The sequence below is a fragment of the Panthera tigris genome, chromosome C1, assembly GCF_018350195.1.
Source record: "Panthera tigris isolate Pti1 chromosome C1, P.tigris_Pti1_mat1.1, whole genome shotgun sequence".
Classification (NCBI taxonomy): Eukaryota; Metazoa; Chordata; class Mammalia; order Carnivora; family Felidae; genus Panthera; species Panthera tigris.
This window is the reverse complement of record NC_056667.1, coordinates 200,520,334-200,589,916: the sequence shown is the minus strand read 5'-3', so window position 1 is coordinate 200,589,916 and position 69,583 is coordinate 200,520,334. Positions and strand designations below refer to the sequence as shown.

General features: G+C 48.4%; 3 protein-coding genes across 7 annotated transcripts; 1 reads left to right on the top strand and 2 right to left on the bottom strand.

Moving 5' to 3' along the window:
* Nucleotides 1-3,048: 3,048 nt before the first annotated feature.
* Nucleotides 3,049-6,054, top strand: CXCR1 (C-X-C motif chemokine receptor 1). 2 transcript variants are annotated; one of them, XM_007086116.3, is made up of 2 exons: nt 3,049-3,145; nt 4,338-6,054. In XM_007086116.3, the coding sequence occupies exon 2, from the start codon at nt 4,347-4,349 to the stop codon at nt 5,418-5,420; it is 1,074 nt and encodes a 357-aa protein (XP_007086178.2). In that variant the 5' UTR covers nt 3,049-3,145; nt 4,338-4,346; the 3' UTR covers nt 5,421-6,054. The 2 variants fall into 2 exon arrangements, with proteins under 2 accessions (XP_007086178.2, XP_015394728.2); XM_015539242.2 differs by having other exon boundaries at nt 3,071-3,145; nt 4,342-6,054.
* Nucleotides 6,055-29,115: 23,061 nt separating this feature from the next.
* On the bottom strand, nt 29,116-40,751 carry CXCR2 (C-X-C motif chemokine receptor 2). 3 transcript variants are annotated; one of them, XM_007086114.3, is made up of 5 exons: nt 40,655-40,751; nt 40,176-40,228; nt 38,868-38,950; nt 35,690-35,761; nt 29,116-31,816 (listed from the first exon to the last, which is right to left on the bottom strand). In XM_007086114.3, exon 5 carries the CDS (start codon nt 31,789-31,791, stop codon nt 30,721-30,723), a length of 1,071 nt encoding a protein of 356 aa, XP_007086176.2. In that variant the 5' UTR covers nt 31,792-31,816; nt 35,690-35,761; nt 38,868-38,950; nt 40,176-40,228; nt 40,655-40,751; the 3' UTR covers nt 29,116-30,720. The 3 variants fall into 3 exon arrangements, with proteins under 3 accessions (XP_007086176.2, XP_007086177.2, XP_042851245.1); XM_007086115.3 differs by lacking the exons at nt 40,176-40,228; nt 40,655-40,751 and adding an exon at nt 39,144-39,359; XM_042995311.1 differs by lacking the exons at nt 35,690-35,761; nt 40,176-40,228; nt 40,655-40,751 and adding an exon at nt 39,144-39,365.
* Nucleotides 40,752-44,023: 3,272 nt separating this feature from the next.
* Nucleotides 44,024-62,761, bottom strand: RUFY4 (RUN and FYVE domain containing 4). 2 transcript variants are annotated; one of them, XM_042995310.1, is made up of 13 exons: nt 62,678-62,761; nt 61,794-61,942; nt 61,558-61,664; nt 59,960-60,085; nt 59,541-59,647; nt 59,054-59,197; nt 58,525-58,588; nt 57,856-57,996; nt 56,822-57,451; nt 55,954-56,060; nt 50,048-50,194; nt 45,568-45,678; nt 44,024-45,040 (listed from the first exon to the last, which is right to left on the bottom strand). In XM_042995310.1, the coding sequence occupies exons 2-13, from the start codon at nt 61,831-61,833 to the stop codon at nt 44,935-44,937; spliced, it is 1,830 nt and encodes a 609-aa protein (XP_042851244.1). In that variant the 5' UTR covers nt 61,834-61,942; nt 62,678-62,761; the 3' UTR covers nt 44,024-44,934. The 2 variants fall into 2 exon arrangements, with proteins under 2 accessions (XP_042851244.1, XP_042851243.1); XM_042995309.1 differs by lacking the exons at nt 44,024-45,040; nt 45,568-45,678 and adding an exon at nt 50,488-50,648 and having other exon boundaries at nt 48,833-50,194.
* Nucleotides 62,762-69,583: the final 6,822 nt, after the last annotated feature.

Sequence of the window (69,583 nt, the reverse complement as noted above, 5' to 3'; positions counted from 1 at the left end):
GCCTGTATTTTGGTCCCCAGGTCCAAGCGGGTCCTTCTGCAGGAATGTAAAGAGATGCTGACGCTGACATCAAAGCTGACACAGGGACGGAATAGATATACTTACAGCCATATTGTGCTGTTCACAGGCTCTCGCCTAGAAGCTTTCTTTTTTAGAACGGAGTGGCGAGAAGAGGCCCCCGCACTTTGCCAGAGGACTGGCATTCAGGCTACACATGTCACAACAGTCTTTGTGGCACTGGATGTTCTGCACAGAATAGAAAGACGCTTTCCCGTTAGGAACATTATAGATCCGCCGAAGAGGGAGCAGTTCTAAGCGGGAAGGTGCAGTACAGCAGATATGTTGGGTGGGCAGATTGCTGGAACATTTTCAAGTGGATAACATTTAATTCCAAGCTCATCTATGTGTGCCTTTCCCCTCCTTCAGTGCAATGCTCTTTCCTTCCACGAAAGGGAACTTCTTTTAATTAAAACAATTAAGAGGAAATTAAAATACAACTCATTGGCAAGTTCGCTAACATACAGCGTATACAATGTGCTCTTGGCTTCGGGAGTAGATTCTCATGATTCATCGCTTACGTACAACACCCAGCGCTCATCCCAAGAGGTGCCCTCCTCATTGCCCATCATCCATTTCCCCTGCCCGCCACCCCCCCCCCCACATCAACCCTCAGTTTGTTCTCTGATTTTAAGAGTCTCTTATGGTTTGCCTCCCTCTCTGCTTGAAACTATTTTTCCCCCTTCCCCCATGGTCTTCTGTTAAGTTTCTTAAATTCCACATATGAGTGAAAACATATGTTATCTGTCTTTCTCTGCCTGACTTCTTTCACTTAGCGTAATACCCTCCAGTTCCATCCATGTTGTTGCAAATGGCAAGAATTTATTCTTTCTCACTGGCAAGTAGTATTCCATTGTATATATAAGCCACATCTTCTTTATCTATTCATCAGTTAATGGCCATTTGGGCTCTTTCCATAATTTGGCTACGGTTGATAGCACCGCTATAAACAGTGGGGTGCACGTGCCCCTATGAATCAGCACTCCTGTATCCTTTGGATACATTCCTAGTAGTGCAATTTCTGGGTTGTAGGTTAATTCTATTTTTGATTTTTGAGGAACCTCCACACTGTTTTCCAGAGCGGCTGCACCAGTTTGCATTCCCACCAGCAGTGCAAAAGAGATCCTCTTTCTCCGCATCCTCGCCAACGTCTGTCATTGTCTGAGTTGTTAATTTTAGCCATCGTGACAGGTGTGAGGTGGTATCTCAGTGTGGTTTTGATATGTATTTCCCTGGTGAGGAGTGATGTGGAGCATCTTCTAATGTGTCTGCTGGCCATCTAGACGTTTAACTCTTGTCCTCCAGATCAGCTTCCCCCTGGAGACCTAAGCTACCAGTGTTGCTACCCCTGCACTCATCCAGAGGACTGCTTGTCTTTTGCTCCTTGGGCTTGAGGATGGACCAGACCCTTCCCCTCCATACCTCAGTCACTCATTGGTTTAGATGGGAATGCTGTACTGACCGGACTGAGGGCGTAAGAAAGGCAGAAGGGAGTTTTATACAAAGAGTATAAATACAATAGGTATTCACTGGGGCTGCTCCTGCCCTGGTCTTTCTCACTGGTCCCTTGCAAGGACTTCCCCATCCCGCAACTGCCGCCCCCTTGTGGCAAACACTCTCTTCCCCCTGGCCTCGGCTTGCACTTGAGGATGCGTGGGAGGTCTGCAGACAGGCCCCAGACAGTCTGTTCTCTTGTGTGTTACCAGTCACTGTTTACTGCCCCAGGATTACTTTTCCCCTAGATGATTAATAGTGGAATGTCTGTTCCCTTCAGGGACTACCCCATCTTCCAGTGCTTTCTGATGGAGGCATCAGATCAGGATAGTAAGACATGAGTGAAAGCATGGGTGGCCCCGGGACAATTATCTCCTTATACTTCCTGCTACTGTTCGTGAATGATAAGAGCACCCAGGAGGAGTGCCAGTGGCAGAATTGTAGGCACTGGGGGCATGATTAATTGGCACTTATGGTAGGGGGTAGATTTTACGCTTGAACAGGTTGGTGCTGTGAACCATAGAGGATGATTGGGAGAGCACAATCCCAGACAGACCAGCCTGGCTGTGTGGAAGCGAAGCTTTCAGGCACACCTTATATATGACTGTGTGGCCGAAAGCAATAGACGCTCTGAATCATGGTGGTGATCCGATCCATGAATCACAGGAGGTATGTCTCATTTTTTCTACAACCATCAATTGAGCACCTGCTTTGTTCCCTGGTAGAGGATCAGAAGGTGGATCAGAGAGGGTCTTTATTCTCTAGGAGCTCACGGTCTCCTGGGGGAAGACTGACTTGTAAACATATCATTACAATACGGTAAGGTTCATGTTGTATCAGAGAAGTGGTTACAGTACCAGAAGAATGAAGCCAGGGGACAGACATTAGCTGCTGGGAGCAGCTGAGGCAGGTTGCAAGAAGTCACCCTTCATTCTGGGAGAGACGCAAGATGTCGTTAACTCCAACCCCTCTGTTCAGGGATTGCCCCAGGTCCAGTGGTCTCCCTGTGGTCCAGCCAGACTGCAGGAGTGCCCCCCACTCCCCCCAACCCCGCCCCTGCCCCGCCCCCCGCCTCAGGCCATTCCAATCATCCAATTGTGGATAGTGATTGCCCCCCCACCCCCGCCAGGCCCTCCTAAGTGGGGGGCTCCTACAAGGCTCACCTACAGTGGGGTCCTGAAGTCTCTGTCAGAAGCAAAGTCCTCTCCCCGTTATTCATACCCAAGCAAGTTGGAAGCTTTCAAAGGTGATCTGCTAGGGAATTTAAGGGATCAACAAATGGAAACAAATGCCAGAAAAGGAAGAGAATAAAAATAGTCATCCATGAGGAGAATTCAGATAGTGGACCCTTGACTCCACCTTCATGTCTGGTAACCCTGAGTGGACATACAGATCCTGGAAGTCTCTAACGCCCTGTGGTCCCTTGACTTCATCTGTTCTCCAAATACGGTTGTGGGCAGGGCTCAGAGAGGAGGTGTGCTAGGAAGAGGCTTGTCTATTTCCCTTTATTCATCAAGTTTCCTCTAACTGTTAAGTCACTCTGATCTCTGAGTCCCAGGCTCTTACAGTTGGACACACCTTGCCAGTGCCTCAGGTAGGAAGCAACCTCTACTGCCAGGACTTTCTTTGGGGAGGGAGATTTAGTTTGATTGTGTTTTACAAAATGCATCCATTTCTGTGGGACCTGAAGATTTCTGCTCACTTGGCTTCTTGCCTCTTCCCTTGTGACTGTGTATTCAGTTCTGACCTCATATGTGGTTGTAGGTGGTAACAAGGGGCCACGGTCTTGTCACCTCCTCCTTTCACACCTCCCCCTTTTTGGGGGAAGAGGCTTACTTTGCCCTAAAATGTTGTCTTCTGTAAAAAAAAGAAGTATTGGCAAGGGGAGACCCTCCTAAAGTGTGTGGATCTGAATGAATTTCTAGAACCTCAGGCTTGGAAGCAGCTCAGGGGTTAAATACGCTGCCCGCTTCAAGTTTGCAGATGACAAAACTGAAATCTATAAAGGTAAAATCACCCACTCAAGGTCACACAGCTTATTAATGATAAACCAGGATGGAATGAAGACTGGATAGCAGGTATTCTTATTTCTTGGTAATTTTCCAAAGGTTTTCAGACTGTTTTCTGGAGAGCTTGGGAGTTTTGGGGGAACCATCTTAGCAGGTATCTGGGTAGAGATGGAGCCCCCCTCCTTCCCAGCAGCTGACTTTAAAAATAAAATTTAAAAAAATGATTATTTATTCTTGAGGGAGAGAGACAGACAGACAGAAAGAGGATGAACAAGGGAGGGACAGAAAGAGAGAGACAGAGACAGAGACAGAATCCAAAGCTGGTTCCAGGCTCTGAGCTGTCAGCACAGAGCCTGATGAGGGGCTCGAATTCACAAACCGTGAGATCATGACCTGAGCCGAAGTCAGATGCTTAACCGACTGAGCCACCCAGGCGCCCCGCAGCAGATGACCTTTGATCGGTTTTACACATTGGTCTTCTGGTATGATTTTGCTTCAGCAAAATGTTTCACAATTTAGGAAGATAATTGAAAACTGCTGATGGTTCTGTGGATATTTAGGGAGTGCTATGAGGGAACAAGATGGGGACTTCTCTCAAATGCTGATGCTGTGAAACTGACCTCTAAAGAAGTCCAAAATAGGGGCAAAGGAAGGGATCTCCTGTTGCCAAACCAACAGAAAAGCAAAAGATATTTGAGTAACTGTTCTCACATCCTTGATGAGTGATTTTAATTTGAGTTACTAAATCACATTTTTTTCTTTCTATCTTTCAACTAGAAAGATTCCATGATTGTCTTAATGGAAAATATTGGGAATGAGACTGATTGGTGGGAGTTGATGGATGAGTTTGCAAATTTCACTGGCACACCACCGACAGAAGGATATAGTCCCTGTAGGATAGAGATTGAAACACTCAACAAATATGCCGTACTGGTCATCTATGCCCTGGTCTTCATGCTGAGCCTGCTGGGAAACTCCCTGGTGATACTGGTTGTCTTATACAGTCAGGTCAGCCGATCTGTCACTGATGTCTATCTGCTGAACCTGGCCATAGCTGACTTGCTCTTCGCCCTAACCTTACCTATCTGGGCTGCCTCCAAGGCAAAGGGCTGGATCTTTGGCACAGCCCTGTGCAAGGTGGTCTCTTTTCTGAAGGAAGTCAATTTCTACAGTGGTATTTTACTACTGGCCTGCATCAGTGTGGACCGCTACCTGGCCATTGTCCATGCCACACGCACGCTGACTCGGAAGCGGCACTGGGTCAAGTTCATCTGCTTAGGCATCTGGGCCCTGTCCTTGCTCTTGGCCCTGCCCATCTTCATATTCCGTGAGGTCATCGAGCCCCCCTATTCCAGCCCAGTCTGCTATGAGGACATGGGTGCTAATACTGCAAAATGGCGGATGGTGTTGCGGGTCCTGCCCCAGATTTTTGGCTTCCTCCTGCCCTTGATGGTCATGCTGTTTTGCTATGGACTCACCCTGCGCACGCTGTTTGAGGCCCACATGGGGCAGAAACACCGGGCCATGAGGGTCATCTTTGCTGTCGTGCTCATCTTCCTGCTCTGCTGGCTGCCCTACAACCTGGTCCTGGTCGCAGACACCCTCATGAGGCTCCGGGCGATCAAAGAGACCTGTGAGCGCCGCAATGACATTGGCCGGGCCCTGGATGCCACCGAGATTCTGGGCTTCTTCCACAGCTGCCTCAATCCCATCATCTACGCCTTCATTGGCCAGAAGTTTCGCCATGGACTCATCAAGATCATGGCCATCCGTGGCCTCATCAGCAAGGAGCACTTGTCCAAGGACAGCAGGCCTTCCTTTGTTGGCTCTTCTTCAGGGAACACTTCTACTACCTTCTAGGCCCCTGCCCCTGTTGCAGCCCCTCGGGGCTCCTCCCTTGCCATCAACACCCCATTCTTAGCCTCACGCCCACTGGCTGTCCACAGTCTCTATGTCAAGGCAGCCCCCGTTGTGGTTACAGGAAGTTACTGGGGTCACGTCCTTATCAGGCCCTCCTTGTATGGTTGAGAAAGCCTGCCCTGCTGCCCCTCCCCTTACTGTAGTTGCTATGTCAGCTGCTAGAGCTCAGTCCATCCTACCACTGAGCCCATAGCACCCTGTCCCCTGAGACACTTAAAGACATTTAACAGACATTCTTTTAAGTGACTACAGAAAGTTCCCACCTTTGGGAGCCATTAGTGGCAAACAGCATTGGTTGCTGCCCCAACTCTCTCTTTCTTGCCTGTCAGCAAAGTCCACTTCCCTTGAGAGAGGCCAAAAAGGACAGGTACTCCTTTCTAAGACTCCTTTTTGCTAGGAGTGGCCTTATCATTCACTTCTGACTAATAAGATTTAAGGGCAATAGTGTGCTGGTCAACCACTGTCCTGGGGAAAAAAAAGTCCTGATTTGTAGCATTTGCCAAGTTGCCTGGTGTAAATGCTCCCACCGTGGTGATGTCACGGGTGGTGGTGTTTAGTAACCAGCTCACAAAAATCTAGGAAATGTAATGATCTGCTTTCACAAGCAGGTACAAACTGGCTTCAGTGCACCATTGCTTAAGAGGAAGTCTGCTGGGACCGGAGGACTCCTGGGAAGTACTCCTGATTGAACAAAGAAAGAGAGGGGCACCTGGGCCACCTCAGTTAAGCATTTGACTTTTGATTTGGTCTCAAGTAATGATCCCAGGGTATGCTGGGCTCATGTCATGGATTATTCGGTTAAGAAATGATCCCAAGGTCATGGGATCAAGCCTCATCTTGGGCTCTGCACTGAGTGTGGAGCTTGCTTAAGATTCTCTCTTTCTCTCGATTCTGTGTCTCCCTCTCTCTCTGCCCCTCCCCCGTTCATGCTCTGTCTCTCTCTGTCCCAAAAATAAATAAAAAACGTTGAAAAAAAAAATTTAAAAAAAAAAAAAAAGAAAAAAAAGGGGCGCCTGGGTGGCGCAGTCGGTTAAGCGTCCGACTTCAGCCAGGTCACGATCTCGCGGTCCGTGAGTTCGAGCCCCGCGTCAGGCTCTGGGCTGATGGCTCGGAGCCTGGAGCCTGTTTCCGATTCTGTGTCTCCCTCTCTCTCTGCCCCTCCCCCGTTCATGCTCTGTCTCTCTCTGTCCCAAAAATAAATAAAAAACGTTGAAAAAAAAAATTAAAAAAAAAAAAAAAGATTCTCTCTTTCTCTGTCTCTGCCCTTCTCCCTCACTCACACACACTCTCCTTCTAAAATAAAATGAAAACAATTTAAAAGAAAGAATAAAGAGACACACACACACATCCTTGGTTCTTGCCTTTAAATATGGTTGTAGGATATGATGTGACAAAGAGTCAAAAAGTGTGCCCAACATACTTAAGCAGATGAAGGCAATGGATAAAGAGGACCTAGAATAAAGAGTCCAGAAAGAAACCTAAGTCAGCATAAATGGTCAAATGGTTTTCGATAAGGGCACCAAGACTCTTCAATGGGGAAAGGATAGATAGTCTTTCAACAAATGGTGCTGGGAAAACTAGATATCTACATGCACAAGAATGAACTTGATCTCTTCCCTTACACCTCATACAGAAGTTAATTCAAAATGAATCAAAGACCTGATAACAAAAGCTGAAACTATAAAACTCTTGGAAGAAAACATAAAGGAAAAGCTTCATTTTGTTTGAGGTTGGGGATGGAGAGATGTTCAGAGATGGGGTTTAGATCAAGGTTGAGATTGGGATCAGGGATGAGGTTGGAGTTGGAGGTGATGTGGTGGGGAGCCAGGGATGGGATGGCAGCTTGGAACAAGGCAGAAGATCAGAGAAGGATGAAAATTAAGGATGGGGGAAATCCAGAACAGGGAGAAATTGGGGATGAGATTGAGGGAGGTTCAGATGGGCTTGGGAGCAGGTACAGAATGAGGTGTAAGAATGGGATGAGTGTGGGGGGGGGTGTGGTGAGTCTCAGGGAGAGAAGTCAGAACTGGAGTGAATGCTCAGGGGCTACTAGTGTCGTCCAATTAGTGGTTGGAGCAAAAAGACATCCTTGGGAGAGTGACCATTTTCTGGGGATCATTGTCTACAATACTTTTCTGGGGGCCAGGATGGAGGTGACTTGGCCTATCCAGCTGCGGTTCTCCAAGGCGGTTGATGAGAAAGGAGTTAGGGCTCAAGCCTTAGGGGATACATTTGGTGCAGAGAGAAGCCAGACGAATGCAGAAACCCAGGGAGGAAGGCTGGATATTGGGCATGGGAACCTTCCCTTCCTCTCCCTCCCTCCCTCCATCCCTCCTTCCCTCCCTCCCCTAATGCCCTTCTGCCTTCTCCTCCTGCCTGATTAAATGCTTATCTTCCTTCATTCTCTGCTATTCCAAAGACAGCTCCATCAGGGCTTTAGTAAGTAAATATGGATCCATATTGGGCCTGAGAAAATACAAATGACTAATACATATCTGAAAACATGCCTGGCCTCGCTAGTAACCTGGGAAATGGGAATCAAACAGCAATGAAATAATTTGGAAGTGTCTTAAATAGGAAGGGATATACAGTGGACTCTCCAACAACACTGGTTTGAATTGTATGCGTCCGCTTATATGAGGATTTTAAAAAATAAATACAATACTATAAATGTATTTTCCTCCTTATTTTTAAAAATTTTTAAATACAATCCACATGAGGCTCACACTCATGATCCTAAGACTAAGAGTCCCATGCTCTACTGACTGAGCAAGCCAGGCACCCCTTCATGATTTTGTTTTTTAATGTTTATTTATTTATTTTGAGAGAGAGAGAGAGAAAGAGTGAAGGCAAGTGGGGGAGGGCCAGACAGAGAAGGAGAGAGAGAATCCCAAGCAGGCTCTGCACTGTCAATGCAGAGCTCGATGCGGGGCTCAGTCTCACAAATCGTGAGATCATGACCTGAGCTGAAATCAAGAGTCGGACGCTTAACCGACTGAGCCACCCAGGCACCCCCTCCATGATTTTCTTAATAACATTTTCTCTAGCTTATTTTATTGTAAGAATACAATATGTAATACATATAACATACAAAATATGTGCGAATCTACTATTTATGTTATTGGTAAGGCTTCCAGTCAACAGTGCGCTATTAGCAGTTAAGATTTTGGGGAGTCAAAAGTTGCATATAGATTTTTGAGTGCAAGGTGTGGGGGTGGGGTCAGTGTCCCTAACCCTGTGTCGTCTAAGGGGCAACTGTAGTCAGAACTCCTTCCAAACAAGGGCAACATTGTTCAATTAGATTTTCAATGCAGTGTAATTCTCTGGGTTATACCTCAAGACATAAATAATTTGCATTTCAGATCTGTAGCAATGTCAGATGTGGGTACTAAAATAACACAGTATACTGAAATATCAAAAATGAGTGTTTAAACCACTAGGTAGGATAAGGATTAGATACCTGGTCAAGGTCAGGGAGATGGTTCACCTCAGAAAGGGCTTAGTGTCCAGGGTGAAGCTGGAATCAGAGATGGGGTGCATCTTAGGAGGGGACTGGGGTGTCAGAGAGGGTAGAGAGCCAGGGATGGGGCTAGGTTAGGGTTGAGGGGAACATCAGGATAGAGTGGGGGACAGGGATTGGGATGTGAATGTATCTTCTGCTCAATGCTTGCTAATTTTAAGTTTTGAAAATTTGTCTTGGGGGCACCTGGCTGGCTCAGTGGGAAGAGCATGTGACTCTTGATCTCAGGGTCATGAGTTCAAGTCCCACACTGGGTGTAGAGATTACTAAAAATGAATGAGTGAATGAATGAACTTAAATAAATAAAGAATATCAAGTTTAAAAAAAATAAAGAGAATTTGTTTTGTAGGCTTGGTTAAAATTTTCCAGACTCCATGTAATTATGTTGAAATACAGTATTTTTCCCTACCGTAGTTACACTTCTGACCAACCATGGCCCCATCACCATCTCTTGCCCTCAGTTCAGTGGCCCGTTCTTATTAGTTCCAGCAAAAACATTAATTGATAGTCTGGGTTTTATTCGAAAGGGGTTTAAGATGACCCTTTTCTGTGCAACTTGCATTCGAACTAGCGTCTTTCAGAGGCTGAAAATTCTCGTAGATGCAGTCAAAATAAAAGGGCTGCCTCCTCTTTGGTCTAAGGGTCTTTCCTGAGATGTGTCTTTTCTTTTTTTTTTTAATTAAAAAAAAATTTTTTTTAAGTTTATTTATTTTTGAGAGAAAGAGAGAGAGAGAGAGAGAGAGAGACAAAGCACGAGCGGGGGAGGGGCAGAGAGCAAGGGAGACACAGAATCGAAACAGGCTCCAGAATCTGAGCTGTCATCACAGAGCCCGACTCAGGACTTGAAACCCAAAGCTGTGAGATCACGACCTGAGCTGAAGTCGGACGCTCAACCAACTGAGCTACTCAGGTGCCCCCTGAGATGTGTCTTTTCTGAGGTGACCAGTAACCAAGAAATCATGATGGACTACAGCCTTTTGCTGCAGAGGTTGGAGAGGCCAAAGATCTGCGGGTTTGTCCCTTCTAGAAAATCCTAAGTGGCTAACACCTATGTTCTTAACACTGTTGTTTGTATCTATCCTGGTATTCTGCGTTTAAACTCAAGATCCTTCTTCCAACCTTGAGGGTAAACATGAATTAAAGAATTAGAAATATATAAAATAAACAGAACATGTTTCAGACTTTCTAAAATTAGTTTTTTTAAGAAATAAAAGTATTTCATGTACATTGTTTCAAAAAAGTGAAATAGCTTTATAAAACTTATAATGAACATTAGCGGCAACCCTCCTACACTACTCCTTGCAGGGAAAGGCAACAACTTTCAACTCTCATAGCTGTTTCATTTAATGGTGCTGTACATATTTCTTTTTAAAAAATTTTTATTTATTTATTTTGAGGCAGAGAGGGGCAGAGAAAGAGGGAGAGCGAGGATCCCAAGCAGGCTCTGCTCTGCCAGCACAGAGCCCAACTTGGGGCTCGAACTCACAAACCGTGAGATCATGACCTGAGCCAAAGTCAAGAGTTGGTCATTTAACCGAATGAGCCACTCAGGCACCCCAATAGTGATATACATGTATCTGAATATCATGCTTATTCAGCTGGTTCTTGATTCCTGTCCCCTGCACCCTCCCCCCCCCCCCCCCCAGTTTTAGATATCATTTATTGACCTTCTCCTTTGGCTTCTAAGGATTTAACGCTTTTTCAAACTCTCTCCAGCATTTACCACTGTCCAAGCAAACGTAAATACTGTCTCTCCCATTCTCCCAGGAAAGATAATCACACTTTCTGGTTAAACCAACATTCAATGTTTTTGCTATAATGACTATGTAAAAAATTATTCATAGTTGGGTACAATGTTTACATTTCCTTTCTTTGTACAAGTTCTATTTTCTCTGGAATTAACAATAGGATTTTCCATTACTTTTTATTACATCATTCTCAAATGTCTCCCTCAATACATCAATATTCATCAGATAATCTATATATATATATTTTCTTTCTTGGAGACTTCATTCATGGGGCCCTTCATAGTCCTGTTTTCGATCTGGACAGGTTAACTCTCCAGGCCTGCCTCTCCCCCCCCCCCCCCAAATGGTTTTAACTACATTTCCAGATAGATTTTAGAGTCTGATAGCCAATTTCTACAAAATTATCCTACTGGGATTTTGATATGGATTATTTTGAATCTGCAGATCAATTTGGAGAAAGTTGATATCTTAACAATATTGAGTTTTCCAATCCATAGCATGGTATCTTTCTCCAGTTTTTTATGTCTTTTCTTTAAAAAAATTTTTAAAAAATGTTTATTTTTCAGAGAGAGAGAGAGAGAGAGAGAGAGAGAGTGTGTGTGTGTGTGTGAGCAGGGGAGGGGCAGAAAGATATGGAGACACAGAATCCAAAGCACAGAGCTGTCAGCACAGAGCCCAATGCGGGGTTTGAACTCACAAGTGGTGAGATCATGACCTGAGCAGAAGTCAGACGCTTAACTGACTGAGCCACTCAGGTGCACCCGTTTCTTTTCTTTTTTTAAAAAATATTTGTTTGTTTCTTTATTTGAGAGAGACAGAGAGAGTGTGAGCAGGGGAGGAGCAGAGAGAGAGGGAGAGAGAATCCCAAGCAGGCTCTGCTCTTAGTATGGAGCTGGAATCAGGGCTTGATCCCGTGACCCTGGGATCGTGACCTGAGCTGAAATCAAGAGTCAGATGCTTAACTGATCCACCCAGGTGCCCCAACCAGTTTTTTTTTTTTTTTTATGTATTTCCTAATTTATCTATGCAATGTTCTGTAGTTTTCAGTACATAGATCTTGTACCTATTTTGTTAAATTTGTCCCTAGGTATTTTGTGGTTATTTTGATGCTTTTATAAATGGTATTCAAATTTTTTTCCAGTTTCTTTTTCTTACCAGTATATAGAAATATAACTGCATTATGTAACTTGACCTTGTATCCTGGGACTTCAGTAAATTCTCTTATTGGTTTTAGTGGCTTTATTTTTTTAAAGATTCTTTTGGATTTTATAGGCACATAATCATGTCATCTGAGAATAAAGACAGTTTTATTTCTTCGTTTTATTTTTTATTTATGTATTTTTAATTTTTTTTAACGTTTATTTATTTTTGAGACGGAGAGAGACACAGCATGAACAGGGGAGGGGCAGAGAGAGAGGGAGACACAGAATCTGAAACAGGCTCCAGGCTCTGAGCTGTCAGCACAGAGCCCGATGCGGGGCTCGAACTCACGGACCGCGAGATCATGACCTGAGCCGAAGTCGCACGCTTAACCAACTGAGCCACCCAGGCGCCCCTATTTCTTCGTTTTAAAAATTTCTTTTAGTGGGGCACCTGGGTGGCTCAGTTGGTTGAGCAACCAACATCAGCTCAGGCCATGATCTCATGGTTTGTGAGTTTGAGCCCCTCATCGGGCTTGCTTCTGTCAGTGCAGAGTCCACTTCAGATCTTCTGTTCTTCTCTCTCTCTGTCCCTCCCCCTCTCCTCTCACTCTCAAAAGTAAATAAAGTGTTAAAAAATTTTAAAATAAACAAATAAAATAAAATGTCTTTTATTCATTTTTCTTGCCTTAATTCATTGTCTAGGGCCTCCAATATGATGCTGAAGAGAAGTTGTGAGAGTGGACATTCTTGCCCTGTTCCCAGTCTTAGGGGTAAAGCATTCAACCTTTCTCTATTAAATGTGATGTTAAGTGACGATTTTTCACAGAGGATCTTTATCAGGTTGAGGAAGTTCCTTTCATGAATGGATGTTAAATCTTCCTCTTTCTTTGAGCGCATGGCTCTGGTGCTTTAATGCTTACTATAACTACTGCTTTGTGACCAAGGGCAGATTTCTCAGCTTTCTTCGACTACCTTGTAAAATGTGTATAATAACAATGCTCAGCTAAAATCTATGAGGATTAAATTAAATGAGCACACAGCCACCAATATAGCATTTAGAAGAATGCCTAGTATACAATAGGTACTATATAAATATCATCTATCGTCATTATTTTGGTTTATCCTTTATTTTGCTAGATTAGTGGGTCTTGATAAGGAAGGATATAAGGGAAATAACTTTTTGAAGACTTTAAATTTCCAAAAAAGCTTTTATTCAGCTCCTGACTAGTATTTGGGCTGAGTATTGAGTTCTAGGTTGCAATTCATTTTCCTTCGGAATTTTTCAGGCTCTTAGTTTCATCTAGCTTCTAGCGTTGCTGTTGACACTGCTCGTGCTATTCTGATTCTTGACCTGTTGTATGAGACTGACTTTTCTCTTAGAAAGTTTTAGAATATTCTCTTTATCTTCTTAGTGTTATTTTAAATTTATTTTTAATTTTTATTTGAGAGAGAGAGAGAGAGAGAGAGAGCATGATGAAGGGAGAGACGTAGAGAGGGGGGGGGAGAGAGAGAGAGAGAGAGAGAGAGAGAGAGAGAAAGAGAGAGAGAGAGGGAATCTCCAGCAGGCTTCATGCCCAATGTGGAGCCCAATGTGGGGCTCAATCCCACAACTCTGGGATCATGACCTGAGCTAAATCAAGAGTCAAGCTCAACTGACTGAGCCACCCAGGCACCCCAATCTTAGTTATAGAATGCACAATGATGTGCCTTGGCGGGAGCTCTTTTCTCATTCATTTTGCTGGTGAATCCGTTTAATCTAGAAACTCAGATTCTGTGAAATTTTCTTGTAGTATTTATTTGGTACTTTTCTACCCTTCATTTTCTCTATTCTCTTCTTTCTGGGATTCCTTTTACTTGTGTGTTGAATTCCCCAAGGTTGATTCTCTAATATATATTTTTAAATCACTCTTTGTTTTTCAATGTCTTCATCTTTCCACGTCTCATGAAGTTACCCTTAACTTTATCTTCCAGCCTGTTAATTGGCATTTAAAATTTCTAATATCATATTTTGAATTTCTAATAGGCTTTTTTCCTGTTCCTTAAGGTTCCCTTTTAGAGCACCTCTTTCTTGCCTCACCAATGCAATATTTCCTCTTATCTTTCTGAGGTTATTATGGTTTTTGTGAAGATTTCTTTAGCTCCCTTCATTGTCTTTGTGTCTTTTCTTCTGGTCCAATAACATCTACTTTTTGATTTCTATTAAAAAATATCTCATATATTCTTTCACATTTTCTTTGTTCTTTACCTTGTGGGATTATACCTTTAGTGTCATTTTTAGTGGATTTTTAAAAATATAATTTATTGTCAAATTGGTTTCCATTCAACACCCAGTGCTCATCCCAACAGGTGCCCTCCTCAATGGCCATCACCCAATTTCCCCTCTCTCCCACCCCCCATAAACCCTCTGTTTGTTCTCAATATTTAAGAGTCTCTTATGGTTTGCCTCTCTCTCTCTCTGTAACTTTTTTCCCCCTTCCCCTCCCTCATGGTCTTCTGTTAAGTTTCTCAAGATCCACATATGAGTGAAATTTAGTGGATTTTTGAGAGGGAGAAGAGATAAAAACATTCCTTCAATCTTGCACTTTTTTAGATAAAACTCTCCTGGATTTAAAAAATATACTTATTGTTTTTGTTTTATTTTATTAAAAATTTTTAATGTTTATTTATTTTTGAGAGAGAGCGTGAGTGGGGGAGGGGCAGAGAGAGAGGGAGACACAGAATCAGAAGCAGGCTCCGGGCTCTGAGCTGTCAACACACAGCCTCACATGGGGCTTGAACCTACGAACTGTGAGATCGTGACCTGAGCTGAAGTCGGACGCTTTGCCGACCGACCCACCCAGGCGCCCCCCAAAATATGCTTATTATAAAGGCACATTCAGATGCTCTGTTATCTCCAGTCCCTCAGGTATAAATTCTCCCAATTGTTATGTTGGCTGAGTGTTGATGGTAGAGGTATTAATTCTATGGAATATTGATTGTGAGCTCATATGTTGAAGAGCATTTTGTTTCATGGGCATCTTGCATATGTTTTGGATTATGAAGAAATCTACCCAGGGGACGTGTCATGGCTATCTTTACTGGAGCTCTACTGGGTCACATGGTTCAGAGCATTTGTTGTTGTTGTTGTTGTTTTTCTTAGTCCTGGGTTTCCACACCATTTCAAAGGGCAGATTTGTGTCCTCACCATTTGTCACTCAGGCTTGGGATTTGGGACTGTCCCCCAGGTGGCTCTCTTTTCCCTAGGGCCTAGGGAAGGTAGTTCACTTACAGGACACGTCTCAGAGCTAACTGGTATTTTTCTACCTCCAGACAAGCGTGGGCCAACTCTTTCTTGGTTCTTAGCCTTTTTCTGGGAAACCAGTTCCAGTTCCCTGCTGCGGGGTCTGTCAAACCTACTGTAGACCTTCTGTTGTCACTATTCCCATCATTAAGATACATGACCAGTTCTAGCATCCTTCTGGGTTCCTGTGGTTTTAGGTCCTTCCTAATAAGTCCAAACCTCTTTATGTTCCTCTTCTCTCTCTCTTTCTCTCCTTTTGCTTTTGATCTCACATATTTACTTAAAAACTTAAAAATACATGTTATCTAACACTTCTCTGTAGATTGTGTGTGTGTGTGTGTGTGTGGTTGTTGGTGTTTCCCATGCCTCCTCAGCCCAACATCATGATGATGGGATATCAGTAAAAATTGAAATATCTCATGAAATAAAAACAAAGTTTCCCTTCCTGTACTCTACTTCTTCTTTTCAATGAAGATAAGCATTGTTAAAACCTTCTTCCAATACATTTTAAATGTCAACCTGGAAGACACATTGACCAGATTTCTAGTTAACTCACAGTGTGATGTGTATGTGTGTGTTGGAGGTACATGGCACTGGGTTATCCCAGAATTATCACCCTCTTCTTTCAGCCAGGTTCAGATTGGGGGTGTGGGAGAAGTAAGATATAAAGGTAAGTAGGAAGGTGCTTGTGAAGAAATCCAGTCATTTCCGACGTTGTATTGCCCAACAGAAATGTGAGGCCACATCCGTACCTCTTTTGGTTCCCATGTTGTAAACAAGGCTATCTTCCTGAAAGGGTTGGCTTTGCTCCAACTTTGAAAGTGTTGAGGGTGGAGGGAGATTAAGGACGCAGTGCAGGGCTCCCCACTTTGACAGTGTACTGTGCACTCCTCTTAGCTGGGATCCTGATGATACTTAGCATGTACTATGCCCTGTGCACATTGATTGAGGTGTTCTAGAAAACATACGTTCATAAGTTAGGATCAAATAACCAGTTATTGGATTATGTATCAAATGCCTACTATGCACCCAACTTCGTGTTAGTTCCTTAAGACAAGGGCACATACTATAGAAATGAAACTTAGGGGACAAAGGAAACTTGTGAATGGAGGATATGTGAAGAGTTATGAAATTTCCTGTCGCATCATGGTGGCCAGAACAAAGAGATCTAGCTGGGGGTCCTATTGTACTACAAGCGGACTATGAAGATTTGGGAAAATGCTTCTAATTAAATAAAAGAGAGAGAAAAGAAAGACTTAGCAGCTGTGTGACCTTGAATATTCACTTAAACTTTCTGAACCTCAGTTTCCTCTTCATTGAATAGAAGTTTGATTAGGAAAGCTCCCTTCCAGTTCCAAGAGGTGATCTAAATCTAAGAGTCTACTGAGAAGTACACATGCATCTATATTTGTGCAGATGTATAGCTCCATGTAAACTTGATAAGAAACTTTTATCTTTGCTCAGATCATGATCATTAGTGATTAGGTACGTCACAGAAGGCCACTTTGTGCTTTCCAGGCAGATGCTGACTAGGCCTAACATGAAGGGTTCCAGAGAGGCCTCCCTTCTCTCCCTTGCTCTCCCCTCTTTCCTCCTTTCTTCCTCCTTCCCTTCCAATATCTCCTTTTCTCATCTATCAGCAATTAATTCCTTTGGGTTAGGCAGGTCATCTGGAAAAAGGGAAAATGCTCCTGGGTGAGGGAAATACTTGTCTTTCAGTCATTAAGCCTAGAACAAAAATGGCTGGAATCATTCCCTTGCACAGAAGACTCTCTCCTTCTGAGCCTTCAAGGTCATGAGAGACTTGCATGCTGCGATCTGACATGTCAGCTTAGCCTGTCACTAACAGATGTGTCTGCTAATTGAAAACCTACTCTGTGCCAGGCACTGCGAAAAGCACTTCTTACATTCATTATTTCATTTAATGCTCGCCGAGACCTTATGTTAGGAATTATTACTATCCCCATTTTACAGATGAGAGAAATAAGGCCCAAGGAGATTAAGTACCTTGCTCAAGGTAACACAGCAACAGAGAAGTGGCAAAACTGGAGGTTAAATCAAGGACTAAGTGCTTTCAGAGTCTGAGCTCTCCACTGCTCATGGTAGGTGGAGAAGCACTATGGTAGAGCGAGACCCATGTGGGGCTTTGAGTCAGGATCGGTCTCCCTCTATCCTGACTTCTTTAATCCCGAGCAAGTAACTTAACTTGTCTGAACTCCTGTCTCCTTGAAGGGATGATAGCATGAGATGCTTGGCAATATATGGCAGACTCTTGGAATAGACCAGGGCCTTGACAAATGGCAGACATTATTATCATAGCAGAGCCTTGGAAGGACGACTCAGTTGAAGAGCTGGCAAGTATCCTGAAACCTTCTAACTTTAATGGCAGTGCTTCCTGCATGATATTACAGGGGTTGGGGGCTAATAGGAGACAGTTGGTATACATTACTTTCAAAGGCATCAGGCCACTCTGAGATGAAAGGACAGAGCTTGGAAAGGGGATCAATTGTCTTGCTTCATGTTCCTACAACCATTTTTTTTTCTCCTGAATCATTCCCATTAGCATCTAAGCTCCCTTCTTATAATAATCATCCCTTCACCCCACATCCCTGTCAGCTACGGTCCTATTTCTCTGCTCCACTTTGCAGCTAAGATCTGAGTCTTATGGCTCAAGGGATGCTTCAAACCCATGAAGGGAGATGAGGGACATTGAGCAGAGTCTCAGTTGGAACCTGACCTGGGCCATTCTGGGGGTTCATGTAAGCCTGAGCACACCTGAAAGGAACAAGAGGTCAGGAGCTTTTTAGGAAGTGAGCTCATTTCTATGGGACTAGAGTAAAGTCCATGGGCCTGCAGAGGGTAATGAGTCAGAACTAGGGGCAATGGGAGTGGGCGTTGTGGTTAAGACCATGGACTCTGGCCCATGGATTCTCACCTGTCAGGGAGATGGGGCTGGGAGAGAAAATGAAAAACACTGGGAGATTTTGCCAGTGCAAGCAACATGCTCAGGGAGACTGGGCCTGTTCTTTCTAGGTGGCCAGGCTGGAATTGGCAGAGGAATGAGGGGCAGCTTGACGAAAAGGCCAAGGGGCTTCAAAGAGGCAGGTGGGAGGCAGTCCCAGAGAGGTTCCCTGAGGTGACAAATCACAGCTTGCTCACTGGGTGTCTACATACAGGTTGTAAGCAAAGAAAGAGCTCAAGAAGGAAATGGCGGGCAGATTTCCGGGACCACCAGTAGCAGAGGAGGGCATTACTTCTCCACAAACCTCACTTCCTCCTTCTTAAAGATCTATTCTCCCTGGTCTCCTGCTTTCCTTCTGCATGTTCGTCTTCTTTTCAGTCTCTTTGGAAGGCTCCTCTTCCTCTCCCAGACTCTTAAATGCGGACATTCTTCCAGATCCAGTTGTTCCCCTTTTCCTGCTCTTTATCTATTATCATCTTTCCCTGGGTGATGTGATCTACCCCTGTGGCTTTAATGATCTGCCACCTCTGTGAAAATGATGTTCAAAAATGTGTTTCTAGGGTAGCCATTTTTCCTGGGCTTCCCGAACTAAATTTTCCAAAGCATATCGACATGCCTACTTGGACCCTCACCATAAATCCAAAATGAAAGCTGGTGTCTTCGCTCCAAAACCTGCTTCCTTCAGGCTGTTTGTCCAAGCTACGGGTGGAAGAAAACTTTTTGACCCATTCCCTCTTTTTCGCTTCCTCACTCCTATCCTTGATGGCCGAGTCCTGTTGTCTTGCCCTTAAAGGTCTCTTAAACTCCACCCACATTGTCCTTACTTTGCCCAGACTTTCATCATTTCTGCTATAGCCTACTGACTGGACTCCTGCCTGAGCCTCTAGATCTCTGGGTCCATTCACACACTACTCATGGAACAGTCTGATTTCATTATTTATCAGCCGAAAGCTTTCCCAGAGCTTCTACTTCTTGTGGGAGAAAGCTCCAACATTTTGGCACAGCACTCAAGGCCTCCTGAGGTTTGGACTTGCCCAGTCTTATCTTTCTTATCCTCACATCTGTTATGACCTTTGCTTTGGCCAGACTGTTTTCCTTAAATTTCCCCTAATACATAATGCTGTCTGCTTTGGCCTAGATTTCTTTGCTTGTAAGTAACAGAAACTTGCTTTAAAGAGACCGAAGCCTGAAAGGAATTTAGTGGAAGGGTCATCTGATGGAACCCAAGGGTGAGGAGGTCCTAGGAGGGGCAAGAACAAGGAGGAGGAAGGTAACTCTTTTCTTGGGCTCTCTTTCTTTGGGGGCTACTGATTTTTCACCTCTACTTCATTTAGCAAGTCTGTTTCACTCCTCTTTCTAGGCATACCAGCTTTCTCTGCTTCTTCCTGCTCACAGCTACTCCATAAGTGAATTTATATCACCCCAAATCAATTGAAAATTCCAGGAAACATCCCAGGCTTCCATTTCCAGGCAAGCAACTCTTGTTGGCCCAGCTTTGGCCATGGAGGCAGCTTCTGGGCAGAACATACATAGCTTCATAAGGGAGGCTTGGATGATACCTTCAAAGAAGTCTCTAAACTCTCATTGCTGAGCTTTTGCATATACTATTCCCTTTCACTGGATGCCCTTTCTTGCATCTCCAGCTGTTAAATTCTACTCATATCTCAAAAGTTGGCTCAAAATTTAGACTGTTTTGAAAACCTCCCTACACAGAGTTATGAGTCCCTCCATGTGTTCCCATAAAACTATTGTATATCTTGACTCGAATGCTTATTGCGTTTGGGTTATGTCAATTAATTTTCTCCGTCTTTCCTTTAGACCTTAAGATCTCGGGAGTAGACACTGAATCTTTTCACCTCTTTTTCTTTAGAGTCGGGGGAAGAGTGAGGCCTAAAATGGGGGTAGATCACCTTTTAGATGAATGAAGAGAAAGGTGATTAATCTCCATCTACCGCATGTAGGTATTTTTCAGGGAAGGATTCAGGCATATGGTGGGAAAAGAGAAAATACCACACTGACTTCTTCTAATGGCAGCATGTTCTTTCACTGTTCGTCAGAGTCCTACGAGTGTCAGCCCCGAGGAAGCTGTGTAATTTAGGATTAGTGTTCTGCAGGTTTACAGGGTTCTGACTTCCTCGATAAAAAGGGCCTAATCTGATTTATAAGCTGATACAAGAAAATGAATGGCTAAACGAAGAACAGACTGGGTTGCAGAACACGTTTTAAAAATGTTACCACCTTCTTAGGACAGGCAAGTTGATAGTGGCTGTGTTCATTTTATATTAAAACTATAGTTGGGAACTCATTTGAACTTTATTATCAATGTTGCTGTGCATAAAGTTTAGCCCAAATTATGACTGACCTCTGTAAAGTCAGAGCAAAATTAAAATTTTGAATAAAAATTAATAGCTAACATTTATCGGAGTTTACAATGCTCTATTACTGGGCTAAGTGCTTTTTTTAAATATGTTTTTTAAAAAGTTTATTTAGTTTGAGAGAGAGAGAGAGGGAGAAAGAGACAGAGAGAGAGAGAGAGAGAGAACACGCGTGCGCACGCGCACAAGCAGAGGCGAGGCAGAGAGAAGGAGAGACAGAATCCTAAGCAGGCTCCACGCCTTCAGCACGGAGCCCGATGCAGGGCTCAAACTCAGGAACTGTGAGATCATGACCTGAGCCAAGATCAAGAGTCGGACGCTTAACTGACTGCACCACTCAGGTGCTCCTGAGCTAAGAACGTTAAAAAAATTTTTTTAATTTTAATTCCAATTAGTTAACATACAGTGTTGTATTAGTTTTGGATGTACAATATAGTGATTCCATACATCATCTGGTGCTTATCATGACACGTGCATTCCTTAACCCCCATCACTAGTTCCCCCATCCCCCCTTGCTCCTCCCTCAGGTAACCATCAGTTTGTTCTCTATGATTAAGAATCTGTTCCCCGAGTGCCTGGGTGGCTTAGTCGGTTACAGCTCAGATCATGATTCCGCGGTTTGTGAGCTCGAGCCCCGCATCGGCCTCTGTGCTGGGGCTCGGTGCTGACAGCTTGGAGCCTGGAGCCTGTTTCAGAGTCTGTGGACCCCTGTCTCTCCGCTCCTCCCCCACTCATGCGCTGCCTCTCAAAAATGAACTTAAAAAAATCTGTTTCCTGGTTTGGTTCTCTCTCTTGTTTTTTTCCCTTTGCTTGTTTGCTAAGTGCTTTAGATGTGTTCACTAACTACTCTGATCCTTACAACTACCCTATGAGGCTGGTTTTATAATTAGTCCGTTTTGCAGAAGAGGAAGGCGAGGCACAAGAGTTTAACTAGAGTCGGGATGTGCCTGTAGGGATCTGGCCCCGAAGCTAAACCTGCTTACAGGTGGTAGACCCTGGGGCCAGACCCTTAAGTAGCTAAATCTACCACCTAAACCAGCTCCAAATGTTTACCTGCTTCTCACGATGGGTGGGAATACATGAAGAAGTGTTGGGGACAGCCCTCTAAGTCTCTACTTTTGGGTTTTCTTATCCCTTGAATCTTTATCTATAGGTGCTGGAAGAAAAAGGTCATGGGCACAATCTCATGAGTCTTGCTGTCAGTCCTATGCGAATTAGTTTCCCCGGCGACTTGACTGGAGGCTTCCTGGTCTAGCGAAGAGGGTAATGGATGGGGGATCTGGAGACCAGGGTCCAGCTCTGCCTCTGTCACTTGTAGTTCAAGACCTTCGGCAAGGGTCCATCTGCTCTCTGTCTTGAGTCACTCACCTGTCAAAAGGGGAGTTCAGACTGGAAGGGGATATTTTTAAGCTCCCTTCCAACCAGTCTAGATTTGGGTAAAGCAGTTCAGGGCCACCACTCGTAGATGGGCAGGTTTGACACTGCACGGTCTAAGGGGGGTGCCATTTGCAGAGTATGAGGTGAATAACACACACACACACACACACACACACACACACACACACACATATATATACACATGTATGCCCTAAGCTGAATTAGCAGGGCCTCCCCAAAACGGAGGGTTTTTGTGCAACCCTGACCCTGGTCCCCGGGAGCTACTATGACATTGAGAGTCCTGAGCCTTTCAGAAGCTCCCTGGAAGTCACGCTCCTGCATTTTGACAACTGAGTGAGACCCTCGGCAAGCGTAGACTTATGGGACAGCAGAGTTGCCCAAAGTGCCAGCTATGCAGTCTCGTGTAGTAAATCCCGTAGCATAATGCTGGACATCCGACAAAGTCCCCTAGAAATGCTAGTTGGTATTATTACTGTAGTGGAATAGAGAAGAAACATGGGTCAGATCACCTCATGGGATTCAAGACCCAATCTCTGAGGTGGCTTGGCACAGAGCCAGCTTCGATAGGAAGCTGACCTTGCCATTTATGGCCGGGGGAACATGTCTGACATCAGACCTTGCAAGGCTCTGTTGAGAAATCAGTTGTGTGTCTGTCTTCTCCGGGAAGGTGACTTCTCCGGGAAGAATGTCTCTGAAGGGCTGGGGGAGGGGCCTTGAGTTGGGGATGTGATCTCTGTTTTCCCCGCTCTCCCTCCCCATCCCCACATCTGTTCTATTTTGAGCGGATGGAATGGTCAGGAGGAGGCTGAAATGCAAGGCCACCTTGGTTTGGGCTAGGGGTCAGCAGGAGTTGGAGGGTCTTAGAAACTGGAAGCATACACGGAAAGAGAGAGAGAGAGAGAAAGTAGAATACATACCTTGTGCAAGGGAAAGACTCACCTTCACACACAATTCTAATTGCAATGGGGCATTTCTCATCTCTGGTTTGGGCAGCTCGGCCATCACTGCTTCTGGGTCAGTGGGCTTTACGCTTGAGTCTTGATGATACTCCTCTGGGACTCCAGATTTCCAGGACCCCACCCTCAGCTATTCAGATTCGGTAGGACTGGGACCCTCCCCTTACATCAACCTCGGGTTGGAGCGGTGAGTTGGATACCTTCCATGCATCCACTCTCTGCCTTTCTTACCCTGCTCTATGCCGTGGGATGCTGACCGATAGGGACTACCTAAATGGATTCCCCTGTCCTCTGGATTCTGAGCTCAGCCAGCGGGAACCCTAGTAGGAGATGGGTGGGCTGAAACTTCAAGTCAGGGCATTTACTCCCCCCCCCCCCCCCCCCAGCTCTGTCCCTGCTAGTTGCTGGGATTGGCTCCTGCTGGGCGGCCATCATCATACAGCTTCCTCCCTGGGCTCCCGTAATGTCTCCCTTGCTTCACTCCTCAGACCTAGGGGCAGTGACAGCTCCCAACTGTTACTGGCCTTGGGGTGCTGCACCATCACTCATTTTCTTTTCCCCGAGCCATTTCCACATGGTATTACACTCTCACCGGTCTGATAAAACTCTCTCTCCTTGCCCAGCTTCAGTACGCCACCTGGTCCTGCCAGGGCTCTGATCCATTCAGGGATTGTCCATAAAGCTGCCTTTTAAGCAAGGGGTCCATCTTAAACATGGAGAACTTTTAGAAATACTGCTTTATGGCCTTTTATGCTCTCTAGTTCTTTTTCAGTCCCTTGGTTCTTAACTCATTTGAGACTAAGGTGATGTTTTGCAAAGGCAACTTTACCAGAAAATGAAGTTAAAAAAAAAAAAGACTGTTCAATGGGAAAATATAAAAGCATAGGAACATATCCATAAAGCCTAGCCTCCTTGTCTGTAAGGAGACTGATATGCGTGCAGCCTGGCATGCCCCCTCCCCAGACAATAGGCCTCCATTCCCCCCCATTTTTGAGAAAATCCCACCCCAATCAAATACGTGGAACAATGCAAAACTGTATGAATTAATCCTAAATATTATTCCGCTGTCCAATTCTCTTTAACTCTAACGCCTTTCGATAACTTTGTGTATATCCTCCCAGATATTTTTCTGAACATTTATAAACCCATATATATTATGGTTTTTTTTTTTTTTTACAAAAATAAGTCATTTACTGTTTTACTTTCCTTTTTCATTCAGCATGCTTTCTTAAAGATCTTTCTGTGTCCATGCATATAACCACCTCAATATTCTTTAAGGATTTTTAAAACAGCTTTATTGACTATAATTTACTTACAATAAAATTCACCTGCTTTAAGTATATACCATCCAATGACTTTTGGCAATTTTCCAGAGTCGTATGACTATTACCACAATCCAGATGTAGAATATTTCCATTGCCCCTAAGAGTAGTCTTGTGCCTGTCTTCAATCATTCCCTGCTCCCATCCCGAGCCCTATGGCTCACCTGATCTCTGTCTCTGTAGATACGCCTTTTTCAGACATTTTATGTCGATGGAATCATACAATGTGTGATTTTCTGTTCTGACTTTTTCCACTGAACACCATGTTTTTACCTTGTGTTTAAACCACCGCATTCAATGCATTCCATGGTGTGGATGTTCCTTCGAACCTTATTGCATCTTTCCCTCCTGTTGAACATTTAGGTTGTCTCGAAGCTTTGAGTTTTAACAGCAACGCAGTGACAAATATCCTTTGTCTACCTACGTGGGTATTTGTATAGGGTAGATTTCTAGAAGAGTAATTCCCGGGTCAGAAGGTATATACACTAAAATAATACGATCAAATTACCTTCTCTAAAGGGTGTCCCTATTTACCCTGCTACCAAGTATGGGTGATGATATTGTCTTCTAATCTGGTGGCTTCTGACCCCCAAAACTATAGGATGTGGCAGCCTCCCCTTGACTCCCTGCAGTGGCTGCTCCAAATGACCAGAGTTGTCCTTTGTTCTTCTGGTAACTTCCTTCATATTCTTTCCCTTAATTTTAGTGATTAAAAGCACTTTTATGGTGAATAGAACACATACTACAGGTTGTAGAAAACTAATGTTTTTAGCTTTAAGAATAATGATACATCAGGGGCGCCTGGGTGGCTCAGTTAAGCGTCCGACTTCGGCTCAGGTTATGCTCTCACAGTTTGTGAGTTCGAGCCCCCGGTGGAACTCAGCACAGAGCTGGCTTGGGATCCTCGGTCTCCCTGGCCTTATGTGCCCCTCCCCCACTCGCACGCACGCTCGTTCTCTCAAATATAAATAAACGTTTTAAAAAAAAGTATAGTGACGCAACAAATCCCAGGTATCCATATCCTAGGTGAAGAAAGGGAATATTACCAGGAAGCCCCTGAGTAAACATTATCCAGATTTCGGTGGTAACCATTCTTCTTCTTTCGAGTCTGCACCCATGTTTGTGTGGAAGATTTGTAATGAGTTGATGTAGTTAAACTGGAATCACGTTTCCTCAAGCTCCCTTTCTTGCCTAGTTCCGCCTTAGCCGTCGGCCAGGAGAGACTTCTGTGTGAGCTTTACCAGCAGAAGCTGCGTTCTTTTTATGCTCTGGAAGGTCAGCGCGAGGCAGCAGATGCTGATCTATGTTGTGCCTCATTTGCTGGCTCCTCTTGTCGGTGTGGGGCGGCTGCTGAATCTGCAGCACTTCCTGCTCCAGAGCCAGGTGTGCTCTGACCTTCATGACGCAGGCATTGGCGTGTCCCGCAGGCCATCACACGTTGAACTTGAAGGCCATGAGAGGCCAGTGCAGGTCTCAGTCTGTCGTTGCACGGTCCAGCTTGTCCTATTCTCTGCTTCACATGATCTCTCCTTCTCAGCCACCTGTCCTGCCACTTCCGGGTCCCAGCACCAGAAGCAAAGACCGCAGCCTGACCTAGACTGTCTAGCCAGCTCCCACAACTGCATACAGTCAGATCCCTATAACCCATCTCTCCTCCAAGGGGTCCCGCTTTCCTAATTGAACCCTGCGTGACAGCGCGTGTGTCCTCGATAGAGGGTTTAGGGCTGCCTGTCTTGGCACTTTGTACTGGGTTCCAATTGTCTCTTTAACTGGCTTGCGTACCAGCTCAGAATACGGTAACCCTGTTCTGAGCCTGCTCCCAACCCTGGGCCCCAAGCCTCAGTTGGCCCTTACCTCTATCATATGAGTGTAGGCAGTGAAGTAGAGACTGGCCCTACCTGTATGAGCAGAATGCTCTGAGACGTTCATGTATATATTTCCCCCATCTGTGTGTAAGGGGCCTGAAGTCTCACCACTAGAAAAGCAAAATATCTGGGGCGCCTGGGTGGCTCAGTCGGTTGAGCGCCGACTTCGGCTCAGGTCACGATCTCGCGGTCCGTGAGTTCGAGCCCCGCGTCGGGCCCCTGTGCTGACAGCTCAGAGCCCGGAGCCTGTTTCAGATTCTGTGTCTCCCTCTCTCTGACCCTCCCCCATTCATGCTCTGTCTCTCTCTGTCTCAAAAATAAATAAACGTTAAAAAAAAAAAGAAAAGAAAAGCAAAATATCTGAAAAAACGAACCACACTAGGAATTTTTATTGCAGCTCTACTCTGACCCAGCCATGAGATTTTGATGAAGTTGCTTTGTTCGGGCCTCAGTTTCCTCATTTATGTACTGCAAGGGTTGGCGGGGAGGGAGGGGGGCTCCAGGTTGCCTCCGGCTCCACTATGGCAGTGGTGGCATGGTTTTCCACGTGGGTCTGCATGCGATGAATTTCAATGTGATATGCAAACTGGAGGTACTTCTTTATGTCACCCAAGAGAGACTGGAGGCTGTCCTGATCTCATGAACAGAGGGAGCCCATCCCGCAGAGAATGGGGAGGGGTTGCTGTGGAGGAAGGCGGTATAAACTTGGGCCACAGAGAAAAAAGGGTGTTTGTGCAAGTAGGGGAATATATCTCCAGAAGCAAGAGCCCCCCTCTCCCCCCTCGCCCCCCTGCTTAGATGGAGCAGGCAGATCTAGACAGAAAGGAGCTGGGCCCTAGGGACGCCTGGGTGGCTCAGTCAGTTAAGCGTCTGACTTCGGCTCAGGTCATGAGCTCACGGTTCTGTTTGTTCTGTTTGTGAGTTTGAGCCCCGCGTTGGGCTCTGTGCTGACAGCTCCGAGCCTGGAGCCTGCTTCGGATTCTGTGTCTCCCTCTCTCTCTGTGCCCCGCCCCGCCCCCCCTGCTCGCGCTCTGTCTCTCTCTCTCTCTCTCAAAAATAAATAAACCTTAAAAAAAAAAAAAAAAAAAAAGGAGCTGGGCCCTGCCAGTGGGACTCGGGCCTGGAAACTTGGGAGGGAAGGAAGAAATCAACAACTCAAAGGCAGGCCCGGGATTTGCCTCCTCCTAGTGATGGCTTGGTCGGTCAGTCCCTTGTGCCAAGGGAGGAGGGAGGGAGAGAGTGAGAAAGAGAAACATTAACAGACACCTAATTGCAACTGAGTCTCTGCCTGATTGCTTCTGGGCTTGTTTAATCCTCTTATTTTCCTTGGAGAAACATGCTTCCTCGAGCCCTTGTTATAGGAGGAAAGAGCAGAGCCCCGGAACCAGAGTGAAACTTCCCACTGACAATGATCTCAGGGAGCCATCTGGCCCATCCACTGTGCCAGGTCAGAACACCACCGGCCCCTCTGGCAACTCGGGTGTTCCCTCTAGTAAATACATGCTCACCTGCCTTTCCCACCTGCTGAATCAGAAGCTGCTCTGGAGGCTTGGCCAGAGCGGTGGGTCATGCCTGAACCTGAGCTTAGCACAGTGCCTGGCACAGAATGAGCTCAGAACAAGGGATAAATCGTTGCCTGGATTAATCCTGTTTGCACTTTCCTGAGTTGGGAGTGCTAGTTACGTGCCCTTCGAACACTCCAGCTCAAGAGATTTGCTCCTGCCTCCCTGGTGAGGCCTGTTTTCAGGCCTCCGATTTAGTGGTCAGAGAGCTGGTAACAGGAAGGGGATCAGAACCTGGTAAAGTTTGGGGACTGCGCACTTCAACTCCCCTTGACGTCTTATTTCCTTAGCAGGCTGCTCAGAGCTCTCTTGTCCCCTGCAGAGACAAGGCATGTGAACAGGAGGGCTGCCGGGGAAGGCTCTGCCATATTCCAGAGCCCTGGGCTGGCAGGCCCTTAATAAATACTGCTAAAGCAGTGAGTTGAAGCCTTTGTTTTGTGCGGAAATCAGTTCCCCATGCTGCAAGAGTGTGCTTTTGCCAGTCTGGACGATGGGCATATGTGTGCACGTGTGTGTGTGAGTGTACGTTTTGTGTGAGACTCGAAGTAGGGGTTGCTGACTGGGCTCAGGAGAGCTCTCTGACTTCCTGCTCCCCCGTCTAGCTGATCTGGTCAACACACTTGGCTTTTCTAATCCGGATCATCCTTGACACTCTTGACTATGGTTTCACCCAAAGTCACGAGAAGCACTAGATGACCCCGGGACACATTTCCTTCCATAACACATGACCAGCAACAACAGGCTTGGGCTCAGGATGAAGGAGATAGAAAGGCTGGCCTCGATCTCTATTTCAATCCTTCTCTCTCTGTGTGTCCAATAAACAGCAAAGGGGTTTATTTATTGTAAATAAATTTACACTCGGGACCTCTGCTCACCCTTATCTGACTTTCCAGTTTGGATGCTTTTTGTTGCAAGTCATTAAATACTCGACTAAAAGTGGTTTATATATAAAAAAAGACATTTAATTATCTCCCTTAACAAGAAATTATTGGTAGATGGTTCCATGGCTGGTTCAGTGGCTACAATTTGTCTTTTGGGAACTAGTTTTTTTTTTTTTTTTTCATTGTAGTAAAATACACATAACATAGAATTTACCATTTTTACCATTTTTAAGCGCACAGTTTAGGGGCATTAAGCACATCCACACCTTTGTACAACTATCACCACAAGCCATCTTCAGAACCTTTCATCTTCCTCGAATGAATTCTGTACTCATTAAACAATAACTTCCCATTTTCTCCTCTCCCCATTTCCTGGTAACTGTTATTTTACTTTTTGTCTATGAACTTGACTCTTCTCGGTACTTCCAATACGTAGAATCATACGCTATTTCTGTCTGGCTTATTTCGCTTAGTGTAATGTTTTCAAGGTTCATCCATGTTGTAGCCTGTATCAGAACTTCATTCATTTTTAAGACTGAAGACAAAATTCCATTGTACGTATATCCAACATTTTGTTTGTCCATCATCCACTGAAGGACATTGGGGTTGTTTTCCCCTCTTGGCTATCGTGAATAATGCTGCTATGAACACTGGTGTACCAATATCGGAGTCTCTGCTTTCAGTTCTTTTGGGTATACACTTAGACATGGAATTGCCAGATCGTGTAGTAATTCTAGGTGTCATCTTTTGAGGCACTGTTTCTCACGGCAACTGCACCATTTCACATTCCCACCAACAGTGCACGAGGGGTCCACCAGTTTTTCCATATCCTTGCCAACACTTGTTGTTGTCTGTTGTTGTTGAATTGTAGGAATTCTTTATATATCATGGAAAGTAACCTGTATAAGATATACGATTTGCAAATATTTTCTTCCATTCCGTGGTTTCCCTTTCCACTCTGTTGATGGTACCCTTTGACGTACATAAGGTTTTACCTTTGATGAAATCTAATTTATCTATTTATTCTTTTGTTGCCTGTGCTTTTGGTGTCATATCCAAGGAATCATTGTCGAATCCAATGTTATAAAATTTTTCCTCTATGTTTCTACTAAGAGTTTTATCATTGAAACTCTCATGTTGAGGTCTTTGATCCATTTTCAGTTAACTTTTGTGTATAGTGTAAGAGAAGAGACCAAGTTCATTCTTGTGCACGTGAATAGTTTTCCCAGCACCATTTGTTGAAAGACTATCCTTTCCCCACTGAAGAGTCTTGACGCCCTTGTTGAAAACAATTTGACCATTTATGCTTAGGTTTCTTTCTGGGCTCTTCATTCTCGGGTCCTTTTTATACTTTGACTCCATCTGCCTAAGTATGTTGGGCATACTTAGTTTTTGCCACTTTGTCACATTATATCCTACAACCATATTTAAAGGCAAGAACCAAGGGTGTGTGTGTGTGTGTGTGTGTGTGTGTGTGTTTAATCAGGAGTACTTCCCAGGAGTCCTCCGGTCCCAGCAGACTTCCTCTTAAGCAATGGTGCACTGAAGCCAGTTTGTACCTGCTTGTGAAAGCAGATCATTACATTTCCTAGATTTTTGTGAGCTGGTTACTAAACACCACCACCCCTGACATCGCCACGGTGGAGCATTTACACCAGGCAACTTGGCAAATGCTACAAATCAGGACTTTTTCCCCCCACCCGGGACAGTGGTTGACCAGCACACTAATGCCCTTAAATCTTATTAGTCAGAAGTGAATGATAAGGCCACTCCTAGCAAAAAGGAGTCTTAGAAAGGAGTACCTGTCCTTTCTGGCCTCTCTCAAGGGAAGTGGACTTTGCTGACAGGCAAGAAAGAGAGAGTTGGGGCAGCAACCAATGCTGTATGCCACTAATGGCTCCCAATGGTGGGAACTTTCTGTAGTCACTTAAAAGAATGTCTGTTAAATGTCTTTAAGTGTCTCAGGGGACAGGGTGCTATGGGCTCAGTGGTAGGATGGACTGAGCTCTAGCAGCTGACATAGCAACTACAGTAAGGGGAGGGGCAGCAGGGCAGGCTTTCTCAACCATACAAGGAGGGCCTGATGAGGACGTGACCCCAGTAACTTCCTGTAACCACAACGGGGGCTGCCTTGACATAGAGACTGTGGACAGCCAGTGGGCGTGAGGCTTAGAATGGGGTGTTGATGGCAAGGGAGGAGCCCCGAGGGGCTGCAACAGGGGCAGGGGCCTAGAAGGTAGTAGAAGTGTTCCCTGAAGAAGAGCCAACAAAGGAAGGCCTGCTGTCCTTGGACAAGTGCTCCTTGCTGATGAGGCCATGGATGGCCATGATCTTGATGAGTCCATGGCGAAACTTCTGGCCAATGAAGGCGTAGATGATGGGATTGAGGCAGCTGTGGAAGAAGCCCAGAATCTCGGTGGCATCCAGGGCCCGGCCAATGTCATTGCGGCGCTCACAGGTCTCTTTGATCGCCCGGAGCCTCATGAGGGTGTCTGCGACCAGGACCAGGTTGTAGGGCAGCCAGCAGAGCAGGAAGATGAGCACGACAGCAAAGATGACCCTCATGGCCCGGTGTTTCTGCCCCATGTGGGCCTCAAACAGCGTGCGCAGGGTGAGTCCATAGCAAAACAGCATGACCATCAAGGGCAGGAGGAAGCCAAAGGTCTGGGGCAGGACCCGCATCACTATCCGCCATTTTGTAGTATTGGCACCCATGTCCTCATAGCAGACTGGGCTGGAATAGGGGGGATAGATGGCCCTGCGGAAGATGAAGATGGGCAGGGACAGGATCAGGGACAGGGCCCAGATGCCTAAGCAGATGAACTTGACCCAGTGCCGCTTCTGAGTCAGCGTGCGTGTGGCATGGACAATGGCCAGGTAGCGGTCCACGCTGATGCAGGCCAGCAGCAGGATGCTGCTGTAGAAGTTGATTTCTTTCAGGAGCGAGACCACCTTGCACAGGGCTGTGCCAAAGATCCAGCCCTTTGCCTTGGAGGCAGCCCACATAGGCAAGGTCAGGGCAAAGAGCAAGTCGGCTATGGCCAGATTCAGCAGGTAGACGTCAGTGACAGAACGACTCACCCGACTATATAAGACAACCAGTATCACCAGGGAGTTTCCCAGCAGGCTGAGCACGAAGACCAGGGCATAGATGACCACCATGGCATACTGATTGATTTCCAGAGATTCTGGCCTGCATGGGGCAGAGTCTGACAGAATAGTGGGCAGGTCAGGGATGTAACTGTAATTTTCCATGTCGAAGAGATCTTCCAAGCTGTAATTATCCCAGTCTACTTCCATATTTGAGGCAAACTTAAATCCTGGCCTAGAGAAGAGAGGTGAGAGTTACTGCACAGGAACATCTCCCCAGACTCTAGCCTGTTTGCCCATAAACCTCCGACAGGACTCTTCGCTTTGGCTTGTATATTACATGCAAGCAAGTTTCACGTTAGGAAATAGTGGCTCTAGGGTTTTGAGACTCATTTACTTAGTGATAAGTGGTACATTGCATGAGGAGTGTAGTTCCCTTCAAAGCCAGAGAGGTTCTGAGCACTTTCCACGACACCACCATCACCCAAAACATTGTTGAAACTTCCCTTCAAATAATCCCTATAGAGCATGTCTTGGATTCTTCAGTGGTGAGCATGTCTGGCTGTTGAGGCTGAATTTAATGTCAGAAACATGAGGTACCATTTAGTTCTTGATCTGGGGGATGAAGCAGGCAATCCAGTTGGATTTGACCACTAGAAAAAGATCAAGGTTTGACTATAAAGCTGAGGGAGGAAGCCCTTTGTCCAGCTTTTTGAAAGTTATTTAAAAGAAGTGTGCGGGGAAACAGATTTAGTGGTAACAGCATACAGTTGCAAGATACTTGAGCTAGAAGAAGGAGAGTTTACTCAGTACAGCCCAGTATTTTCCTTTCAGGATGCAGGAGACCTGCAGTGGGAGTATTTGTGTAGTTTGGAAAAAAGTATATTAAAAATCCTAAGCAGGTGGCTGATTGATTCTCCAAGTGGGTGGCAATGAAACAGGGTGTCTCGGGAGCTCTGAGGAGCCATATTCTGTCATGCTGAGGTGAGCAGAGAAAGCCAGCGTGCTCCCAGCATGAGGAGCAGAGGCAGCAGGAAGCAGAGAAGACAGGTGGAGACACACTATCCTTGTTTTGGTGGCTTTCCAGTTCTGGTGGGGATACTCTCTGTCCTGCTAGGGAGTGCCTTCATCCGTCATTGACTCCCCAGCACCCCCAGACTCTCCCCAGGTAAACCTACTTCTGTTGGCTCTGCCCTTGTTACGGGGATAGCCCAAAGCCTGCCTCTGGAGGAAGCTGCAGTCACTCTGAAATATGAACCCAGTTTTCAAACAGGAAGTAAATTAAAATAGACTAGCTACCAAATTAGTTCCTTTTGAACCACAAAATATGTCACCATTGTGCCATTTCTTTATACCGAGGTATGACCATCCTGTGACCACATGCAAGTCTGTGACCCACCTCAAAATGGAACCGGTGTCAAAGAGAAAAAACATAAAGTAAATGGTTCTGGGATTACTTCAATACTAACTAGGATCACCATAATAGAACAAGATGGACAGCAACGATGTTGACAAGGATGTGGAGAAATTGGACCCCACATACATTGTAAGTGGGAATGTAACAAGGTGCAGCTACCTTGGAAAACAGTCTGGCAGTTGTTCAAAAAGTTAAACACAGTTACCAATGGCCCAGCAATTTTACTTCTAGATATGTACGCAAGGGAATTGAAAACGTATGTCCACACAAAAACTTGTACACAGATGTTCATAGCAGCATAATAGCCAAAAAGTGGAAACAATCCAAATGTCCATCATCCAATTAAAGGATAAACAAGTTGTGGTCTATACAAACAAGGCAATATTATTCAACAACAAAAAGTACTGATCTATGCTACAACGTGAGTGAATCTTGAAAACATTATTCCAAGTGAAAAAAGCCAGACATAAAAGGCTTCATACTGGATGAGTCCATGTATGAAGGAATAGGCAAATCAGTAAAGACAGAAAGCAGATCTGGGGTTGCCAGGGGCTGGAGGGAGGGGGATATTAATGAGTACGGGCTCTCTTTTCAAGGTGATGAAAGTGTTCAGGAATCAGACAGTGGTGATGATTGTATAACTTTGTGCGTATTTAAGAACCACTGGTTGTACTTTGGAAGTGGGTGACTTTGACAGTGTGTGAATTACATCTCAACCAGAAAAAAAATAACCAAAGGGCAAATACATTGAAAAGCAAATACAAATAGTAAAACAATAGCATCAACAACGAAACTCCCAGGGAGCTTTTCTCTTTAACGGAAGAAAGTCTGTTATTGTCAATCACACATAGCAAAGAAGAAAGCTGGGTAGGGATAAGAGACACCAGAAAGGTAATGCCCTTTCCCCTAGAGTGACAGAATTCTTAGCCTTCACTTTCCTGAGAGGTTATTGCTTTTTTGCCTAGATGATGGAGGTCAGTTAAGTTAGCCTCTTAGCCCATGGAGACCACGCACAGAGCAGATTCGATCAGTCTGTGCTGGTGGTGGTGCCCTGTTTGGCCAGAAGGATAAGGTGGTTGTGGGACAGGCAGATGGTACAGCTGGCTCAGCCATGGTTGTTGGCAAGACCTGCAAGTCATTGGCTCCACAGTCCCACAGTCAAGAGCATGTTTATCCCAGGGTCACATCCAAGGAAGTCACAAGGTCAAGGGTAGGTCGCCTCTGGGAACTGATGATCAAAGGTGCTCTCAAGGGAAACAAGTGACCTAAGAGAAGGCCCACTTTTGAAAGTGGATGCAGAACTTGTGCCCACAGAGGAGACCCCTTCCTCCCCCCAGTTATGAGCATTGGCTGTGAGAAGACAGGGCTAAGGCGGCCACAGAAACTTCCCCATCAGGACAGGACAGGCAGCAGTCAAGTATATTTCACAGGTGTGCCCTCATTCTGGATAATCCAGTGCTCAGCTGTACTTCCACAAAGTGTCAGTTGCAGGGTCCAGAGGGAGGCCCCGCAAATCAGGATAGAAGGTAGAGAACTCGGGAAAGAGAACCAGGCCAGGGCAATGACCCCCAGCCACTGGGGGATGGGGGGGGGGGACGAGGTTTGTTGTTGCTTGTTGGGTTTTCGATTTACCAATCTCTAGGGAGGATGTTTTGACAGTTAAAGGGAGAAACTAAGGGAAGGGAGTTAACATATCTGAGATCTGCTTTGTGCCTCATAGGTACGTGATCTCCCTTGATGGTTACAAATAGATATGATTAGCCCCTGTTTACAGATGAGAAGAGAGGCCCAGAGAGGCACAAAAACCAGCCCAGGGTCACAGAGCCTACAAGTGCTGCAGCCAGGATTCCAAGTAGGTGTGGACATCTCCACATGCTACTTACAGTCTATAGACCTGCTTCATGAAAAAAAAAAAAACATACCTCATATATTAAATATACTTCTAAGCTAAGTTCTCAAGATCTCATGAAGTCAGACTGTATACGGTGGACTCCCATCATTTGCTGTTTTGTGCAGTGCTTTCTTAGCTATTCTGTAGACCCAGAATGAAATCTACAGCCCTTGCAGGAATGATAAACCAAACGCCTTTGAACTGGCTAGCTGCTACTGACCACCCAGTCCTGTTCTCGGTGAACGAGCAGGAGACTCCCTCATTGAGTGAGATGGCCATACCCTTGATGACTCATGGCCGTTCAGAAACTCCAAAGATGGGATGAGTCCAATTTATTTTATGAAAATGCTATAAAACGGAGACATTTATAAGATCCCAAACATTGAAGGCAATCTTTTCAACAGCAATGGAAAATTCAATCATCTCAATACAATTTTAGCATTCTTTCTCTCTATAAATATAATCCACACATATTTGCATTTAATATAGTGGACGGGGTGGCGGGGGGGGGGAACTCAGCAATGTCTGTCCCTTCCTCAGACCCAATCCTAGCCAAAGCAGGAGAGCTCACTGAGTTAGGAAGGGAAGGGGGTGTGAAGAGAGTTGCCCTAAGTGGTTGTTGGAGAGAGGTGTAGGGATGAAGGGCAGAAGCTCTCCCTTTGGGGGCAGGGAGGCCTACAAATGGATAAAGCCCACCCAGGGTGGGGAGAGGTGTCTGGGATAAACAGAGGCTGGGTGTTAAGAAGAATAGAGAACAGAAACATTCTGGAAGGTGAGAGGGTAGGTGTTCCAAGACTTACCAGGAGTCTGGGACTTGCACCTGTACAATGCGATGCGTCCAGGAGGGCAGATGTGCCTGACTGACAGGGTGGCTGTGGTGAGAACACAGTGGAGGAAGTGAGCAGAGGATTTAGGTTGCTCAATTCTAGGGTGGAGTCCTCAGGGTGCTGGATGCTTTTGATAACTTGAATAATTAATTCCCAGGTCAGCTCTTGGATCACAAGTAATTTTCTGGACCGGTAGAGTTCCATACTGGTAAGGGACATATGGTGTTTTCTAGACAATCTTTTCCATTTCACAGATGAGGCAATTGAGGCCCACACAAAGGCAGCGGTTTGCCCAGGACAGCATGGGTTTATCTCACCTTTGCCCTGGTCTCAGCAGCCCCTGGTTCTTTCAGCTGCCTTGTCTGACTCTCTCCACACTGCAGCTGCCTCGGGCAGCTCCCGGCTCATAAACCTCTTTCACATCTCAAAGGAGAGTGACTCATGAAGACAACGACAGAGATCGTTTCCTCCCGCCTCCTGTCCCATCTCATTCACCCCAGGAACCCTTAAAGCCTCACAGATTCCTTCTCCATGTCACATCCCTGTGAGAACTCCCACCCCCAAATGGGGGCCCCACTCTCTTGTCTTCCACCTCCCTGCCCAACCATCTGCCCTGACCAGGGGCTCCTCTAAGGGCATTGCGATTCTTTCTCGGCTTGTACACTTGGGATTGGCTCTGCTGTAGCTACCGTCTTTGGAGCCAAGACCATCGGATTTGGAAAGAAAGCCTTTCGGGAAAAATTAACAACGTATCCAAGTCCAAACAGTTTTGAAAGCAGTGTTGGGTGGCACTAGGAATGGATTTTGTCACATTGGCTATCGATTACAATGGAAAGGCAGAGCAGTGAACACGAATTCACGGCTCCCTCCCAAGCCCCCACCCCAGCAAACGATACCTCCATCCCCTCCACTACGCCTTACCCTAGCCTGTCAGTCCGTGTGTCCCTGCAGAATATTCTCAAAGCCTGCAGCAGACTCACCCAGGCTGCCTGCCCCTACAAAAGAACCTCTGAGTCCAACTGTTTAGCACCCATTCTTCGTCACCCTTCTCTTTCCCATGCCGGAGAAGAACGCAGTGACTCCTGACCGGGTGATGCCAAAACCGGACAGAAGCTCGTTATACACGGAGAGAGGAACATGAAAGCAGGATAAGGATTCTGCTAGCCGAGCAGCTCTAGGCAAGTGACTTTTCCTTTCCAAGGCTCAGTTTACTCATCTGTCAGATGAGACCAATGATAGCATCTAACTCGTCAGGTTGTCCTGAGGATTGACTGAAGAATTACCCGTAAAATTCTTAAGACACACAGAAAGCGTGATGTTAGCCTTTGTCCTCGTGATCTTTAAAAAAATTTTTTTTTCATGTTTATTTATTTTTGAGAGAGAGAGAGACAGAGCGTGAGCAAGGGAGGGGCAGAGAGAGAGGGAGACACAGAATCCGAAGCAGGCTCCAAGCTCTGAGCTGTCAGCACAGAGCACAAAGCGGGGCTCGAACTCACAGACTGTGAGATCATGACCTGAGCCGAAGTCGGACGCTTAACCGAGTGAGCCACCCAGGCGCCCCTATCATTGTGATCTTTATTACTGAAATAGTGTATCAACTATACGATGACGTCTCTCCACTATACCCCCAAGCAAGGAAAAGCAGTGGGTATGCTTTCCAGGCTGACTCTGATGTACATCTTCACTTTCTCTGACCTGGATAACAATAGTCACATTAGCTATAATGTTGAGTGCCTACCAGGGTCCAGCTCCTGGGAAAAGTGCTTTCCAGAATTTGTATTTTAGGGGCACTTGGCTGGCTCAGACAGTGGAGTAAACAACTCTTGATCTCAGGGTCGTGAGTTTGAACCCCATATTGGGTGTGAAGAGTACTTAAACATAAAATCTTAAAAAAAAAAAAAAGAATCTGTACATTTAATCCTCTCAACAAACCCATGAAGTACACATTTGGTGAATGAGGAAACTGGACTCTGGGAGTTAAGCAACTTCGTCAGAGTGACGCAGGGAACTGGGTTTTAAACAATTTTTTTAAAAAAATGTATTTATTTTTGGGAGAGTGCAAGTGGGGAAGGACAGAGAGAGGGGGACAGAGGATCTGAAGTGGGCTCTGTGCCGACAGGCTGACAGCAGTGAGCCCGATGTGGGGCTTGGACTCACGAACTGCGAGATCATGACCTGAGCTGAAGTTGGACGCTCATCTGACTGAGCCACCCAGGTGACCCTTAAACAATTTTTAAGCAATGTTTTTTACCGGACCTTAAATCCTGTATTCTTTCCACTGTTAACAAGGGGCCGGATCCTAGCCTCAGGTTTCTGAGCTCTGTTAGGTACCTCTCTGTCCCAGACAACTAAATGAAAAGGTGTCGAAAGGGGAGCCCAGATTTTTTTTTAAATTTTTTTTTAATGTTTATTTATTTTTGAGACAGAGAGAGACAAAGCATGAACGGGGGAGGGTCAGAGAGAGAGGGAGACACAGAATCTGAAACAGGCTCCAGGCTCTGAGCTGGCAGCACAGAGCCCAATGCGGGGCTCAAACTCACGGACCGTGACATCATGACCTGAGCTGAAGTCGGACGCTTAACCGACTGAGCCACCCAGGCGCCCCGTAGGGGGAGCCCAGATTTGACATTTCCCCACCTGCCAGCTTCTTGACGTCCACCGGGTTGATTTCATTTCCCCTGAACCCACCACCTGCATATGGATGTTGGGGTGAATAAAGAACAGGCTGGTTCTGCTGCTGATGGTCATGAACTAGGACAAGTCAATTCTCTCTGGGCCTTGACGTGGCCCGTTGGAAAATGAGGCGATTGTTCTAGATCTGCATTGTCCAGTACGATAGCCACTAGACACATGGAGCTACTTAACATGAGTTAAAGTGAAACAAAACATTTAGTTCCTCAGTCATAGCAACCATCTTTCAAGGGTTCAAGAGCCACGCGTGGCTATCACGTTGGACGGTGCAGATACAGAGTCTCTCACACTTGCAGTAAGTTCTTTTGTACCATATGCTGTCCGGGTGAAGATTTTGTTAGCTTTAGCTTGAAAACTCATCACCCCGGTTCTCGGGGGCTCAGTGGAGGAGACTGAAGTTTCAAAGTCACGTCCATCAGAAAAATGCCCCCGGCGGCCCTCAGCCCGAACACTCACTTACCTGCTGTCGCCGCTACAGCTGCTGTTGTAACTGGAGTGGTCACTGGTACCTCCTCTGTGACTCAGGGCTGGAAGCAGTCAGGGCTGTCGGACAGGAAAAAGAGTGAAGTGGACTTTATGGGGAAACCTCGAACCTGGAGTTGCCCAGGGTGAATTCCAGGAGGCCCGCCAGGGGGAGAGTTCCCTCGGAGGAATGAGGTCTGTCCGGAGACTCTGACTCCAGGCCCAGGATCCGCCTGGAGATTCTGTGATGAGCGCTGGGGATTTTCATGCCTACCTGAAAGTCTAATGGCTGCTGGAGGAGACTGCCAGTCTGAAGGTGGAAGTATGCCTAGTCTACCTCTGTCCCCGAGCCTGCGGAAACTGCACCTCCTTCTTTACAAGGAAGATGCGGGCGACCCCGGTCCCCGTGAACAGGCTTGCATGCCCTTGTTGCACACCTTCTTCCTTCCTTGTAGAGTCAGCGTAAGAAGTGTCCCTCCTTCTCTTTCTGGTAAATTCCTGCACTGTCTGTGGAACACACTGCCTCTCACATCCTGGAGGGTCCTGCCTCCCGGCCTCTCTGCCCCATCCCCCATCCCTTTCCCTGAGCTCACCCTCCCTCTGTCGGAGGACCCCTCCAGCTACCACTCCCCTAGTGCCCTCCTCGCAGGCAGACTTCTGGAGAAAGCAGGACTGTCTTCACCTCGCCACCTCTTGTTCACCGCTCAGCCCGCTGTAGCTAGCTCCCTTCCCACCGCTCTGCTGACGCAGCTCTTACCAACATTAGCAATGACCTCAGGCCACGGCCTCCAATAAGCCCTTTTCTGAAATCAAGCCACTTAAATATTGGAAAAACAAAGCAGGACTATGGTAAAGAATAGAGGCACCACAGAAGCATCTGAAGTCAAACAGGAAGGACTCTTTCCATCCTTAGATTCACATATACCTTGTGTCCATCTTTCCAGACTTTTCCCCATGCATATACAAGCGTGTTTTCCTTCCTTCCTTCCCTAAAACAAGTGATAGTTAACTAGATGTACCATCCTGCACCTTAATACGCTGTCGCGGACCTATTAACCCATCAGTGCATGTAGATCTGTCTTTCTCTTTTCAGTGACACATACTGGCCCGTGGTGCGGATGTATCACGATTTATTCGATAATTACCTTATGGACGAATATTTAAATTTTGCTACGAGCATCTTTGGGCGCAGGTCTTTGGGAACTTGTATGATTGTATGTGTGACTTAATTATAATTTTGCTGGGTCATATCTGTGCATGTTTAAATTTTGATAAGGCTATACCAGCTTATGGGGGCTCTACTTACCGTGATGAGCAGGGCGTGATGTGCAGAATTGTTCACACCGCCGTGTTGTACGCCTGAAAGTAATATAACATTATATGTCAACCATACTTCAAGAAAAAGACTGTATCAATTTATTATCCCGTTGTCAGTTTACAAAAGGGCCCCTTACCCCATCTACTCATGTCTGCCAATTATGTTAAAATATTCCCTCCCCCCGCCCCCGTTGCATGTCCTGTAACTGTATTTATAGTGAAATGGTTATTGTTCAAGTGTTATTTAACCTCTGTAGCACTTAATCCCCCTGACCTCATTCTTTTTTTTATTTCTCCTGCACCTCTCTTCATCTCACTTTGGGGCATTATTTCTCAATTCATTCCTCAAATCTGGATGTTCCTCCGGGCTCTGCCTGGGTCCTCCTCTCTCCCTGCCCTCCCCAGGCCAGCCCACCTGCCCCCCGTTGGCTTCAACGGCCACCCAGTAAGGGCCAGGATCTCCCATACCTTTTGCTCCTGACTTGCCTCCTGCACTTCTCGCCTAAGCTCCAACTCCTCACGGGGCCACCTCTTGAAATTTCTGCTGAGGCTCCACAGGTACTGCAAGCTGAGCAGGTAGAAAACCAGTCTCGTGGAATTCTGACCCCACCCTCCCAGCCGGGCATCTGCCCAACCGGAACGGCCCGCCCCTCGCACACCCCTGTCTCGGAGGCTATCTCTTTAGCATCTCTTGATTATCGCCATCTTCACTGACAGTGTTAGGCAACACCGCAGTCCTCATGCAACAGCTGTGGATTCTGGAGCTGGACTGTAGACCTTGGGGAGGTTATTTAGTCTCACTGGGTCTCAGTCTCATCGTCTGGAAAATGGGGCTGTTGAAAACACCTACTGCATGTTAGAGTGTTGTCATGCAGATTAAATGAGTCTATATTTATAAAGCACTTGGAATGGTGCTTGGCACCATTTGCTACTGCTGTTCCTACTACTACTAATCACCAATACCACTAGATCATCGTCCCCACCACCACGACAGCTACAACTATTCTCCTAAGTGATCTCGGCCTCAAATCTTTCCCCTTTAAACCATCCTCTACTCTGCTCTCAGAACCATCTTCCAAAAGTGTGAATTTGATCGTGTTCTTTTCTTTTTAAAACCCTTGGAGGACCCCCATTGAGCTCAGGTAGAGCCCATCTCCCGATAATGGGCAACTGGTGCCCCTGCATGTGACCTTGTGTACTTCTCCAGCCTTGCTGCTGGCCACATCCCCTTGACCCCTTAACTACAGCCACAGGGAACTACTTGCAGTTCCCCAAAGAGCTGTTTGGTTCCCCCACAGAGCCTGGCATGCATTTCCCTTCCCCTTGGAAGGTTCTTCCTTACCCTCTTGGTCTGGTCAACTCTCCATTTTCCTTTAAAAATTTTTTTAAGTTTGGGGTGCCTGGGTGAGCCAGTCAGTTAAGCATCCAACTTCGGCTCAGGTCATGATCTCGCAGTTTGCGAGTTTGAGTCCCATGTTGGGCTCTGTGCCTACAGCTCAGAGCCTGGAGCCCACTTCATAATCTGCGTGTCCCTCTCTCTCTCTCTCTCTCTCTCTCTCTCTCTGCTCCTCCCCTTCTTGCTCTGTCTGTCTCTCTCTTTTTCTCTCTCAAAAGTAAACATTACAAAATTAAAATTTTTTTTAAAGTTTACTTATTTTGAGAGAGAGTGCACACAAGTAGGGTGGGGACAGAGAGAGAATCCCAAGCAGGCTCCACACCATCAGCACAGAGCCTGACGCGGGGCTCGAACTCACAAAACTCGAGATCGTGACCTGAGTGGAAATCAAGAGTCAGATGCTTAACTAACTGAGCCACCCAGGCACCTCTCTTTTTTCCTTTTAGATTCAGCCCAGTCATGACCTGTATGGAATGCAGCCCTTTCTCTCTGTGTTGTCCACACCCTTAGGCTTACCTCTATCATGGCTTTAGTTAGGGGTTTTGTAATCTCTGGCTGCTCCCTCCTCCCCACTGTGAGGTTCTTCAAAGCAGGGATTTTATATATAATAAGTAATATACATATAAAAATATAAACATAAATAAATATATACAGACCATATATATATATATATATATATATATATATATATATATATAAAATCTCTGTATCCCCAAACCAATCACAGTTGTTTGGCACATCCTGGGTGCTCCCTATAATTTTGTTGAGCACTGAATGAGTTGACAAAGTAGGGGGATTGATGTACATTGGAGGATCTGAAAGACATCTAATTGAAAGACATAATTATGTTGCCAAAATTTCCCATCACATCAATAGCAGTAATAGTCAATAGTCACATCAATAGCAGTAAACCCAAACAGCACTGGCTTAAACCCTCTGTGCTCATTCAGGGCTTCATTGCCCTGTAAGGTGCTCTCCAGGAATTTTGAGGGGGTCTGTTGGGAGTGTCCTGGGTGCTCCTGTGTGTGCTGCTGCGCTAGACATGTGTGCTGGAGTCACTGCTGAAGGACTGGTACTCTTGGTGACCCTTGTGGAACCTTCTGCCAGAGGATTCCCCAAGGTCTAACAAGCTCTTCTAATGTCTTTGTGGAGCTTTTGTGCTCTTCGTTGGAGTTGGTGTGGACTCTTTGGGGGGCAGTGTTGAGCTAGAGAATGGTCCTCATCATAGCCCTTCCATCCCACCTAAACGGGGAGAAGGTCAAGCTCCCCCATTTCTGGCCCCTGATTTCCTTCTAATGAGTTCTTGTCCAGGAGCATCTTGCCTTCTCTTTGAACATTGGCTTCTACTACCTCTCTTCTCTCCCATCAGTTCATCAGGCAGGCCTGAACTCGACACTGGAGTTCAACTAGAACATGATGCCGTCCACTATAGTAAGAACCTAATAAAAGTATCTGAGCAAATCTAATCCTTAACAAGGGATCGCTGTCCTTTAGGGTAGGGGTGATTCTATTGCCCTGATTGCTCCAGAGCCCCAGCCCTGCCCCCCTCCACTCCCTCCATTCCGTGCCCCTCACCTTGTTGTAGCTTTTGCTAAGGAGAAGTTCTTACCAGCTCTCCAGGGCAGGAACTGCTATTGCAAAACTCTTGCTCCATGCTATGGTAATGGGATGCAACTCTGGGTGTCCCTGACCCCAAGAGGCGGTCCACAGGCGCTGGTCAGAGCCACAAGGTTGCCCAACTACTGCAGAGGCTCTGGCAGTCTGTGTGAGGCAGAGGGGATGGGGATAATAGCACGCATGCCTATTTGGGGCCACAGAGTCTGCCCTGGAGCCCAGATAGGGCAGCTAATCCCTATCTGGTACAGAGTGGGGCCTGTGCTTCTTCTGAAACAGTTTTCTCAGAAGCACCACAATTGGGAGTCCAGTGAATGACACAGAATTTGTGTAAGACTTCTTGGGCAGTCAGGGGATATGATCTTGTACCATGAAGGTACACAAATCCTCATAACTATCTTTACTAAAGTTTAGTTGAGTGAGCACTGCATAGAGAGTTACCTAGTCTCAGCTCCTCCGTCCAGGCACTCACAACTGGGGACTGACCAAGTCACCACAGTGGTTGGAAGGGCAGGACAGAGAGGCCCAAGCCTCATGTCTGAGCCTCCTCTCCTGCCCACTAAACCAGATGCTCTGCGAAGCGGCCGGCCCTCCCACACACTGCTGGTGGGAGCGGCCAACACACAACTCTTTGGGGAACAACTCAGCAGTTTCTTAAAAGTTAAACATATACTTATCATATGACCTGGCAAGTTCATTCCTAGGTATTTACCCAAGAGAAATAAAAGCAAAGGTCTAGGGGCACCTGGCTGGCTCCGTGGACAGAGCATGCAACTCTTGATCTTGGAATTGTGAATTTAAGCCCCACATTGGGTGTACAGATTACTTTAAAAAACAAAAATCTTAAAAAAAAAAAAGTAAACGTCTATGCAAAGATTTGTACACAGATGGTTATAGGAAATGTATTTGTAACAGTCTCAAACTGGAAATAATCCAAATGTCAGGCAACAGTTGCATGTGTAAACAAATTGTGGTATATCCATGCAGTGGAATACTACTCAATAGTAAAAAGGGACTATTGAAGGCAGACAATAGAGAGTGTAAAATTAGGATTCCATTTATATAAAATTCTGGAAAACTAGTCTCCAGTGATAGAAAGCAAGTAAGTGGGTGCCGGGGAGAGAGGAGGAGGAGGGAAGGTTACAAAGGGCATGAAGAAATTTGGGGAATGATGGGAATGATGTTCATTATTTTGAGTATGGCGATGGTGTCATGGGTATATATTAAAGTGAAAACTCATCAGATTGTACAATTTATGTGAAGTGTGTTAAATGTCAATAGTAACTCAGGAAAGATGTTAAAGATGAAAACACAACAAAAACAGACCTTCAAAGCAGACAGGATGCTCCTGAGTGTGGTGAGCGGTGGGCTGGGTGAGGTGGGAGTGTGGGAAATGTCAGGGTCTCTGGGTCTTCTTCTTGGTCAAGGACATTCTGGGCCTGGAGGAACTTTAGAGAGGATGGTGCCTGGCTCCCTCACTTACAGAAGAAGCCCAGACAGCTGTGAGCTCTCTCAAGTCGCCCAGCTCATGGATGGTGGATGCAGGGCTTCAACCTGCCTCCTGCCTCCTGCCTGCCAGCCTGGCTCCTTCCACTCCCACACTACAGAATGCGCACACAAGTGTTGTCCGCCTTAGGTCACCAACTTCCAGAAGGCAGGATAGGTCAGACCAGAGGGGTGGGAAGGGCAGAGGGGAGGGAGTTGACGGGATGGGGTGGGTGGCCATTCCTGGGTGATCTCATTGGTCGAACTGAGCTGCTCCCTTCTGGGAGCAGGGTGGGCAGTGGCGCCCTCTCTTCTTGTAATCCACAGAGCAGGCATGGCAAACCAGGCCTCCGCAGAGCCTAGGAGCAGAGGTGGGAAGAGTGGGGGAGCTCAGGGATGTGTTTGGGGGAGGGAAGCATGTTTCTCATCTCCCATCAGAGCAGTGTGTCTCAGGAGGCCTCCCCTTTCCTAAAGGGCGTCCCAGTGCCCCACCCCCTCCAGAGTCCTCTAAATGGCAATGACAGGTTCTCCTGCTGGCCCCCCTCCCTCTCTCTCATAGCTGGTCCTGCCACCATGTTCCTGGAGGAAGATGAGGGGAGCAGCTTCCTCTGTATAGGAGATCTCTCCCAGACCAGGAGCCTGTTAATCAGTCTCTTCTTGGAAGGCTGGCACAGTCCCATCCTCCAGACACTGTTGCTTGTCTGACTCCTTTCCACTGTTCTAGCTCATGTCTATGCTAAGTGTTGTGTAAAGTGAATGGCCAGCTTTAAGTGGCTCTCATAAAAGCCCAGTTCCTGTGACACCTCCCTTGCCAGAGAGGGCAGAGTGCTGTGGGCTGGTGGAAGCAGGGCTGTCCCAGAGGAAAAATTCTGTGCTCTCCCATTACCTGCATGGGTACCGCCGAGACAGCCGGCCAAAGACCTTGCTGCAGTCAACACAGCATCCGGGGGCCATGGAAGAGAGATGCTGGACCTTCTGCCACAGGTCATCCTTCTCTCTGATGAGTGGATGGAGGTGGGGACACACACACACACACACACACACACACACACACACACACACACCAGGAGGATGGAGATGACACAGGTAGAGATACCGAGACCGGGAGAAAGAGAAACACAGAGACCAAAGGAAGAGCAAGAAAGAGAGAGAGAGACAGAGAGAGAGAGAGTCATACAGAGATACACACACACAGAAACAAGAAAAGGAAGTCAGGGGGTTGGAGAGGGAGACAGAGACAGAGTGGTAGATAGGGAGATAAATGTAGAGAGAGAGGGAAAGGCCAGGAGAAAAAGATGTGGAGACAGTCAGGGACAGAGACACAGAGAGGGAGAGAAAAATACAGAGAAAGACGGAGAGAGAGACATAGTGACAGAGAAGGAAAGAAATGAAGAGATCATGAGAGACACACACACACATAAGAGGTGAATGAGTCTGCAGTCTTTGGGAAGATGGATGGTGACACCCCAGTCCCCTCCCCCAATACAACCTTGATCCATTATTTAAGAACCTTCATATCCCACCTCCTCCAAGGAGTGTTCCCTGATCATAGAAGCCCCCATAAGTTTCTTACGATGCCCTTATCTTTTATTTGGCACTTGATACAACCCCCCTTGTATTTATGTATGTTATACTCCTGCAAAACTATCTTTACTGTTGTTTTTTTTTAAAGGATGTTTAGGAATGTGGGTTTAAAGTCTTTTTTTTTTATCAAGATGATATATACACACGATTTAAAAATCCAACAGTGCAGAAGAACTTATATCAAAAGGAAATAGACACCCTCCCTACTCCTTCCATTCTCAATGGCAAACCACCTCTCACACTTGTCGCTTTTTCTCTTTGATATTACTTCCACACTTAAGTAATATGCCCATATCCTCTTTTTTTTGATATGTCAAGAGAGAACATCTACAGAGCTCCTTACCTTGATGTCAGAGGACTTAGCTTGTTTATTACCATCCCCACTAACTCCACCTCCTTCCTCCCCATGCGGCTATATCCCTATTTTTGGTTCCTCTATTACTACTGTAGTTTTACAGAATATACTCACACATTTATTTCTCACTCATTCTGTGAAGCACAGATAGCATCCTGACTGCCATTCTGTAATATGATGATACCAGCATCACTTCCTCTTCGGTTGGCCTCCTTCATCCACCTCCTACTCGTTATCTATTCCTGCTATGTCCAATATGGTAGCCACTAGCCACATGGGGCTACTTAACTTTATATTTCATTTAACTAAAATTAACTAAAATTAGAACTTCAGTTCCTCAGTCACATCAGACACATTTGAGGTACTCGGTCACTACATGTGACTGGTAGCTGCTGTATTGGACAGGGCGAGTATAGAACATTTCCATCTTCACAGAAATTTCTATTGGCTTCTATTTTGTGTACTTAATGTTGTTTAGGTAATAACATTTACATTTGTTCTATAATTACAATTGTTTACTGTGCTTTGTCTTTAGGTTGATTCTAACATTGAAAAAACCAAAAAATAGTATTTGTATTATTAGAAAATATATAAGCATATTGCTTCAAGGAGAGCTAAGATGTGTTCTAAACATTTCCTTGGAAATTTTTTGTTTTTCCAGGACTTTTTAATTGCCTTTCTTTGCTCCTTGCAAAGTCCTTGCATGACTTGCCTTTAACACAGCCTAATTGTTCCCTCTCCTCAACAAATTCTTCATCATATCAGGTATGGCATTGATTCTCTTTTTCCCCGGAGACCTTCCTCCTCAGTACTTCTGTTTCAGCCTGGATGTACTGCTCCTTGGGTTTGACAGCCACTTGTCATCTTGGAAATTCCCTTTTCTTCTCTCCCGGGCTAGAGCTACTGTTTCCTGAATTCCACATCTTCTCCTTTCTTGGTAAGCCAAGCTTACTTCCTTGTTTTTCCGAAGCACATCCTTAATTAACTTCCCAAGAAGGGCCCTGTGGGAGGTAAATTTTCTATAACCCGTCTTTCTGAAAAATGTCTTTTCCCATATCACCTTCTCTGCTTGTTTTATAGTTTGGCTGGATCTAGAATTCTAGGGCAAAAGTTAGCTTTCCTCAGAACTTGAAAGTATTGCACCATTGATTCTTAACATGTTTTTCTGTGTCCTACTTCCTTTATAGGTGACGTGTCTTTGAGTATATTGTCCTCATCTTTGTTTTATGGCGATTTCACAACAATGTATCTCAATGTGGGTTTTGCTCCCTTTCACTTATTGTGCTGGTCACTCAGTGAAATCTTTACATCTGAAGATCTGCAACCATTAGAGCCTGGAAAGTCTCTCATACTTTTATCTTATATTCTCTCTCTCTCTTTTTTTTTTTTTTTTGAATTCTTATCAGTTGGAGAAGAGATAGTGAGATAGTGAATCTCCTGGAATGATTCTTTATGTTTCTAACTATCTCTTTCATGTATTCCATCTTTTTATGCCTTTTATTCTACATTTTGAGAGATAGCCTCCTCTTCCTTTTCCCATCCTCGAGTTAAAATTTCAGAGATATTTTTAATTTCCAAGAACATTTCTCATCTTTTGTAGGTCACTTTTCACATTATCCTGTTTCATAGGAGACCGATCTTTTTTGTTTACCTTTGTCTCTGCTTCTATGTTCTAGACTCTTCTCAAACATCTGAGGATCCATGGTCATGATTTCATGTTTAAGCTGCTGGAGCTTCAACAGTGGACAGGGGTGGTTGACTTGTGGCTTCTCTTTAGGAAGGATGGGGCAGGAAGCTAACTGCCACATCAGACTGTCAAATGCCAGAACACACTGTTGTTTATTTGGGACATTTAACTTTGTTTAGAGAAGGAAGTTTTAATTATTTGCCTGGGAGATAGACCCCTCAGGGTTGATATTCTGAAGTTGGGGAAGCAGGCTGAAAGCAGGGGATATACACTGATCTTTCCAATGACTTTATCGGTCAATATTCCTGATTACTGTCCCTTATCTCATTTCTGCCATCTGTGTTCCTAGTGTCTCTGGTCCCTGAAGTTCTAACTTGGGCTAAATCCAGTCTCTACTTCTTCATCCATTTTCTGGCTTCTGGAAATTAGCTGAAATCTCTTATCTGTGGTTGGCTCCTCCACCTTTCTCTCTATTAGAAGTTTTATTTATTTATTTATTTATTTATTTATTTATTTATTTATTTATTTTTACAATCATTCTACTGAGATCTCAGGATGGAAAGCAGATGATGTGTTGTCTACCACCTTGATGTAGAAATCAGCCTCTATAGCTTGCCTGCCCACTTTGTGCTTAGGGCCATATTTTCCATGATGCTTCTGCAAGGGACATTATATTATGTATCTTGGGATCTCGTGATGAGTTTCTTTAACACAGGAAAAAAAATTTCCTTTCCTGATGAACTGGTATATTTCCTTGGAATGCATAGTGACATTTAGGCAATTTACTGTGTTTCCATTTTTGATTCTGCCAAGATGCTCAGAGCTAAGTTTTAACCCTAATCCTAATCCCTCAAAAGTATGAATGTTTCCTCTTCCATTTCATCTATTTTTCTTAACAATCATATGTATATGTCTTTTATTGTTGGCTACCTTAAATTCTTTTGTGAGATACATGGCTAATTTTTTATATCTCCCTTTCTCCCCATTGACAGCTCTGTAGAGGAGGTCATTCTTAAATTCTTTGTTTGTTCTTTCCAGGTTGACTTCTCCCTTCTCTCATCTTTAATATCACTTGGATTTTTTTGCAAGAGGATTTAGTCCTGGATGATCCCTCAGTGACCCTCCAATTCTAATGAAACCCAAGTCCAATGCTGTCCTGGTTCCTGAACTGGGTCAAAGTATAGCATTAGTTCCCTACTAGACTGAAGGGCGGAAACCAGGCTTTACACACCTCCTCCATTGCTCAGTGGTTTAGTGGTTTGGAATCCATCCTGGTGAGCTCTCTGGTACCTAGGGCAGCTGACCTGGGATGGCCCACAGGCCCAGTGGTCTCAGGAAGTCGACCAGGCAGTCAGGGGTAGCACATATGATTACCTCTTGGTTAACCTCCTTTTTTCTTCTCTCAAATCCTTCTCCATCTATGGGCTCTTTTCCCTTCCCCTAACCTTAGTAGGTATGTGTGTATGTGGGGGTGTGTTGGAGTGGTGGCGTGCCTTAGAGCTAGAGGAATCCATGCAATTTATATGCAGTGTGTCCTTGGTGTCCAAGTCAGCATCTCTGACCCTCAGTTTCCTCATCTGTGATATGAGGAGAACAGCTGGGGCGGCTAAAAGAAGATGAGTTAGCATATATTAAAGTTCTGCTCGATAGTTCTCAGCGGAGTAGAATTTTCATTACCCAGTCTCTACATCCCATATCATCCCCTCTTCTGCAGTCCTGCCCTGCTGTGTCCACCCTTACTGAATCAGTTCCAGCACCCTCATCTTCATGGCGTGGACCAGGTCCCGCTGCCCTCCAAGCTCCTTCTCATACATGGCGTCCTTCCTCTCAGCCTCCTGCTGATTCTGCTCCAGCTCTGTCTGCAGCCGGGCCCTCTCTTCCTGACACCTGGGCACAGAAGGAAGACTAAGTTCCCAGCATCTGTGACCAAGCTAGGCTGGGCCTCTACCTGACAGGGAGCTCCTGGGGGAAGCTGGTGGTACCTCCTATAGCTGATGCGCACACACACACACACACACACACACACACACACACTCCCTTCCACACACACACACTGCATACATTCTCCATACCCCCGCGCCCTCCCACACCACACATACTCACACACACATAAAACACGCCATACCACACACCAAGCTGAACACCACGGATAGCATGCCATCTATAGGCTGACTCCTTACCAACCGTCCAGAGGAATGAAAACAGGGTATAGCCTCCTGTGTTTCTTTAGAGAAGGTGAGCCAACATCTCCATTGGTTGTATTTCTTTTCTTTTCTTTTTTAACATTTCCATCTTAAAATGTAATTTTCTTGAAAGGCATGCCCACAATTGCAGCAGCTCTCTGGAGGGAAGGGGGGTATCTGGCAACCCAGGCTGGATGGGCTTTGCCCAGCTGAGAACAACAGTTGGTTTGGGAGTGGGGTAACTGGTGTAGGACTTAGGGGGATATTTTTAGGTTTTAAAATATTTTGAAAAATTATGGTACATTGTCTTTTCAATTAAGAAAATAATGTTAAACATATGGCTTCCTTAAATTTTTGTTTCAGTTTGGGCTTAGAATCTCCTCAGCTCTATTCTTGCCTCTTTTTTTTGTCTTTGGTGGCTTCTTAGAAGGTTCCAAGAAGTCTACTGCACTAGAAATAAGAAAGTCCCAGCCCCGCCCTCCATCACTCAGATGAGGAGGGTGTTGCAAAGGTGGGTGCACATCCTGTGACCTCAGGCTGTGTGTGTGGGGGGTGTGTGTGCGCACGCACACGCACGCACGGCCACACCCCTGGCTTTCAGTGTGTTTGAGGCTTGCAGGAGGCTTGCCAATGAACTGAATTATGAATTTTTACAACACTGCCATGTAGCACACCTCAGAGAAGAAAGCTGGGTAGGCTGTAAAGTCAAACTGACAACAGAGATCCACCATAATTCCAAAAAGACCAGTCCCTGCAGCTTTAAGGAAGGGTGTTCTTGTGTTTGGGCACTGGACCAGGGCTGTATTTATTTTAATGAACATCTTGGCCTTCAGTGTCCTTGTTTCTTAATATTGGTATTTGATTTTCCTGAGCTAGTTTACTTGCACACTGATCCCAGGGCCTTTGGTGTGGCCAGTGCAGGTCCCAATGTGAAACCCGTGGTTAGTGTGTGTCTTTGAGGTGGGAGGGAACACTTATTAAGCACCATCTGTGTGCCAATGGCTGTTTGAGGTGCCAGGAATACAGCAGTGCCTACGGCTCCTGGTGGAGCTTATAGTGTGTTGGGGACAGTGCTCAAAAGAAGTGATAAACCAATAGCGTAATTAAGCTAAGTGTGTGACGGAGATAAATGAGGGGCGGATAGAGGCTTGAGAGGGTGTTCAGGAAAGGCTTCTTAGACAAGGTGACCTTTAAGCAGATGTAAGAGATGAGAAGTCAGCCAAGCAGAGCCAGCGAAGGTCACATGGAAAGGTCTGCAAGTTGGCAAGAACTTGCTTGTTTGAGGAACTGAAAGAAGACTAGGGAAGCTGGGATACCATGAAGTTGCAGGAGGTGGGGGGTAGGCAAGAGATGAGGTGGAAAGGGGCAGGGCTCTCTCCCTCACTGGCCCCAGGAAGAGTGGACTTGAACCTCAGTGCAATGGGAAGCCACTGAAGTATTTCCAGCAGGGGCTGACAGACACTCCTGGTGCAGGAGAGGACACGGGAGGAATTAAAGTCTAGAGCACCTGTTACACGCCAGCCCCCGAGCTTAGTGCTTTATGCCCTATTTCATTTAATTTTCACAAATATGGCAGACAGGTGATATGGTCATAATTTTACAGGAAAGAAAATAGAGCTTCAGAGAGGAAATAACATTTGCCCAGGGTCACACTGTTTGATATGTGGAGGGAGAAGAAATCTGGACGCAGGCCTGTTGAGCCATAAGCTCTATTGGCCTCCCCAACTGGCTTCCCCATACTTTTGTCCGTGCAGGGTCCGGTCGCCAGTGGTTTATGGCACAAGTGCTGAGTGGGCAGCAGGTGGGAGCAAGGGATAGATCCTCATGAGCCCCTGGTGTGCCCCAAAGGAGCTCAGTGGGGGGCGGGGTGGGGAGAAGTGTGATGTCTGCCTAATTCTGTCTGAGGACCTTCCACTTACACTTGCCCTAATCACTTTTGCTTTGAGGTCTTATCCAGGGGCAGAGGAAACCTACCTACTTGGAAAGATGGTCCCACAGCGCATCTGAGCTGGAAGGAGGAACTTTAGAGATCCAACTGTCTCCTTTTGCAAATCAAGGAACAGAGGCCAGAGAGGGAAGGCCAATTTCTCAAGGTGCCACAGCCAGAAAGTTAGGAAGTGGGTACTAGGTGCCCCATAGCTCAGTTCCAACTGTGTTTTCATAGCCCCTGGTTGGTCTGCTAAGGCCTGAGGCCAGGCTTAGCTGGCCCACTGTGTCTTCCCTATGTGTCCAGCCTGGGGCTCTGTGCCCAAAGGGCTCTACCCTGCCCACCTTCTGTCTATTCTTCACACCAACAGACAAAGTAGTCCTGAAACCCACGGGGCTCTCCACTTCCTGCTCAAGACTCTGTTCCAGCCTTCCATAGCACAGGGAGTCTGTCCACTCCAGCCACATGGGCTTGCTTGATTACAAGTGCACTTCTGGGATTTTGCCTTTGCTGGTGCTCCTGCCTGGAGCACTCCTCCCACGGTCTTTGCATGGTCATTTTCCCAGTGGCTGGGGTTTCTCCTCAACTGTCACCTCCTCAGAGAGGAACCCCATGACTCTAAATCTAGGTGAATCTCCTGTCTCTGTCCCCTTTCCTGGACTGATTTTTTTTTTTAACAGCGCCCATGACTACCTGACATCCTATTCCTATTTGTTGATCTAGTGTCTGTGTCCCCAGGTCTGTGAGAGCAGACACTGACTGTTCTATTCACAGCTGTCACCATGCTCATGGCCGCAGGAGAGTCACAATATACTATCTGCTGACCGAGTGGGCTCCCTGGCACTTCAATCCGGCGGTAGTGAAACAGTCGCCCCCAGCTTGATGCCCGTGGCCCCTTTTCCCTGGAGTGATGTGTTCCTCCTGAGTCCCTGGATGCCAGGAGGATCCCTCCTGGCCACGGGAGCTTCCGTCCTGCTATCTGCATTCTGACGACTCTCCCGCAGATCCCCAGCCCAGGCTTCTCTGAGCTCCACACTCAGCTGTCTGCTCAACAGCTCCACTGGCATGCCTAAGGGGTGTCTCACACTTGGCATGCTCTCCCCTCAACTCCTGAACTTTCCCCACAAGCGAGCCCTGCCACAGCACACCGTCAGCTGTGACTCTAGCTTTCCAGCTGGTCAGGCTGGAAAATGAGTCACTCCTGACTCTGTCTTTCCCTCTCCCCCCAGGAAGCCCCGGCTCACAGTGAATCCAGAATCTCGCAGCTTCTCTGCACCTCCACGACCGACCGGAGAGCATTCAGAGGCACTCCCCTGCCCTCCCCTTCCTCATCGCTGTCCCTGCTTCCACCTTGGTTCCTTACAGACTAGCTCCACAGAGCAGCGGGCTCGAGCCCTTGAAAGCACAGATCAGTCCAGAATAGGCACATCTATGGGGACAAATCAGCAGTTGCCTAGGGCTGGGGGGGGGGGGGGGGTTGGGAGGAAGTGGGCAGTGGATGCTAATGGTACAGGGTTTCTCTTTGGGCTGATTAAAATGTCCTAAAACTGATTGTGGTGATCGATGCACAATTTCATGAATACACTAAAACCCACTGAACTGTTAAAAAAAATGCAAACCTACTTAACCTTAAAGCACATAGTCACATCTCCCCCTCTGCTGTGAACTCTCAGTGGCTCCTATCTCACTCTGAGTCAATGCCAAGGTCCTTTTGATGACCTGTGAGGGTCTCCTGTTACCCAACTGACCTCCCCCTACCTCCTCTCCCTCCTCTACTCCCCTGAACCTCCATGATGTTCCTAGGACCTGCCATGCCCATTCCTGCCTCAGGGCCCTTGCTCTTGCTCTTCCTCTGCCTGGAATGTTCTACCACATGCCCAAACAGCCCATTCCTCATTTGCTTCAAGTTTTTAACTCAAATATCACTTTTTCAGGGAGGCCTTCCCTGGCTGTGTCGCCTCATTTAATATCACCCCTGACACTCCCATTCGCTGCTTTATTTTGATCTTCCTAGAACTCGTCACCTCTGACCTTCTACGTAATTAACCTGCTTATCGTGTTTACAGATTGCTTTCTGCACTAGAAGGTAAGCTCCACAAGGACAGACGTTTGGTCTGTTTTGTCCGCAAGAGGATTTCTGGCACACAGAACAGGCCTGGAGCAGCTCTGAGGGTCTGTGGATAACGGACTGGATGACAAGTGAAGAATAATCGGCTGTGAGACAGGGGCTCCCCCAGATGAGGGAGCAGCCTGGGCCTGGTTGTCTCCTTGGAGCCTCCCAGCTGCTTCCTCCAGCCTGTCTTGATTCCCAGAGAAGGCCCCTGGGTGGGCAAGGCCTCTGCATTCACCTAGGGCCTGAATCATGGGAATCCTTGCTGACCAAACTGCAAGGCTCAGCTGAGTGTCTGGTGGGAGGAGCCCCTGGGGGCCTTTTTGGGTTGGTTTCTGGGCCTATAGTGTCTCTCAGCCTTTGAAACAGAGACTCAGTAAACCGCTCCATGAGTCAGTCTGAATCACAGCTACCCAGGCTCTGATGGGGTTCAGGCTGGTGCCTCTGGCCCTGAGGCAGGTGTCAGCCATGTGCAAGAGTCAGGGGCAGGTGAACTGACTGGGGCACACAGAGCTAAGGGAGAGAGGGACAGAGAGACCAAGTCAGACCAAGGAAGATCTTTGCATAGCAGAGGTATTTTTTAAAATTATGAAAGAGAAACTCGGACACTGAGAAAGTGTTCTCTGGGCCCTTGCGGTTAATGTAATGACAGGAAGTTGGAGAAGGTGGAGGTGAGAGTAGCTGAAGGGGAGGCAGAATGAAATAAATACAGGCGCACAAAATATTGGCGGAGGGCCCGTGTTTAAGCCCACAGGTTCTGGAATCATCCACCAGGGTGTAGACCTCAGCTCCTCCACTAGTGACACTGGGTGAATTGTGTGGCACCTTTGAGCCTCAGTTTTCCTATCTATACAATGGAAATTCTTAGAGGACTTATCTTATAAGTGTGTTGGGAGGAAACGCCTAGAACAGTGCCAGGGACATAGTAAACGCTCAGTACATGATAGTTACGATGATGATTATGCATTAAGAGAGTGAAAGAAGACTGTGCAACAGGGGACAGGAAATTGAGAGACAGAGGACCAGAGGAAAGATGGACACTGAAGGGGCAGGAGTGTGGAGGGGCAGGGAGGGAGACTGGGAGAGAGGGGAATGGCAGTGGAAGAGGCAGCAGAGAGATAAAGGTGAGTGTGGGAGGGACAGGAGGCATGCACCCGTCCTGCAGGCTGTTGGGAAGGCCAGTGAGGGAGGGTCTGCCAAGGGGAGGGGAAGGGTCGGTGGGAGCTCCTCCAGGAGCCCTAGGAGTAGTGCCCTGAATGCCTCAGTGTCCCAAAGCTGTGCCCAGCACAGGGCCTGATGTACCAGAGACGCTCAGAAGCCACTTGCTGGTGTGACCATGAAGGTGAGCGGGCGCCGGGGGGGCGCCTCCTGTCTTGCTGGCCTCTGCTGCCCACCTGGCAGCAGTTGCCAAGGTTGCCAAGGTTACCTGCTGAGCCGCTCCTGTAGTGTCCGCAGCTCCCCTTCCTTCTCCTTCAGCAGCTGCTCCTGGTGCTGCGCCCGCTCCTCGGTCTTCCGGAGCCCACGTCTCAGGCTCTTGGGGGTGGGAGGTAAAGGAAAGGAAAGGGAAGCTGAAGGAGGAGGGCAGAGATCCCAGCCCCGGGTGTGACCTGACAAACATCCCCATGAGACCCCAGGGCCATGCGAGATAGCCCTTGGGTGGAGGGCTGGACTGAGGACAGCACTGGGAGCTGAGAAGCCCGGCTCTGACTGCCCCTGGGAGAGGATGATGATCACAATTCAAGAGAGTGAGAGGGGACTGTGCAACAGGAACAGGAAAATGAGAGACAGAGGAACAGGTGAAAGATTTCTTCCTTTGCTGAAGGATGAAAGTTACAGAGCTCAAGGATACAAAGAAGGCGGAAGGAAGGCTTGAAATTGATCTTGGGGATCTCCAGGAGAAACATCTACAACCAGAGCTGCTTGGTGGGATGTGCAACAGCAGAACTTAGACATTGGTGGGAAATCCGCCAATAATGAGGGCTACCGAACTTGAGAACCTGTCATTGCCCCCAAAGAACTGTTGGGGGAGGGGGGGGGGTCTTAGACTCCAGGGCCTGCAGGAGCCAGGCAGGTAGTACTGGTGAATAAAGTGGGCTTGCTGTGAGGCCGTAGGGAGAGGCAGGGACTGTGGTGACCTGAAGAAGACCTTCTCAGAGAATAATAACCCTGTGCAGACCAGTCAGAATTATCTGTGGGCTGGAACGCACCCCTCCCCCCGGACCACTGAAGACTCCCACCTGGGGGCCAGGTTAGAGAGGGGAAAGGAGACAGGTACAGAGCTCAACTGCTCTCACCTTGACCACATCCTGCAAGGCCACTTCTGCTTGCTCCTTCCTCCTGGTCACACTGGTCTCTCCTGTTTCCTCTTGTGGTTCCTCTGGGGTGAAGTCTTCCTTTGTTCCCAGGCCCCAAAGGACCCGGGGCTCCCCTGGAATGCTAGGCACCTCCCACTCCTGCTGGTTCCCTGACATTGTGTCCTCTATTGTCCCTGCAGGGCTGGAGGCCAGTAGCCTACGGACATGACCCCGCTCTGCTCCCCCTTCATGAGTCCCCTCCGCACTGGGAAGAATCCTTCTGCCCTTGGCCTCTGTGCCTGTCACCTCCTTTGGAGCCCCCTCAGACCCCTCTCCCTGTCCCTGGATGCTGGGTGTTGAAATCTCCAGGCAGATCCCAGTTCTTGGGGCTCCTTTCTCCTGGGCTTGCTGAAGTTCCTCCCCTGCTGGTTCCCACATGCCCTGGGAGGACCCGAGGCTCCTGGGATCTTCTCTTTTCTTTTCCAAAAAGGGAGGAAGGTGCCTTTGTTGCTGGGACCTGGGGAGTCCGGCTAACCAGTCTTCCCTGGGTGCATCTTGCAGACAGCTGGTTTGGCTAGTGTGCAGCTCCTCTGGCTGGACTGCTGTGGGGTTTCCACGTGTGGCTGAGATCTGCAGAGAAGCCCCAAAGCCATCACTGCTCTCAGCACCAATTTGCCAACCAGGTGGGTGGGAGAGGCCACAGACCTAATCCAAGGAACTTACTAAATCTAAAGGAATATTGATTCAAGGCCCAGGAATCAGAATGTTAACATCGCCCCAGGTGGAGGGGAGGCCCCAGCTTTGATCCTGGTCAGGGAGCAGTAGTGCTCCTCAGTACTCTTTTCTGTCCCCCCCTCCCTGCCTCCCCTGCGTCTTCTGCAGCGATCTGGTTTCTACTTCCCGCCCTCTCCTCTGACCCTGCCCCCTGAAATTCTCTGGGTTTCAGTTTTCTTGTCTGTAAAATGGGAATAATAACGCCTGCCTTGTAGAGTTGTGGTGAAAGCTTAAACAGACCGACAGCAGCTAAGGGTCACCTCTCCTGAGAAGCCGTCTCCAGGCTCCCCTGTTCCTCCGTGCATGGCTGCATCACCGCACTTAACAGGTGGCGTTGCAGTGTGTTCCCCCTTCTGGGCACAGGCTGAGTCCTCACGGTATCCGTACCTGGTGCTAGGAAGCTGGTGGAGTGTAGAGTGAGATTGGGGAATGACAATGGCCATGAGCTACCACTTACAGAGCACGTGGCCAGGGGCCTCTGTGCTACACGCAGGCTGTCTCTACACTTCCTCACAATCACCCTGCAAGGCAGGGCAAGCACCTTGCCAAGGGCCTTGGTTATTAGGGCCAGAGCTGGGATTTGAACCCAGAAACCTGACTCTTCAATCTCTCCAACTGAATGAACTGAGACGTTTGCAAATTGTCCAACGGAGGTTGTTTCCTTGATGTGCATCCTACACGCTTCCGGTTACCCTCCCCACCGCCTCCTCCTCTCCTGGGCCCCATGGCTCCCGCAGATAGTGCCTTCTCTCCCCGATATCCTCACCACCGTAGGACTACGAGCCCTTTCTTGTCCTGTGGCTACCCAGTCCCCAGGTCTACATGCCGGCCTCTCTGTCTGTCTGTCTGTCTCCTCAGCTACTGCCCATCCTGTGGGGCCCAGCAGAGACGGAGAAGAGGCAAATCAGAATGAAGTTGGGCAGAGGCACCTGCTTTGGGGAGTCTTTGGTCTTTCTGGGTCTTCTTCCCTGGGTCCGGCTGGGGCAGCAGGACCTGCAAGGGAAGGTGGCAGGGGGACCACGGGCCTCTCTCCAGCAGTGGTCGTGGTGCTCAGCGGCAGGACATCCCATCTTTCCACCCACCCACTCGTTTCGCTTCCGCTCCCGCCTTCCCACCTTCCCACCCTTCCATCCTCATGTGTGCATCCCCCTCTCCATCCATCCACGAGCCTTGCCCACCACTCGTCCTAACAGCTACCATGCGCTCGTCCTTCTAACCCTCCACCCCAACCATCCAACGACTCTTTAGTGAGTGTGCAGTCTATGCAGCATCATGTGACAGGACAGACTGTGCCGGGAAAATAGAAGTCTGGGGAGGTGGAGAATCAGAGGCTCAGACAGCAAGGAGGGAAGAACTGATGGGACCGGAGGCTGAGTTTGGAGCTTGCTTGGGATGCGTGGTGGTCAAATGGCAGGAAGGCACTGAAGAGAGGCTTCCCTTCAAGCTAGACGCACTCACTCTGAGAACATGGGCCAGGCTTCATCTAGGTCCGGCCACTGCAGGTTCAAGTCGAAGGTCACTCCATTGAGAGCATAGAGAGAATCCAGGAGGTCTTCCTGGAGTTCAGGGCACACCAGAGGGCTCCGGGGGCCATACCATTCCCTGTGTTATCGGTAATCAGCAGACTTGGCCTTTGGTACTTGGCCTTGGTGCTGTGGCCGCCCCCACCCCCAGGGATCTTCCTCTGCTATACACCACCATGGGATGGTTCCCCAAGCAGGGCTGTGGCCCTTGGGGAGCAAGAGGCTTAAGCATCATGGTGCTACCAGGACTCCTGGGTTCTGACGCCCCCTCTGCCCTTTCTTCCTGGACTTTTCCCTCATGGCTGTCATTTTAGTTGTCCTTGATATTAATCCATCCATCTGGGGGACAAAGAGGCATCTTTCACAAGGGACAGACAGTAGACTCAGAGGGTGTCAGTAGGATCATGTCCCAACAGCCCCACCTGGTGAGCTCGGGGTTCAGAAGGCAGAGCTGCAGGGACTCGGCCAGCTGTCCGTGGGCTAGGCAGAAGCGGATGAAGGCACGGCCTTTTGCTAGAGAAGTCTTCAACTGCAGAGTGCATAGGGGGCGAAATGGTGGGGAAGAGGTGGGGAGGTGGGGGCGTGGTGTGGTATTAGATCAGAGGGAACTCGGCCAGGACAGAGAGACAGGATGGGGACTTGTGTTGTTTGGGAACGAAAGGGGTGGCTGGAGGGCTGCTGAGGGCAGGGCTAATGAGACATGAGGGCCGGGTGAGGGGTCTGTGGTCAGTGGAGCGGGGATGGATGAGAAAGGGGCTCCCGGAGGCCATCCCCATCAAGGGCCTGGTGGCGGGACCCCCTCATGCTGAGGCCAGTCTCCCTGCCAGCTGGCTCTGGATACCTTGTCCTGTGAGCAGACGAAGCGGGCCGGCTCCGTGCTGTCCCGCTGTTGCCGTAGGCCAGAGCAGAGGAAGTCCCAGTAATCCTTCCGAGGCCTCAGGAGGCTCTTCTGCTCTTTCTGGTCAAACTGGGAGCAAGACCAGGGAAAGGAAGGCATGGAAATGTTTCCTCCCGGAACCCACCTTGCATTCCAGCACGCTGAGAATAGAGGGGAAAGGGCTACTGCAGACAGACCTGGCTTCAGGGGCTGGCTCTGCCCTCAAAGGCTGTGTGACCACGCTCAAGGTGCAGGACCTCTCTGAGCCTTTGGTATTCTCATTCATTCATTCCAGTAATACTTACTGAGCACTTACTATGCGTCAGGCTTTGCTCTGTGCCCTGGGAATACAGCAGTGAGCAAACTGACCTCATGAGCTTATACCTTGGTAGTGGAGACAGACAATGTGCAGAGTAAGTAGAACATATAGGATGTTAGATGGTGCTGACTGCTAAGGAGAAAAATAGAGCAGGGAAAGAGAATAGAAAGCACGTGGTATGTGCACCCGTGTGTGTATGTGGTGTGTGTGTGAGATGTGTGCGGGGTGTGTGATGTCTGTGAGCGTGTGGTGTGTACGTGTGTGTATGTTTTAAAAAATTGTGTTAGGGTGGCTAGAGAGAGCCTCACTGAGGCGATACTATTCAAAGTCCAGATCCAAAGGAAATGAGAAATTGTGCCATTCAGATTTCTGGGGGAGAGCATTCCAGGCAGAGGGCAAGTGCAAAGGCCCTGAGGTAGGTGCATGCTTTCGGAAGATCAAGGAGGTCAGTGTGAATGGAATGCAGCAAATGACGGGGGTAGACTGGCAGAAGATTCACACATGCATCCTACCAACCTCACATGTACACTCACACCACACACATGTGCATAACACGCAGAGAAGTAGGAAGGGTATGTGTGCGTATGTGGGGCTGGTAAGGTCATTCAGCACCTCAGGGGGTTAGAATGAGAATTTAAGGGGCACCTGGGTGGCTCAGTCGGTTAAGCATCCTCCTTCGGCTCAGGTCATGATCTCACAGTTTGTGGGTTCAAGCCCCGCGTCGGGCTCTGCGCTGACAGCTCAGAGCCTGGAGCCTGCTTCGGATTCTGTCTCCCTCTCTCTCTCTCTGCCCCTCCCCTACTTGTGTGCATGTGCTCTCTCTCCCTCCCTCTCTCTCTCTCTCTCTCAAAAATAAGTAAATAAACATTTAAAAAGAAAAGAATGAGAATTTAATAAGGTGGGGCAAGAGAAGGGCTTTGCCCGGCCCTTGGTAAGTGCTCAAGAAAAGCGCCAGCAGCAGAAAGGTCCAGCCCTAGGACATCTCAGCTCTGAGACTTCAGTCCTCAGAGAAAGGTGGCTGCCCTACCCCACCCCACTCCGCCCTGCCCCAGCCTCCTGTCCACCTCGTGCCCCCGCCTGCAATATCAACCTCCAAGGGTGAGATTAGATGTCGGGAAGGGCTTGCTGACTCTGAGGGTGCTGAGGCGGCCAGTGGCTCTTCCTGAGTATCTGGGAAATCCCTGCTCTGGTGACCTGGGCCTGGAGAGAGCGGGGTGGGAAGGGGGCGGGGCGGGGGGGTCACCTGTAGCAGCAGCTCCAGGCAGCCACAGAGTCTGTGCAGCTCAGCGCTGGCATCTGTCACTGGAGGCTGCCCGCCAGGGTAGCCCTGGAGGATGGCGGAGACAGCAGCTGCAGGGGCGGGGGCGGGGGGATGGTGGACATCAGGCACTAGGTAGTGAGGGCTCTGACGGAGGGGCTCCCAAGAGCCCTCACCTCTCTCCCAACTCAATCCCAGAAAATCTCTCAGGACACACTCACCTTTCAGGTTCCTGGTGAGGATGGCCCCTTCCTCTGCCATGAGTATTTCAAAATGATGTGATTCTTTGTGGCTCTGCAGGGTCAGTCCAGGCAGGAGCCTCCGGGCTCAGCTGCCCAGTGGTCTCCTTATACAGAGGAAGAATCAGAGCCTAGGCCAGGAATGGGGAATATCTTGAGTCACACAGTGAGTCAACTGGTAGGATAGACACTTCGGCTCTTCCTCGTAGGCCAGCATGGGAAGGGGATGGTATGGGCCCCACAACACCAAGGGAGCAGTTCCTGGGTGCTAGGCCCTATGTTCTGTGCCTGACATCTTTGTCTTGTTCAGTCCCCATAATAACCTAGGAGGTCATTAACTCCATGAAAATTTTTTTAATGTTTATTTTGAGAGAGAGAGAGAGAGAGAGGGAGGGAGAGAAAGCGTGAGTGGAGGAGGGGCAGAGGGAGAGAATCTCAAGCAGCCCCTATGCCCAGCTCGGAGCTGGACTCGGGGCTCGATCTCATGACTGTGAGATCACAACTGCGAGATCATGACCTGAGCCGCTATCAAGAGTTGGAAGCTTAACTGACTGAGCTACCCAGGCCCTAAGTGGAGAAGCTAGAGTTTGAACTCAGGTCTGAGTGTCCACACACAGGGCAACCTGATGTGAGGGGCCCTGTGAGGGCTCATGCCATGAGGACACTGGGCTGAGGGAAGGTCACCCCTCTCTGCCACAGGGAGCCTTGCCAGAGCAGTCATCATCCTTGAGGCGCACATTCATCCTTTCCTGGCCCCCAGCTGAGTGGAAAATGTGTGTTGTTTGAGGAAAGGGAGGCAGAAGTAAAATGAGGCCCTAGAGCTGGGACTGGGCCAGGATGCTGGGTGTGTGTGGGGGGCAGGGCACCTGGTTTTAATCCTGTGGTTCTCCACCGCCGGGGGATCACAGCCTTTCTTCCCCCGTGGGTCCTGGGGCTCAGAGAGGAATACTGTGGCCGCTGGGGGTCAGTGGCTTATCCTGATGTCACCTGGAATAAAGACCAGTCATGGGAAACCCCAGGGGTCCTGTCTCTCAGACCATAGTTGCTGGAATTCGGGGGTGTGGGTAGGAGTAAAGAAACAGGGGACACAGTGGAGGGAGAAGGGGAGGGAAACAAAGGTAGACGAGGGTGGAGGGTGGAGATGGTGCTCAGGAAACACTGAGTTGGACGTTGAGAGCCCCGGGTCTTCATCCTGACCCTGCTACTAACTCACTGTGTGGCCTTAGGCTCATCATTTGCTTTCCCTGGGCCTCAGTTTCCCCATCTATAGGGTTTCTGCACCCCCTTCCAGTCCAGATCCACTTTGAACTCCATGAACACCTAGATGTGCCTCATCGTCTCTCATTTCTATCCAAGTGTTCCTGCCTCTCGCTCCCAGCATTGCCCCATTTCTCCAGCCACCCCTAGACCCCTTCCCTGCTACTCACCTGGGAAGGCCTGGCTGGCTGGGAGACGGAGAGCCGGCACTGCAGCCCGAGCCTGTCACTTGTGACCGTGGGTCCCGCGCAGCCTTTCCCAGAGTGCCGCCTGGGAAGTGACTCAGGCCCAGTCCAGCAGGAGCAGGAGGAGCAGAAAATCATGGGGGACATGTGGGAGAGGCGGGATCCAAGGCACCAGGGCAGAATGGGTGAGCTGGGGGATGGTACCCTTCGGGCAGATGGGGTGGCAGATTCACTTGTTGGCCAGACACCAACTCACCCAGAGCCACAGCGGCAATTGCCCCTATATGCGAGTTTCCTTCCCTTTCTCAACAGGGTCACTGGCTCTTGCCTTTCTTCCTTGTGGCCACCAGGCGGCACAGAGAGGCTGTGATTGCTGCTCTACCAGATATTCTGTCTTTTCGAGCCTCGGTTGAACTGCGGAGCAGGTGGGGAGGAGGAGGACAGGGTCCCACCACGTATCTCCCTCCCCTTCCCCACCTCAGTCTCCGGGTCACCAGCGCCATCCTGCTCCGCCCCGCACTCACCCCTAAAAGAATGGAAGTGAAGCCACTGTGAACCCGGGTTCACAGCTGGGTTGCCCTGGTGGGCCTTGTTCTCGCACCCTGGCTGTGCCCCGCCTCCTCGAGGCCGGGGTCTTTCCACCTCCGGGTCCTCATTTTTCCAGGCTGGGATGCCCCGAGGGCTAGTATTGGGGGCCGAGAACAGAGGGGCAGGCACCTGCGAAGACTACTGTTTCACAGACCTCAGGAACCGCCTGGAAACAGTGGCACTCGAGGTGGCCGAGCCCGGGTCCGCCGTTTCGCCGCGGACTTCCTGCCCGTCTCTCCCACTCTGGGAGTCGGTATCCCCGCGCAGAGGCTCCGGCCCCCCTCTCTGTCCCCCGTGTCCCCGTGTCCCCGGTCTCTCTCTCACTGCTTCCTGCCTCCCCTTCGCGCCGTCGGTCTTCTTCTCGCCCTCCCCAGACTCGGCCGGCCGCCGCCCGGGCCCCCGAGACCCCGCCGCCGCCCCTCCCCGCACCCTCGCGTCCCCCTCCGCCCCTGGCTGCGTCCGGGCGCCCGTGTCGCCGCCCCTCTCCCGGCCCGCACTCCCCGGCCGCCAGGCGGTGCGGGCCCAGAAGGCTCCGGGCGGAGACGCGCCGCCCCCCCCCCCCCTCCCGACGTGCGAGGCTCCCCGGGCGGCGCGGTCTCCAGGGCGGGGGGGAGGGGGCCCGGCTGCCCCCGCGCCCGCGTCCCCGCCCCCTCCCCCCAGCCGGGCGCCCGGCCGGATGGGCTGCACCGTGAGCCTGGTGTGCTGCGAGGCGCTGGAGCCCGGGCCCCCCTGCGGCCCTCAGCCCCCGGGGAGCCCCCCGGCCCCGGCGCGGGCCGAGGGCTGGGAGCCGGGGGCCTCCGGCCGCGCCGAGAGCCGGCGGCTGCTGCTTCAGGTAGGGCGCTGCGGGGCGGCTGCGGGGGAGCGGGTGGCGGTGGCGGGCAGAGCCCCGCTCACCTGACACAGGTAGGGAGCCACGCCAGGGGAGCGCCTGTCAGTCGCCTGCCAGAGCCGGCTGCCCCCGGGGGCGCCGGTCGGGGCCGGGACCGGGTGAAGGGGCCGGGAGCCGGCCTGAGGTCCCTCCTGGGTCTGTTGTGTCCTTGGGAGGAGGCGGATGTCGGACGTGACCCCCTTAAAAGGGCAAATGGTTCAGGTGAGGTTTAGGAGCCACCCAAGTTGGGCAGGGCTGGGAGTGCTGGGGAAAGGCACCGAAAGAGTTTGATTTCCCTGGAGCCGATGCAGAGTTCACTGTGTCCCGGGGTAGCCGTCGCTGTTGTCCCTGACTTCTGTAGGCAGGAGGGAGGGGGCCTTCTGAACCAGGGAAGGCCCCGCCAGAGCAAGGACTGACCTGAAGATGATATGGGCAGCTGGACCCTCACCCCTGCGTTCTCTGTTTCTGGTAAGTCTTGGAGCCTCTCAAGTGGGCAGCTGACCCAGGGGGATGGGGATAGGCTGGTGCGGAAGGCAGGTGTTTGTTCCGGAGGAGGCGTCTGTCTGGGAACCACCAGGCCCCGCGTAGGTGTGGGCGCTAGATTTCTCCAAGGAGGAAGTGAAGGACAAGGAGATATTTGGGGTCACTAGGGACTAGATAACCCTGCTCTAGGCTCCCTGCTTAAGCCCAGCCTACTTCCCTGTTTGGGAAAGGTTGCAGCCTCCTAAGATTTGTTTACTGGGCAGGGTTTGGCTTATGCTGGTGTCTTATCTCCCTCCACCTGGGGCACATGGTGTTTGGGCAACTCAAAACGTATGCTGTGGCCATATCCCAGCCCTTCTTCCCCTTCACTGAGGCAGCCAGTGAAGTCCAGTGTGTGTGTGTGTGTGTGTGTGTGTGTGTGTGTGCGTGCGCACGCGCGCACGCATGTGCTGGTGACCTTTCTGTCTCGCTTGACCGGATGCCCCTCCAAGGCAGGATTATAGCATATTCGTGGTTATACTCCACTGTGCAAAACATGGGGCTGCATTTACCGACTGAGCTCTGTCTTCCCCAAGCCCTAGCCCTGATCATCTCTGTGATGACCCATCATGGTGAGGAACAGGCTTGGTGGGGCAGAGTGTTGCCCTAGCCCTTATAGTGGCTGGTGGCCCAGGTGTGATTCCGATGGGAGCCTTAGTGCCCCGGGGTGGGGTGAGGCCTCAGCGTGTCAGCTTGGCATCCCATAGTATTGCTTCTCAGTCCTGGCAAAAGGGCAGAGGGTCTGGAGAGTGGAAATGACACGGCACAACCCCTGGACTGCTGGGCCCTTCTAGAGGTCATCAGGACTCCTCTCTGCCTCAGAGCCTCATGAACTCTCCTCTCTCTTCGAAGGTTTCGGGGGGAAGTGTGCTCACAGCGCTTCCCCTTTATCTGTTCTGTCTCAGACCCTTCTGGACTTCACTTTCTCTGTTGGTGCTTCTTCTTGACTCCCCTGTCTCCCTCCATTCTGCACTTGCAATGCAGGCAGCTGTGGGGTGGCTTCCAGGGGGGCCACCTGAGGGTGGGCAGGGACAGGGTCAGGCAGTCGGTGCTGAGAAGGAGGAAGAAGCCAGGGGCACTGGAGGTGGGTGATCAAGGAGAAGGAGGGGAAGGGAGTGAGTGCGTGGGTGTGTGACAGCCACAGGGACAGGGATGGGGACAAGTGTCTGTCTGCATTCGGATGAGCTGGTTTCTGAGCGGCCTCTTGAGAGTGCCTGGCGCTCGCTCATGACTCACCGGCTCCTTTATCTGCAGGACAAAACTCCATCCCAGTCCCAGCCCCTGCCCATTGCTACCCTAGCCCTGGCTCCAGCGGGGCATGCTGTTGCCCGCTGCTTTCTCCTCTCACCAGCACCCCCCCACCCCCATTTATACTGCAACTCTCAGGAGACCGGTGACCCAGGAAAGAACAGCCAGGCTGCTTATCGCTTCACTAGAGGGGGCGTTTACCACGTTCTTGCAGTGGATAAACATCTCTTGGGCTCTGAGCTCCCCCCCGGAGTCAGGGCTCAGAAGTTACTCAGGCATCTGGGCTCCCAGCCAGGGCTCTCCCACTGACAGACCTGCCACTGACATGCCACCATTGCTGCCACTGACCATGTTCCCCCTGTCCCCCTCCAATACATATGCTAAGCTTCATTCCTTGGGCCACAGGCTCCTATCACTTCCTCCACCCACAGCCTTGCTCTCCTCCTCTCCCCTCTGGGCAGCCCCGTCCCACCCAGGCCATATTGCCCTCTCCCCCACTGCATGCTGCCCCCAACTCGTTCCCCTAAGCAGGCTGTCCTCTGCTCACACCACACTGCCCTCCTCCCTCTGGCGGCCTGCTTTGTCCACCCCTCCCCCGCCGCCCCCACCAGGCCCCATTATCCACAGCACTCTCCTCCTCCCTCCCGAATTTGTGGCCTGCTCCTCTTCTTTGCTCTGGGGAGGTCTGTCCACTTTGGTTCCCAGGCCTCAGAGCCCTAGGCCTGGGTTTTTGGAGCCTGGAGGTGTAGGCCCTCTACCCCTTAGGTGGCCTCCTGAGGGTCCCATGATTACTCTATGCTCTAAGCTCTCCTTTGGTTCCACATGTCAGCCTGCCAACTTCAGGAGAAGGGAAGGTGGGGTTTGGCACCCCTCCTGAGCATTCCCGCCAAACCTTCTCTGACCTGGGTGCCAAGGGGCCTGGAGGGCATCTCCAGGTGCCAGCCTCGCCTCCTCACTTTCTGCTGTATCCCAAGGCAAGTGGGTGCTTGTCAGATGGTGGCAGGAGCAGAGGGAGGAGACTCTGGATCGTTTCAGCCTCCTCTCTCAAAAAACCAGCCCCTCAGGTCAGTTGGTCTGGCTTTTGCCCAACTGCCCAGAGCTCTGCTGAGTTTAGGGGTTCCCCAGGAGGCCAAGTCCTACAGCCTCCCCCTGTGTTCCTGTTGTGCGGTCCTCACCTCTGATGGGAGTTCTTTAGCTCCGTCTACTGTAGGCTGGATTACTTCCTCTTTCTCTCTAGTTACATATAATCATAACCGCCACCCCCCACCACTGCCCCAAGCTGAAAAGGATCTTGGTTAGTGGATCTGAACTTCTTGACGCCACAGATCCCTTTAAGAATCTGGTAAAAGCTATGGGTGTTCTTGCTAGGAAAATGTGCACGGGCATGTGTACACACGCGTGTATACACACATCATATACCCCTTCCCGTATACCCACCACCACCACCACCGTCTGTGGTCCTGATACAGCTAACCCCTGCATTTCACAGAGAAGCAGGCTTAAGCCCAGGGAGGAGACATGACTTGCCCAAGGCCATAAAACAAGTGGGTGGCAAAGTCAGGACCACAGCCCAGGCGTCCTGACCCCCAACGAGTGGAAGTTTTGTTCCCAGAGGCAACTTTGCCTTCCCCAAAGGCTGCCTTCAATGGCCTGGCCATTCATTTATTCAACAAGAGGGTTTTTGGTGGGGAGTTTTAGGGTATTTATTAGCTTAGCTTTTAATAGGGTTTATTTCACTGTATGTTGATGTATTTTACAAAACGTATTTTTATTGAGATGTAATTGACATATAACATCGTAGAAGTTCAAGGTGTACGATGGGTTGGTTTGATTCATGTGTATGTTGCCATATGAACGCCACTGCCACGTCAGCTAACACTTCTATCGATGCTTCTACTGAGTCACGTAATTATCGTTTCTTTATGTTTTTGGTGGGAGCAATTAAGATTTAGTCTCTTAGTCCACAAGCAGTTTTGAGCACCAGCTATAAGCCAGGCATTGAGCTGGGAGCTGGGGAGAGAGCAGGAAATCAGGCAGCCCCTATCCTTGCCTTCAGAGGTGGTGCTGATGCAGTGGGACAGACAGAACAGAGCGCAAACATGACTGGAAACAGAGCCGTGGAAGAGAAATAAGGATGTGATGGGAGCTAATAGAGGGATCAGATTTAGGTTGGCAAGGTGGAGGAAGTCATCTTTAGCGAGCAGAAGGTAGGGAAGAGAAGCATTCTAGGTGAAGGGAACGGCATACTTGAAGGTCCTGAGGTGAAGAGGTGGGAGCCCTCATGGGATTTGACAGAGGCTTTTTCTGGCTGCGCCTGGCTCCCCATGGGCCCTGCCATCCACGTGGTGTGGATATTGATTGGATGGTGGATTGGAAGCGGGAAGGGGGGCCGAGCAGGGAGACCTGGGGCGGGGGAGATGGGTCCCCCCCAGTCATCTGGGTGAGATGCAGGCGTGTGGGTGAGAGCTGGTGGTGGTTGAGGTTAGCGAAGTGGCTGGTCATGGGGAGGGATTAGGGGGTGAGGGTGAGACTGATTCAGGCAGAGAAGGGACAAGATATGGAGATGGGTTGGAAATGGGCTGCGATGAGGCAGAGGTGTGTGTGAACCTGACCTCCTCATTTTACAGAAGTGGTAGCTGATAAAGCCTCATCAGGCACTCCTCGATTTCAGTTTACTTTTTCATAAATATAAAGTGTTTCATAAATACAGAAAAGCGCACAAACTTTTCCCAAGCTGAATACACCCACATACCCATGACCCAGAACACAGCCAACAATGGAGTGTTACCAGCATCCAGAAGTCTCTCCCCCTGCCCCTTTCCGGTCACTAAGTCCCCTCTGAGGGTTATTCGCTATCCTGACTTCTAACAACATAGATTTTCCCGTTTCAGAGCTTCTTATCCGTGAGCACTTACAGGGGTTATTTTTATTTATTTATTTATTTATTTTTCAACGTTTTTAATTTATTTTTGGGACAGAGAGAGACAGAGCATGAACGGGGGAGGGGCAGAGAGAGAGGGAGACACAGAATCGGAAGCAGGCTCCGGGCTCCGAGCCATCAGCCCAGAGCCTGACGCGGGGCTCGAACTCACGGACCGCGAGAT

Excerpts from the sequence above, each read along its gene's own strand:
- CXCR1 (XM_007086116.3), top strand. The coding sequence starts at position 4,347 with ATGATTGTCTTAATGGAAAATATTGGGAATGAGACTGATTGGTGGGAG.
- CXCR2 (XM_007086114.3), bottom strand. The coding sequence starts at position 31,791 with ATGGAAGTAGACTGGGATAATTACAGCTTGGAAGATCTCTTCGACATG.
- RUFY4 (XM_042995310.1), bottom strand. The coding sequence starts at position 61,833 with ATGGCAGAGGAAGGGGCCATCCTCACCAGGAACCTGAAAG. Across the intron at positions 59,198-59,540 it reads CTGAACCCCGAGCTCACCAG|GGAATGGTATGGCCCCCGGA; the intron begins GTGGGGCTGTTG and ends CCGATAACACAG. Across the intron at positions 45,041-45,567 it reads TCTCGGCGGTACCCATGCAG|GCTCTGCGGAGGCCTGGTTT; the intron begins GTAATGGGAGAG and ends CTCTGCTCCTAG.